This window comes from Heptranchias perlo, chromosome 16, assembly GCF_035084215.1.
Source record: "Heptranchias perlo isolate sHepPer1 chromosome 16, sHepPer1.hap1, whole genome shotgun sequence".
NCBI classification, from domain to species: domain Eukaryota; kingdom Metazoa; phylum Chordata; class Chondrichthyes; order Hexanchiformes; family Hexanchidae; genus Heptranchias; species Heptranchias perlo.
Genome location: NC_090340.1, coordinates 15,416,232 through 15,488,320, shown reverse-complemented (window position 1 = coordinate 15,488,320; position 72,089 = coordinate 15,416,232). Strand labels below are relative to the sequence as shown.

The 72,089-nt window shown below is 41.6% G+C and overlaps 2 protein-coding genes across 7 annotated transcripts; both read left to right on the top strand.

Annotated features, from left to right (window-relative positions):
• The first annotated feature begins 19,914 nt into the window (after positions 1–19,914).
• Positions 19,915–55,803, top strand: LOC137333499 (tapasin-related protein-like). Of its 6 annotated transcripts, none has more exons than XM_067997675.1 (8): positions 19,915–19,946; positions 36,501–36,550; positions 50,543–50,655; positions 52,330–52,635; positions 53,770–53,886; positions 54,404–54,447; positions 54,983–55,081; positions 55,287–55,803. In XM_067997675.1, the coding sequence occupies exons 1-8, from the start codon at positions 19,929–19,931 to the stop codon at positions 55,455–55,457; spliced, it is 918 nt and encodes a 305-aa protein (XP_067853776.1). In that variant the 5' UTR covers positions 19,915–19,928; the 3' UTR covers positions 55,458–55,803. The 6 variants fall into 6 exon arrangements, with proteins under 6 accessions (XP_067853776.1, XP_067853775.1, XP_067853777.1 ...); XM_067997674.1 differs by lacking the exon at positions 19,915–19,946 and adding an exon at positions 20,014–20,082; XM_067997676.1 differs by lacking the exon at positions 19,915–19,946 and adding an exon at positions 22,058–22,225.
• Positions 55,804–58,254: 2,451 nt separating this feature from the next.
• Positions 58,255–68,581, top strand: LOC137333403 (uncharacterized). The gene is made up of 6 exons (XM_067997554.1): positions 58,255–58,392; positions 58,645–59,041; positions 59,879–60,040; positions 63,989–64,282; positions 65,488–65,601; positions 68,103–68,581. Exons 1-6 carry the CDS (start codon positions 58,255–58,257, stop codon positions 68,162–68,164), a joined length of 1,167 nt encoding a protein of 388 aa, XP_067853655.1. The 3' UTR covers positions 68,165–68,581.
• The last annotated feature ends 3,508 nt before the right edge of the window (positions 68,582–72,089 follow it).

The following is a 72,089-nucleotide window of genomic DNA, read 5'->3' as shown; positions in this document are numbered from 1 at the left end:
GTATGGAAAGCGACTGGGTTCAGTGTTAGCTCAAATCCCAATGCTCTGAAGTGCCTGTTTGAATGCAAGCAAGGCACTGGCGAAAACCCAGGACCATTCATTGAACGAATGTGACACCGCTATAAAGCTGCTTCTCCCCTGGTAGACCTCATCGCCTTAGGAGTGGAGGGTACCAGACTGTGGGTTCAGTATATAATAAAGGCCACTGGCAACAAATATGGGGGAATAAGCAATGTTTATGATCCCTCGGTGGAGGTCCACAATGAAGCATGAGTTCTGGCCTGGCTATCCAGTAAATATAAGCAAAATAAATCTGAGAGAGTGGGGAAGGTGTATGCTCTACAGGGGCAAGTGCCCCAAACTCCCTGAAGAAATGAAGGAAGATGACGATTTAAACCCGCAGTACAGGGAAGTAAGTTTGGAGGCAGGGCAGGTCCGGGGTGGCACTGTGGGAAGAAGGGACATTTTGCTCGGAAATGCCAAAATAGTCCATCAGAGAGTGGTCGTGCAGGGAAAGAGGAAAGTGGAAAATCCGAGATAGACATTCTGAGACAGGAGACAAAATTCTTGAAGAAGTCCTTAGATCACTCTGATTCTACCTTTCCCCAGCATTTCCCTCCCCACCGCGCCCCCTCCCCACCCAGTGTGGAAGCATAAACAGGTCAGCGCCATTCTATAAAAGTCAGGGACAGATGAAATGACAGTATGGGGGCTCTCCGGTCAAGGAATCACACTTTGCGTTGCACCGGGTTGCTTATGGAAGACCACATTCCGGGTTGGAGGCCGCCCCAAAATATTGCTAGTAGATACTGGCACGTCACTTACCGTGGCATGGGGTGCACTTGACCAACAATTTGAAATTCAAGGCACTGTAGAGCTAGGGGGCTTTGGAGGAAGAGGCAATACGGGGAAGATGGTAGAGGTGGAAGTCACAGTGGGGGATGTAAATACTCGCCACATGGCAGTGTGGACTCAAAAACAATAGGAGACAGAGGATGGTACCTTGGGAGTAGATTGGATGGGAAAGAACAATGTAGTGGTGGACATGGTAAATATGTGCTTGTGGCAAATGGATGCAGATTTTCCTAAAGGAGGGCTGCTGATAGACCAGGACCGGACAGGATGAATTTTGTCAATAGTGATACAAAGTCGATATGACCTAGCAGCGTGCCTCCGACACCAATGGAGAGAATTTGATCGACTGCTAAAGACTGCCCCCTGCTGGGCACAACGCAAGAATGAGTATGGCAGAATAGATCGAGTAGTACAGATTGACGGACTTGACCCACCCCGTTTCCAAAAGAAAGCATAGATACCGATAGCTAGGGTAGTAGCGTCACTGGTCGAACAAGGAGTCCTGAGAAAGCCTTGTAACTCCCCAGTTTGGCCCGTCTGTAAACCTGATGGTTCATGGTGGTTAACCATTGATTAGCGAGAGGTTAACACACACTCTCCGGCGGTATCATCGACGGTAGCCTCCTCCCCTGAGACACTGATCCCTGGATCCAGAAGTTGCAGGCTGCCGTTCAGGCACAGGACCATGGCCTCAGGGATGTCCTAAAAGTGGGGAGGATGTCACCCTAGATGCCGATAAATTGGTACGTTATCAAAACCGAATGATCACCCCGACAGAACTCAGAAAAGAGATTGTCCGATAGACGTATACGTCCAGCAGACATCAGAGGGGAGAGAGCTAGGTTAAATGACTGCTTGAAACAATGTGATGGCCGGATATAACAGCAGATGTGACAGCAGTCATGAACCAATGCATATGTGAAAAATATGACCCAGGACCTAAAACAAAGGTACCAAAAAAGCATTTAAAGGTCACACCTGGACCATGGGATACACAGCAGATTGATTATATTGGACAATTAAAAAGGACCTCACAAGGCAAAGTGGTGGTGGATTATTTTTCGAAATTGGTAGAAGCCTTTCCAGTTAATAAGCTACAGCCACTCAAACAGCGATAGTTCTCATTGAGCACATGTTCACCCCATGGGGTCTGCCCAACACAATTGAATGTGATTAAGGCACTCATTTCAGCAGACCAGGTGATGAGAGAGAACTGCAGAATTTTGAGCATAGATACCAGATAGATAGCACACGCATCATGATACTGGAAACTGCAGATGATAGGTGGCCGCACCCTGAGCCTATGATCATAACAGTCTAGGAACTTTGAGCTCGGCCCATGGCACCACCGCAGTGGGTGGCCTTCGGTGACTATGTCTGTAACATGCCACCCCCTCGACTGCAACCAACAAGGAAAGTAAAGAGAGTGCCATCAATCCCTGATTCAGAAGGTCGTAACTTGCCTACTTTTTCAGTGGTTCTTAAACCTGGACGAATAGTCAGACAAAGAAAGACCCCACTCATGGTAGTTTCATTAATCAAAGTGATTATTTAATGATGTTATGGTTCACACAGGCATGAAGCAAGGTCAAGAAATGCATGCAACCATACTCTACCCGTAAACAAGCAGCGAGCAAATCAAGTAATACACATCACCTTAAAACCAAGGATTTCTGATTCCAGGCCCGTTAAGGTTAATCAAGTCTTTTGGAGCTTTTAAGAGTCTTGTTACTGAATGTCCCTCCTGTAGGTCAGCTTTATTAGGCTTCCACCTGACTGCAGTACCAATTCCGTCCTGATGCCTTTTTAATTGTTTTTGCCCCTTGGGACTTTGATGAATTAGAGATAGTGTCATTTTGACCAATGACCCACGGTTGCCAGGCTTCAACCATGACTAGGCCTTAATGATTGACAGTTATCTTGCTGGAGACTAGGTGCCATAATTCTATGTGTTTTCCAGACACCACGGAATGTGACAGTCCCCCACACCTTATCAATGTTACCATGACGACCTGTCTTTTCTCATGGCTTTGCGTGGCTCTTACAATGGATGCTTCAGTAGGTTTTTGACTATTTTTGTCTGATATCAGTTCTGTGGAATGTGATTCCAAGATTTCCCATGGTACTCCCTCTTTTTCTCATCAACCGTGTCTTGAAAGCCAAAGAGGCCTCTGCAGGTTATTTTAAATTGATTCAGTTTAAATGTTCCAAAGGAGCAACATTAACCTTTTCCTTAATCCAGGTATATTGTCCAGGGGTCCATGTTCATGGGGTTTTAACCCCTTGCCTTACTATGATATATACGCTGACACTATGATATATACACTGACACTATGATATATATGATGTGGAGATGCCGGTGATGGACTGGGGTGGACAAATGTAAGGAATCTTACAACACCAGGTTATAGTCCAACAGTTTTATTTGAAAATCACAAGCTTTCTTAGGCTTTCTCCTTCGTCAGGTGACACTTCACCTGACGAAGGAGAAAGCCTCCGAAAGCTTGTGATTTTCAAATAAAACTGTTGGACTATAACCTGGTGTTGTAAGATTCCTTACTATGATATATATGCTGACACTAACATTTAATCAGATTCAACAAACATCCTGAAGCGAATGAGACACCAACTGAGCAGAGAGAGATACCACCATGAGAAGGATAGGAGCCCAAAAGATGGTGATAGCAACAACAATGATATTTCTGATAACAAACCCCTACTGCAAACTGGATGGGTGGACAAGGATGGAAGATACATTGACCTTGGATACCTGGACAGAAGACAACAATGTACGCTGTCGGTGCGCGGAGGAAGTATCATTACCAACACCTCCAGCTTGGAGGCATCGCGGTTCTTACGTATTGTCTGATCTGGTGGTTGGTACCACAACTCTACTTGCAACGCATCGATGACCAGTACTAGTTATGAAGGGGTATGCATTTTATGCAGTTGCCCCTTTGTATGTTCAGCCGTAGGCTCACTGGACACACCAGCTGACACACAGCTTGTCCCCTCTTCCAGAATATGGGTGGTGACACACAGCCACCACCCATATTCTGGAAGAGGGGACAAGGGGGGACCAAATGGAATCAGATAGGAGACGGTGTGAATGCAGCCTAGGAAGGACATAAACTATGCTGGCCTCGGTTCTGGTCCGAGAAGGGCACGTATATCTGTCACTGTAATAACAAAAGGCCAAGTGTAACCCCTTTTGTCGGGATGCCCCATGACATGAGGAGCTTTAAGCTAAATGATGTACGGTTACTAATACAAAAGGACAAGGTTCCAAGGAAGGTGACCCAGAATCACACCTGTCCCTTGGTGGAAAAGGGACCCACTAATGGACTAATAGCTCGAGATACAGGACAATATCTATTTAATGACGTGCGCTATGAAATATTTTAATAACGTGTCCATGCCAAAGACACTGTGCAACCCGACATATGTAACCTTTTACAAACAGTTGATGGAGTGTATGCTCCAGAACATCCGGGATCGAGTTTCAGCCCCTGCCCCCGCCACAACAAGTGAGATTAACCAGACCTCTGCTCTATCCCCCCTCCCGAACCGGACCAGGCGGGGAGTGGACGAATGGCTGGATATTGGAGCTGTTAGGGGCACTGCTGGTTGGAATAGGATGGATGTTGAGTCACTAAAATAGAGCAAAGAGAAGATGCAATGGCAGCTTAAAGGAACTTTGCTGAAGGAAAACCAAATGCTAGACAACCAGGGCGGGGAGGTTAGACTGATGTTGTTCTCGGTGGCTGACTTGGTGCCAAGTGACCCGAGAATCCAGGATAAAATTAACAAACTCATCAAAGAGGATGCCCAGGCTTCAAGAGAGTTGCTTGTAGCAGGTATGGAGCATTCATTCTGTCCCAAATACAACAGGGAGTGGATGATATTGAAAACAACCATATCCCCACCTTTGCGTCAGGAGAACAACTTGCAAAATCGAAAGTAATTACTTTCACACATCCCACTTGTGAATTAAGGAAGTTGGGCAGGGTATAGGCTGCATCTCATCGGTGTGATGAAAAGGCCAAGGGTCTGGTAGGAATGGATATTGCACTACTGATCTTACAGGCCCATCTAACCATAAAGGTATGGGCAGTAGAATCAATTGAGAAATTGGAAGGGCAAATGCATAAGGAGTATCACTCCTTCCCGCCATATGTGGGTATGGATAATTGAAACATGGACAGCACCAGACATGGCAGGATGTTCCTTGATCAAAGATATGTGGCTGTGTCAATGTGATCCAATTAAAAATAATAAACTGACACGTGGATTTGCATGGAATAAGGAAATCCCCAATTGTAACATCTCTGTAACAAGGTGGCACTACAGGAGCTACAGGTTAGTTGCTGGGTTAGTTATTCTGGTTGCTGGTACAATTGTATGTGTTTTTGGACGTTTCCTATACTTTGCAATATTATATAGAGGGTGATCTGGGTGGTCTTGCAGTACTGTTAGTGGCATTTTAAATAGCGTGCTGAACAACTTTGGTTCCAGACGTGGGTGGCCTGCTAGGGCTTCCATTGGGAATTGAACATGACTGGGAGCATGCAGATAGGCCACACAGAACAGGACAAGCTGAAAGAAGAGGGAGGAGGAGGAGGAGGAGGAAGAGGTGCAGGGCACTCAGCAGGAGGCCATATCCAATGAGGGCCTTCAGGGACCAATTCTCCTACCTCAACTTCAGTGACGATTAGTGCATCCGACGCCCGTGGTTCACGAAAGAGGTCCTGACTGAGATTTGTCAAATGCTGTAGGCAGAATTGCAGTCTCATAGCAGGGCAAGAACAGCATTGCTTTTGGCTGTCAAGATAACCGTGGTGCGTAATTTTTACAGCTCTGGCTTCTTTCAGTTTGCTGCTGGTGATATAAGCAACACCTCACAGTTTGCAGTGCTGTATAAGGGACTTCATGGAGACTCTGTACACACTCCGAGACAGATTCATTATGTTCCCTCTTGAAAGAGACAAGCAGCATGAGCGTGCATGATGGTTTGCTCGCATTGCCGGCTTCAACATGGTGCAGGGTGCCATTGACTGCACGCATATTGCTATTCAAGCTTCACATCAGAACACGGCCATATTCATGAACAGAAAGGAATTCCACTCCCTCAATGTGCAGCTGGTTTGCGACCACACACAGCGCATCATGCAGATCAATGCCTGCTATCCCGGCAGCAGTGATGACTCCTTCATTCTGCGGCAGTCCTCTGTGCCACCCATAGTTCAACCAGCACGGCAAGTCAAAGGCTGGCTACTAGGCGACAAGGGTTATCCCTTCATAAAGTGGCTCATGACTCCAGTCCAGAACGCACACATATGTGCACAGCAGGCATACGGTGAGAGCCCTGCTGCCACACGGAACATCATCGAGCACACCATAGGCATCCTCAAGCAATGCTTCTGCTGCCTGGACCACTCTGGAGCAGGTACCAAGATTTGTGGCTGTATGCTGCATGCTGCATTATGAGGGAGCCCTTGCCATCGCCTATAAGAACATAAGAACATTAAGAAATAGGAGCAGAAGTAGGCCATATGGCCCCTCGAGCCTGCTCCACCATTCAGTAAGATCATGGGTGATCTTCAACCTCAACTCCACTTTCCTGCTCGATCCCCTTTTCCCTTGATTCCTCTAGAGTCCAAAAATCTATCTATCTCAGCCTTGAATATACTCAATGACTGAGTGGAGCCCTGTGGAGTAAAGAATTCCAAAGATTCACAATCCTCTGAGTGAAGAAATTCCTCCTCATGTCAGTCTTAAATGGCCGACTCCTTTTCCTGAGCCTATGGCCCCTAGTTCTAGAGCCCCAGCAAGGGGAAACGATCTCTCAGCATCTACCCTGTCAAGCCTCCTCAGAATCTTACATGTTTCAATGCGATCACCTCTCATTGTACTGAACTCCAAAGAATAAAGGCCCATTCTACTCAATCTCTCATCCCGGGAATCAATCTAGTGAACCTTTGTTGTACCGCCAAGGCAAGTATATCCTTCCTTAGCTAAGGAGACCAAAACTGCACGCAATATTCCAGATGTGGTTCACCAAAGCCCGGTACAAATGTAGCAAGACTTCCTTACTTTTGTATTCCAATCCACTTGCCATAAAAGCCAACATGCTATTTGCCTTCCTAATTGCTTGCTGTACCTGCATGCTAACTTTCTGTGTTTCTTGTACGAGGACACCCAAATCTCTCTGAAGGTGAACATTTAATAGTCTCTCACCATGTAAAAAATATTCTGCTTTTCGATTCTTCCTACCAAAGTGAATAACCTTACATTTCCCCACATTATACTCCATCTGCCACCTTCTTACCCACACGGTTAACTTGTCTATATCCCTTTGAAGACTCTCTGCGTCCCCCTCACAGCTTACTTTCCTACCTAGCTATGTATCATCAGCAAACTTGGATACATTTCACTCAGTCCCTTCACCTAAGTCATTAATGTAGATTGTAAATAGCTGAAGCCCAAGCACTGATCCTTGCGGCATCCCACTAGTTACAGCCTGTCAACCTGAAAATGACCCGTTTATCCCTACTCTCTGAATTCTGTCCATTAACCAATCCTCTATCTATGCTAATATATTACCCCCAACCCCATGAGCCCTTATGTTGTGTAACAACCTTTTATATGGCACCTTATCGAATGCCTTTTGAAAATCCAAATATACTACATCCACTGGTTCCCCTTTATCTACCCTTCCAGTTACATCCTCAAAAAACTCTATTAAATTTGTCAAACACGATTTCCCTTTCATAAAACCATGTTGACTCTGCCTAATCATATTTTGATGTTCTAAGTGCCCTTTTACCACTTCCTTAATAATGGATTCCAACATTTTCTCGACGACTAGTGTCAGGCTAACTGGCCTGTAGCTCTCTGTTTTCTCTCTCCCTCCTTTCTTGAACAGTGGGGTCACATTTGCTACCTTCCATCTACTGGGACCATTCTAGAATCAAGGGAATTTTGGAAGATTAGAACCAATGCATCCATTATCTCTGCAGCCACCTCTTTTAGAACCCTATGATGTAGGCCATCAGGTCCAGTGGATTTGTTGGCTTTTGATCCCATTAGTTGCTCTACTACTTTTTATCTACTGATATTAATTACTTTAAGTTGCTCATTCTCATTAACCCCTTAGATCTCCACTATTTCTGATATGCTTTTTGTGTCTTCTACTGTGAAGCCAGATACAAAATATTTGTTTAACATCTCTGCCATTTTCTTATTTCCCATTATAATTTCTCCTGTCTCAGCCTCTAAGGGACCAATGTTTACTTTTGTTAATCTCACTTTTTTTATATTTCTAGAAGCTCTTACAATCCGTTTTTATATTTCTTGCTAGTTTATTCTCATATTCTATTTTCTCCCTTTTTATCAATCTTTTCATCATCCTTTGCTGGTTTCTAAAACTCTCCCAATCCTCAGGCTTACTACTCTTCTTGGCAACATTATAGGCCTCTTCTTTTAATCAAATACTATCCTTAACTTCTTTAGTTAGCCACGGATAGATCACTTTTCCCATGTAGTTTTTATTTCTCAATGGAATGTATATTCATTGAGAATATTGAAATATTTCTTTAAATGGTTGCCATTGCTTATCTATCTGGCGAGAACCTGAGCCAGAGGCAGAGGAAGAGGAGGATGAGATGGAGAAGGAAATGGAGGAGAAGGAGGAAGTGCAGCAGGAAGTGGAGGAAGCGGCAGGGAGGCAACAAGGTAGACAGGTCCTGTCTGCCAGGGTTGTGTGTGATCAGATTATTAATGAGAGATACCAGTAACCTCAACGACACCTCCCCATTCTCCAACAGTCCCACACCCCTTACCTTTCTGCTCCCACATGATCATGAAATCGTCCTCCTTATGATTACGCATTGCTTCCTCCCTCAGCTCATCGCAGAAATGAAAGCCAACACCAAATGCAAATCCAAATCCAGATTTATCAATTAACATATGTAATAAACCAAACAAAATGAGACTATTCATCTTGTGCATTCCCTTAGCGCCTGTCATTCCTTTACCTATCCTAGTGCTCCTATGAGGTGCATCCCCAGTGGCTGGTGCATGGGTGATGACCCTCAAGGTGATGGTCTTGGAGGACGACCTCGAGCAGCTCTGGGCTGGGAGGGCCTGGCTGCAGACTGCACCATCTTGACCTGGGCTGCAGCAGTCTGGCCTGGCAGTCTGACAGGCAACAGCAAGGACACTGACGGAGTGGCACGGGTAGGAGCAGGAATGCTGTCATCCTGAGAGAGGACAGCAGGTTCGTCTCCTGTGGTTCCACTGCAACTCTCCCGGGGTGGTGCCTCAGCAATCCTGGTGATCTGTTGGAGAACAGATTGCTGGAGTGCTGTGATGCCCTGGAAGCCCCATTCCACAGTGGTACCCAGAGCCATGATAGCAACAGTCTGCGCTTCTACTGAAGCATGCAGACCTTGGATGGAAACTGTTTGTGCTGCAATGGAAGCTGAGACATCAGTCATCAGATGCTGCATCATGGTGGGTTCTACAGGTGTGCTGATGAAGGTGACCACCTGTTCCATGTGGGAAAGGATGGGCTCCAAGCTTTGCGCAAAGCCCTGTGCCAAGTTGGAGCTGGACTCCTCCATGCCCCTTGAGTTGCCTATCAGCCTTCGTCTGTAGCCTGGCTCATCGAAGTCATCATCTGACTCCTCTGCAGCAGAACTAGTGTGTGACCTCGCCCTCTGGCGAGCTGGCACCTGTGGTATCTATTCCCCCCACCCCACCTCCTGCGCACTTGTGCCTGATGTCTCACCACATGCAGATCCCTTCTCTGTCATAGCCTCTAAATTACACGCAGTGTCAATGTCTGGGCTGGTGACTGCGAGTGATGATGTGTCTGCACCATCACTGTCATCTTCCTCTGTCTCCTCTGATGGTGCCAGTTCCAGGTCTCGGGCACCTGAAATGACAAAGGGCCATGGGTTGAATTGTTGTGAGGAGAGAGAAGAAACTAAGATATTTGTGCTGACACCATCTGCAGCACGTGAGTCATAAAAGATTGTGGAATGAGGGAGAAGTGGGAGGTGAGAAGGAGAATTAGGTATGCAGAGACCCTTCTCATTGATACCTCCAGCACCGCCAGTGGTCATGGCTGCAGCAATGGATTGCCCAATGATTGCCAGCACGATGTCCTCCATGAGGGTGAGGACATGTAGGCGCGCCTATCCTTCCCCAGGTCTTTCTTGCTACCTGTTGTTATGTGCCACATTCTCCTGCAAGAAAGAGGGAAGTGTGTCAGTGAGTGTCCTGCAAGATGTTTGGGTGATGTGGCTGTCATAGATGAATAGCTGCTAATGTGTGTGTGTGACGTGTGAATTGTGGGTGTGCGGCTTGAAAGTTTGGTAATGTGTGAGCATGAGATGTAGCATCTGATTTGCAGGGTCGCATACTGATTGAAAGAGTTTGTTGGTAGATGGGTGACGGGGTTGTAGTGCGTGGAGCAGTGGATGAGGCTAGTGGTGCAGTTGGTAAGATATGCCACGTTGAGAATCCCTACGTGGTCAGTGTCCAGTAAAGTATTAATATGCCTACGTGGAGCCCTTTAATGAAAATGCCCATATATTCAGTTTTCAGTAAAATAGTAAAGTGCCTACGTGGCAAAATAGCAGAAGTAGCAATGTGGTTAGCCAAAGGGTTAATTAGTAGCCTGTTAGCTGGGAGTTAGGACAGTGGGCCTCTTTAGGCCATCTGTTCGCATGCTCATCTCTTTACCATAAGGCCTGCATTGTCTTATCAGTGTAGGAGTCTTTGGAGTCTTTGATGTGGGTCAAGGACTGGTCTGGGTGTCTCCATGTAGCTGGATCATCAATAACCTTAACGAGCTTAACGAGACCGAGAGACATTCCAAGCTAAGAGATAAGGAACGAGAGGGACAGGGGAGAACATTCCTAGTGAGAAGATAGGATACATCCATCAGTGTCTGTCACTGCGGCATGATCAGGCCATGGGCTACCTGTGATTGGCCTGAAATCATGTAACCTAGCATAGCCAACCTGTGCCCGGCTTATGATTGGTGTTGACCTTCGTGTTAACAAATGTTCCAACCCCTATTGATCTGTATAAACGTTTGGATTTCTGTATGTTTCTTTGTCTTGCTCTGCCAGCATAGAGGGACTCTGTCAGGAGTCCAAATCGATGCTGGAGACCAAGTCCGGCTATTAAAGTTGTGTTGAACTTTAAAGGTGTATTCGACTCAGTTTTTGCTGAACCAGACTGAGGGGAAAGAATTCAGTTCATCATTTGGCGTAGTTGGCAGGATCTTAACGGTCGTTCACCGAGAGTTCGCGGAGTAAGAGGCGGATTGTCTTGGACACGGAGGAAGGAGAGAGCGCGCCCGATGTGAGTAAAATCTTTTTTACTATATCGGCTTTCCTAAATCTGTTAAGTCTGATGACGAATTGTCCAATCGCTAACACTCGTGTGGCGTCCTTACGAGATTCAGGTCAGTCTGGCGAATACACAGAAACAGCAGGAAGAGGTCAGTGGTTGAATATCACTGAGGGTCAGTACAGGTACTGAGGGAATAACTTGTAAGCGGTAGGTCAGTGATCGAACTGTCACTGAGGGTCAGTGATCAAAATTATCACTGAGAGTTAGAGTTCGAGTTCTTGGTAATTGGATATAAACCGGAACCTCGAGTCAGTGATTAAAAATCGCTGAGGATTAGGGTTCAAATTCCTGGTGATTGGGTATAAACAGGAACTTCGACTCCCTGGTGGTTGGGTATGAATGGGAACTGATTGCTTGTGCTGATCGACTACAGAAGGAAGTGCCTGTCTTAGACCGGTTGTTAAGAGAGGAAATCCTCCACGCGAAGGTCAGGACCCTGAAGTGGGCGTAGGGACCAAGGGCACTTAGGATTGTGAGGCACAAGCATCAGTACCGTCTTCAAATTCTGTAATAAACAACTGAGTGGCGATAATACGGTTGTGTTGACTAGTTGATTAAGAGTAAAAGAAAACGGGAAATAAGATGGGTAATTGCCTGGATACCTCTGCAGAACCAGGGAGTGCCTTACAGACTTTGTGTGAAAAATATCCAGACATGGCAAAACAATTTAGACAATTGTCAGGGGGACTGAATAAAAGACTGGGGAATGATCAATGGCCATTGGGAGGAACTAAAACCCTAGATACTGCCATAAAAGCTCAGGAATTAATTTAGAAAAATAACGGAAGTAAAGCAACCAAAGATTTAATTGCTTTATGGAGACAGTACTGTCAAGGAAAAATATGGATAGAATTAAGTGACTAGAAAAATGTTTAAAAGACAGAGACCCGAAAAAGAAAGGTTCTGATGTTTAAGTGTACTGTCCCTTTAAAAAGCCTGTCCTGATCAGTGTTTTTTTTTGTCGGTGTTGTGGGCCACGCCCCCTTCTTACTGTGTCTTACGTGTTTTCTTCCTTTGTGTAATGTATCTGTTTTGTCTTGTGTTTAATTCTGATATTGCTGAATTAAAATTGGAGTTATTGAGGTTAAGTGACCTATTAAATTCTGGTTCTTATAAAATGTGAGCATGTTAAATTCCAGACATGGGATATTCAAAAAATTGGCATTTTGAATTTTTATCTTGTGATTGGCTGTGGTTTAAAAAGAGGTTAAAAAATTAACGGGACAGATTTAAAAAAAAACTATCGGGTATCACCGTGATAGGAAAAGTCGGAAAGCTGGAACAGCTCGGAGCGTTGATTATAATCACACCCACTAAAAGTATGTGAAAAAAGTGAATTGAACTGCAAATTATAAAACTTACAAAGCCATGTGAAGGTTGATCAGTACCTAAACAGGAGTTGATTACAACAATCTGGAAATACTAGACTAACTATAAACTAAAATGTACGATGGGAGATGTTATTTCCCGGTATGAATTTTTAAAAAAGAATTATGTGAAAATTACGTTGACGTATGCTGAGAACGCTGCGTGAATCTGATATCTGACTCCGTCGGTTTGTTAAAAGAGTTAACCCTTCCAAGGACACCGACATTTGTTTTCAATTCACCAAGACAAAGTGCAGATTTAAAGAATTACAAGTTACAGTTGCAGGATGATCTTTAGTTATAAATTAAACGGATCTTTGAAGCATTTTGTGCTATTGAGATTGATTAAACAATGTGATTAAAATAAATCTCAAAAATAGTGTGCAAAAATATAATATAAAGCAATCCACAAATGTGAGAAGTAAAAAGAATCAGTCAAACCTGTGTGAAGAGAAATTTTGAAGGTGGAAACTTAATCTCAAAGGGAGAAGGATCAAATTACTCCTACCACAAGAGCAAGTTAATATTAACCCCTTCCATCCCAAGAAGCCAGACTGTCATGCCAAGAGCAGTTCAAACAGATAGAAATGACCCAGTCGGTTGAGAACTGTCTAAGGCTAACCATTACACAGGTGAACATAAGGTAACAATTGGTATAGGTTATATTATTAAAATTGTCCCAATTACTTGGAAATGCCAAAGGCTACAATTGACTGAAATATAAGTTTCCACACAGACAATGCTACAGTGAAAAAATTGATAAGAAAGGAATGTAAAACAAATCATATGAAAAGAAAGCATAGGTTAGACAATTGGAAGTCCATTACTTGAGCTATGTACTGACACAGGGTACTAAATGCCTATCAGTTTTACCCGCCACGGTATGATAAGGAAGTTCGACAAGTACTGGGGCTATTCAATTTTATTTGAAATTAATAGTAGAATACAAGATCTGACCAAAGAGGGGAGACCTTCCCTGACAATTTTTTTTTTTTATTCGTTCACGGGATGTGGGCGTCGCTGGCGAGGCCAGCATTTATTGCCCATCCCTAATTGCCCTTGAGAAGGTGGTGGTGAGCCGCCTTATTGAACCGCTGCAGTCCGTGTGGTGACGGTTCTCCCACAGTGCTGTTAGGAAGGGAGTTCCAGGATTTTGATTATATAACTCGCATTGAGAATGCTAAGAAAACTCAACAATTAGATCAACACCTCCTAACTCAAGTGTTAAAACAAAGAGCGACATGGAATGGAGGTGGACATCGTAAAAGAGATAGACAAATATGGAGACATAAAGATCTGTGATAAGTGATATAGCAACTGCCTTTAATACAGGTGCCTCAGTTGTTAACACCATTGATTTGACAACATTAGATCAAAAGGTCAGAGATTTAGGGTCTCGCATTAAAGATATATTAAAAAATAAATGAAAATACAGATAAGGAATTGTCTGAGGATCAAATGCTGACCATACATTTGCAACGGATAGCTACAGTGCTAGAAACACATGCTCAAACCATTAATAAATTAATAAAAGAGGAATATAACGTATCTTAGCAGGCGGCTGTTAATGATATCTGTTTAATGTGGTTACATCTTGAAAACACAGAGATTAGGACTTGGAGTTAGAAATTCCAGTCTGCAGTCCTGCGTACATCTGTATGTGGGAGAGACAGTGTTTATCTCAGACAGGCTGCGTGCTCCAGAGAGAGAGAGAGAGAGGGACTAGGCAATTTCTCTCTCCTGTTTTGTTTTCTGATTTGTTTCAGGTAAAGGGATTATTCCTTTGGATAAATAAATAATAAATGATGATTTGACAAATTAATCATTTGGGCTCTCAAGAAGAGCTGCAATGCATTTTCTGTGTTTCTTTTAAAACAGGTGACCCTGTTTTTTTTTTTGGGACCACGTGAGTGTTGATGGTGCAGGATTACCAAGAGTAGTTACAAACTTACGGAGCAACCTTTGCTGGAGAAATTTGGTGCAGGAAATGATCCAGTGGTGTTAAAGATTTAAGACTTTAGCTGCAGACATCAGCAGATACCAAATGTCACAGCGTGGTGATATCAACCTGATTCTCTTCTTTTGAAAACATTTTGATTTGTTTTGTTTTAACCTATTTATTGTCTTCCGAGACAGAGTGCTCGAGGTGGGAAGATATGGGAGTTGCATCCAAAAGTAATTACGAGCACTTCATCTCAACTATAAAACCACAAAGCCTGGACATCATTTGTTTCTGAAATTGGAATTGATAAGAAAAATTTATATAAGTTGCTATTCAAGCCCTCGAGAAAGGAAAAAATTTACTTGTAACTTAAGGGGATAATCAAATTATATTTTAAAATAAAGGAAGTCCAGTCTAAATGGTTCCTATTGAATGCTGTGTATCAAGGAAGAATTCTTTTCAAGAGGGAAGAAAATTTTACATTGACAAGTCCTGTCAGTCCAAAAATACTGCTCTCAAGTTGGGATAATTGTGAAATGATAGAAGGGACTCAGGCACAATGTAATGGGATATTTTGGGAAATGAAAAGCGGTTCAAGAAAAAATTATGTAAAATAAATAAGTTTTGGGATATTGGACCGGACTGTAAATATTGTATCGGACAGTAACGTTCCTCCAGGGCGCATGATAGGTAATATAATGGGTTATGTAAAATTGGATGAGAGGAAGTGATTGAGAATTAAAGTAAAGAATCGGAGAAATTGCACCAAATGGGAATTTCTCTACAGTCATTGAATTGGGCATAAAAAAAATCAATCTGGCATAAATATACAATCTAGTGGAAGTCAGGAAAGTGTAGTTGAGAATAGTAAATTGATAGCTTTCTCGTGGAGATATTTGTGTCCTTACCTATAATGAACAATGAGAAAGCTACACTCAATAGCCTGGCCACTACCCTGACATCGGGACCATGCAAGGGGAGATAAGCACTCAAGACACCCCTGATCTTTTTGATAAGATAACCTGAAAACCTAAGAATGGCTACAGTGGACATAAAAGATACAAATGTATGTTGCCATCATCTGAAACGGCGACCAGGATGAAGAACATGATTACAAAGGCCTATGGCCTGGTGAGCTATTGCAACCACTCTTTAAACAAACCAGTTGCTTTTACAGGACTGAATCCTACAGGACATATGATGTGTGCCATGGAAAATGTTCGGAAATACCATGAGGAAGAAGAGACTGGCCCGCAGAAAGTTAATATCCAAGAACACTAAGCTCATTCCTATGAGATGCTGCTAGTATGCGGAGATACATGAAGAAGATACATTGAAGAATGAGTCTCAGACAGGCTCAGTTACTTGACAACAGCACAACATGAAAATGTTTAATGTGGTCCAGGCGAGTGAGAAATCCTTTTAAACAAGGCACTGACACATGTGCATAGAGAAACCAACTAATTAATGAAATAGTCAGGAAACACTGGTATCAATCAGAAGGACTGAAATTAAAATAAAGAGGGACATAGTAATTTGGATTTCCAAAATTCAGGGTTAGGTTCCCATCAGTTAACAATGAAATTGAGAGAAACAATACTTAGAAGATATCCGCATGATAGATACAAAATTACAAAATTATGAAGGGCCCAGATAAAATAGACAGGAAGTACCTGTTTCCCCTAGCAGAGGGTTCAAGAACTAGAGGACGTAGATTTAAGCTGATTGGCTGGAACAAATTTAAAGGGATGTGTTACTAGACATGCTGTCACTATATGTCCACATAGTGTTGGACACAGCCCAGAAGCACAGTGTGAGTTTAACAATACCGGTACCAATCAGGATATTAACTGTACCATGGAGGCCCTAGAGGCGGATTTAAAACCCACTTGGCATATGCCGGAGAGGGCGAATATTGTGTTACAACTAATTTGAAAACGTTTAAATATGCCAATCTAACTTGTGATATTTTAAGTCCAGAATTCTACTCCATTTCTGAAGTCCTGGTTCGGATTGGACCCGAGGAACTGGTAGAGATACACCGGCATAACCTCACCACCTTACAAGTTTCTGAGGATGTCAAAAAGGACTTAAAAGAATATCAGGACACATTTGGGTATCTGACACCCCTGTTGCCTAAATACTTGAAAGCATTGCGAATGGAGATACGCCTCTCCCAGAAGGTTTATTATAACCTACAACAGGACAATAAAAACATTAAGCATGACATTGACCAAATTAAAGTCACCACCTGGTGAAATGACCTCTGGAATTTGGGACTGAATATACAGATCCATCTTTGGATTAGATTAATTTCATATGTATTAGTCGTAGTGCAGTTTGTTGTAATGTGCTTCTTGATTTTCATTGCATGTAATAAATGTAAGCAGAGGATGAAGGGTTTGGCAAAGATAGTAAAACAGAGCCTGGGTGAGAATGTCCCCATTGTCTCTGTGGTTACAACTAAGAACACATCTTAATGTTACCGGGAGTAGCACCCGCTGGGGTAAGGTACATGTAAAAGGGAAGACAATCATAGTTTGATAGGATTATCAGATGCTCTGCCTCTCTTCCACCCGGACTGGTGGCCAACACGAAGGGAACCTGGTTAAGATGAGGTACAGCATCTAACGGGATATTGTAGGGAAAATTTGGATTAAGGGATATAAAGGGGAGGGCCCCAATTCACAGGTATAAAATGGTCTGAAAGGTACCATTCAGTCTAGTTAGGCTGGAAACAAAATATAAAGCACCATAGGATATTTGACTATGTTAGCCTTTTCAAACTAACATGAATAGGTTTAGCTGACCAAGGACATTCGCAGCTTACTTGAGAGATGTTTAGAAGGAGTCTGTTCCTGAGAACAGATAAGAGTATAAAGGCGTATTGATGAAACATGTCTGAGTTCTATTGGGACTTCGCTAGTTCAAGGGCTAGCCATATTCATTGTTATAATTCTTATAGTTTATTGCTTACTTAAATGTTGCTGCGCTGCAGAACCTGCAGAACCAGTGAGCACCGTAATAATTGGTTATCATTGAATGATAAAAGGGGGGAATGAGAATCCCTACGTGGTCAGTGTCCAGTAAAGTATTAAAATGCCTACGTGGAGCCCTTTAATGAAAATGCCCATATAGTCAGTTTTCAGCAAAATAGTAAAGTGCCTACGTGGCAAAATAGCAGAAGTAGCAATGTGGTTAGCCAAAGGGTTAATTAGTAGCCTGTTAGCTGGGAGTTAGGACAGTGGGCCTCTTTAGGCCATCTGTTCGCATGCTCATCTCTTTACCATAAGGCCTGCATTGTCTTATCAGTGTAGGAGTCTTTGGAGTCTTTGATGTGGGTCAAGGACTGGTCTGGGTGTCTCCATGTAGCTGGATCATCAATAACCTTAACGAGCTTAACGAGACCGAGAGACATTCCAAGCTAAGAGATAAGGAACGAGAGGGACAGGGGAGAACATTCCTAGTGAGAAGATAGGATACATCCATCAGTGTCTGTCACTGCGGCATGATCAGGCCATGGGCTACCTGTGATTGGCCTGAAATCATGTAACCTAGCATGACCAACCTGTGCCCGGCTTATGATTGGTGTTGACCTTCGTGTTAACAAATGTTCCAACCCCTATTGATCTGTATAAGCGTTTGGATTTCTGTATGTTTCTTTGTCTTGCTCTGCCAGCATAGAGGGACTCTGTCAGGAGTCCAAATCGATGCTGGAGACCAAGTCCGGCTATTAAAGTTGTGTTGAACTTTAAAGGTGTATTCGACTCAGTTTTTGCTGAACCAGACTGAGGGGAAAGAATCCAGTTCATCAACGTGATGGTTGAATGCATTCACCTTGACCGCACGTGTCAAATCATTGGACTTTTTCCTGCACTGCTTCCATGTGCGTGGAGTGATGCTCCTGGAATTGACCTTGTCCGCCACAGCCTCCCACTGCCTCTTGAGCATATGTCTGGAGGGCCTCCTGCCCCCCTGCGGATATAGGATGGCCGTCCATCTGTCCACCTCATCCACCAAGGCCTCCAGTGCACTGTCTGAGAAGCTTGGTGCATGCTCTCTTGCAGGCACAGCTGTTCCTCAATATCTTCCAGCCCAGGGATCACTTCTCACACCAATTCTTGCAGCTACAGTGCACTTCCCCTTTAAGAGGTGCAGGCTGCCTTTTGGTAGTGCTAGCCACTTTTGAGATCGGGTCCCCCACTGGTGGATGCAGGTACTCACAGCATAAGTAGCGCTGGCTGCATGCAGCAATCATGTAGATCATCAGGCAGCACGAATGTTACTTGCAGCCTGCATCTCAATGACAGGGTTCAGTTTAATCATGCACCACGATCCCCGCGCCCGTTTTTGGGGGTTAGCCAATTTAACCCCTGATGTTACTAACATCACAGTGGATGCTGGCATGCTCTCAGCCACTAACAATTTGCTAATTCAATATGGATATCTGATTCCCCCCGTGAAACTTAAAATAAAGAAGATCTTAGAACAAAGTGAGATCCCAGTAAAACATCTGTACCAGCTACACCGGGAAAATCAGAATGTGGCAAAAGAAATTGAGGGGTTAGGATGGAAATCATAATGGGAGCACGTAAATAATATATTAATACATCTGTGGATCAGAATTATTGTGCAACTGTTAATTATTTTACAATGTTGTGCATTGTTTTTGGTAATGTACATGTTGCTTAAATGAACCCTCGCCAAGTTGAAGTGGGAAATGAGGAACCAGGTTGAAGGGTTATCTCAAGTATGGATTACAGGGAACTAAACAGGATGAGGACATAATACAGTTTTCTTGATAATCTGATGCACCATAACTGTAATGCGTAACTTTAACCAAATGAAACTTAGAAACAACATGTATATGTCTATGTGTGCTTATGTAAACTCAGGCTAATCTTAAGCAAGACCAAGAAATAGTTGAGGGATAAAGTGAATATTGACCCAGAGTGGTTTCACTCAAGTTCAAGAGAAGGGAGATGTAAGAATATGGTTTGTAACAAGCATAGAAAAATACCGGCTCGCATAGTGCCATGCATCTTAGCAAGAGGGCGGATGTACAAAGGAGAACATCTCCGTGAGAAAGATAATTTACAGAAGCCCAAGAGGTCATTGCAAAAATGATGAGTCATTAGAATAGTGAAAAACAAGTAAGGGTCAAGGAACAGGTCGAACTAACATAGTACAAACACAATAATAACTGATAACAGTGAAAGGCTACATAAACAATAAGACATTGCAGATGCCAAGTAAGGTCAAGGTAGAACAAACTGTTTATGCAGCAGATAGTATAAACCATCCTTGATGGTTTTTGACAGAGTCAGCACAGTGGGATGGTTTACAAACAGGAGGTAAGGACAGAGGTGCATAAGTGCAGAACATCACGGAAGAATAGTATAAAGATAGTGCATGCTCCCTCCCAAAAGTTAGACTTCTCGAGAGGGGATGGTCAGAAGTCCATTGCCACAGGCAGTCTGCAGAAGTCAGGTCTGATCAACTTCAATTGGTGGAGAGATCAGGTTGTATTGATTACTTGTCATTTAATGTAATCTGAAGATAGTTTTATTATAACTATAATACTGCTGTGGGTCAATCTATTAAAGCTTGCTATTTTATAACCACTGGGGCTGGTCATCAAGCACTCAAATTTGTTGAAGGATTAACAATCTTTTTGTAGCGATAGTAAGGAGAAAATCCACAAACACTAACGGTATAAAAACGTGCTAAGTAGCCGTTAGACTCTGCACAGTGAAATTGTGTATTTGCCTGCACCAATTTAGCTGTGTTCTTTATGTTTTATATACTTTCATTATTTTAATTCCTTCTCGTTATTTCACTGTCCAATGTATTGTCAGTAACCGCTGTTTGTATTTATTTTCTCACTGCTGCTGATGTAACACCCTTATTTAAAAAGGGTAGTAGGCAGAAGGCTGGAAATTATAGACCAGTTAGCCTAACATCTGTGGTGGGTAAAATTTTGGAATCTATTATCAAGGAGACAGTAGCGGAACATTTGGATAAACATAATTTAATAGGACAAAGTCAGCATGGCTTTACAAAGGGGAAGTCATGTCTGACGAATTTGCTTGAGTTCTTTGAGGACATAACGTGCAGGGTGGATAAAGGGGAACCAGTGGACGTAGTGTATTTAGACTTCCAGAAGGCATTCGACAAGGTGCCACATAAAAGATTATTGCTCAAGATAAAGAATCACTGGATTGGGGGTAATATTCTGGCATGGGTGGAGGATTGGTTATCTAACAGGAAGCAGAGAGTTGGGATAAACGGTTCATTCTCGGACTGGCAACAAGTAGCCAGTGGTGTTCCGCAGGGGTCGGTGCTGGGTCCCCAACTCTTTACAATCTATATTAACGATTTGGAGGAGGGGACCGATGATACAAAGATGGGAGGGAAAGTGGAGAGTGAGGAGGACATAAAAAACCTACAAGGGGATATAGACAGGCTGGGTGAGTGGGCGGAGATTTGGCAGATGCAATACAATATTGGAAAATGTGAGGTTATGCACTTTGGCAGGATAAATCAGAGAGCAAGTTATTATCTTAAAGGCGAGAAACTGGAAAGTACTGCAGTACAAAGGGATCTGGGGGTCCTAGTGCAAGAAGATCAAAAAGTTAGTATGCAGGTGCAGCAGGTAATCAAGAAGGCCAACGGAATGTTGGCTTTTATTGCTCAGGGGATAGAATATAAAAACAGGGAGGTATTGCTGCAGTTATATAAGGTATTGGTGAGACCGCACCTGGAATACTGCATACAGTTTTGGTGTCCATACTTAAGAAAAGACATACTTGCTCTCAAGGCAGTACAAAGAAGGTTCACTCGGTTAATCCCGGGGATGAGGGGGCGGACATATGAGGAGAGGTTGAGTAGATTGGGACTCTACTCATTGGAGTTCAGAAGAATGAGAGGCGATCTTATTGAAACATATAAGATTATGAAGGGGCTTGATCGGGTGGATGTGGTAAGGATGTTCCCAAGGATGGGTGAAACTAGAAGTAGGGGGCATAATCTTAGAATAAGGGGCTGCTCTTTCAAAACTGAGATGAGAGAAACTTCTTCACTCAGAGGGTAGTAGGTCTGTGGAATTTGTTGCCCCAGGAAGCTGTGGAAGCTACATCATTAAATAAATTAAAAACGGAAATCGACAGTTTCCTAGAAGTAAAGAGAATTAGGGGTTACGGGGAGCGGGCAGGAAATTGGACATGAATTACATTTGAGGTTAGGATCAGATCAGCCATGATCTTATTGAATGGCGGAGCAGGCTCGAGGGGCCGATTGGCCTACTCCTGCTCCTATTTCTTATGTTCTTATACTTCTATCTAAGTGCAGCAAGTCACTGAACGCGTCACCGCCATCAAAGGCAACACCGTTACCTTCTATTTCACATTTCCCCTCTTCCAAAATATCCCAGAAGTGAGCGTTTACTAGTCGGAACGTGGTAACAATACATTGCTCCGATCAGCATCAAATGGGAGAACACAGTTTCATGTAAAATAGGGGTGGGGTTCTTTCCAGCTCCTCTATGTGAGTGTGGGCCATGTTGCATCCTATGTCTGTACGGTGACATTTCCAAACATTGGAAACCGAACCAGATCGCTGCTCATTGTGCACGGTAAGTGAGATTGTAGGGAGGAGATGGAGCAAACGGGACTGCGTCACAATTCGTTGTATAGTATCATTGTGGAGGAGAGTAAGAGTGAAATAAGATTGGGTCGCAGTTCATTGTTTAGAACGTGATTTGAGAGGGAATATTGTTGCAAATAATTACAAATTACTGTAGAAAAAAGCGAGAGGATTGTTGGATCTTCAATATTACAGACTGTGAATCTTGGGAACATTTCTGCTTTTTAAAATATTTGCAGTGAAAAATCACTAACGCCTTTATGGAAAGGATTAGGCAGCATAATGTAAAGTATGCGATAAGAAGTATTAAACTTAATTCGTATTGTATTAATTTAATCACGGCTTATCCCTGGCTTTATTGGACTAATGCCAATGTCTGTGGAGAGCATTTCATGCCGCAGATATGATGATTCACAGAGAGTCACTGCTTACAAATGTATTTACGGCTGGAAATCAACTCCAATGGGATCATTTGTAACCATCCCTGGACCGCGGATACCAACTTAACCGATAACGCTCCTTGTTAATCTATCGATTTCCCTTAAAATTAATGTTCTAGTATTTTTTTTCAAACATACGCCCCTTCTCCAGAATTATAAAACTGAATATTTTTCACACATAAGGGAATATATCATCCAGGTGCAAAGGGTCAACGTTTCATCTTTTTAAGTTCCATGTTTAATACAAACAGGAATCATGCGCCCTCACTCCTAGAATAATCGGCCTTTCAGCATAAAGCATCTGAACAAAACGTTCCCACAGCTGAACTACAAACGATAATACCACAGATTTTAAATGCAGATATTTTTCACCATGCATGCATTGCAAATATTGGAACTTCTCACTGTTCTCCATTGGCAATCCCCTTTAAAACCAAATTAAGGGTGTACATGAATTGCAGGAACTGGTTTGAGACACTTCGGTTCCGGCCAGAAGCGAAGGGGACCGGATCAGACTTCGTGTGTGATTGTAGCGGAAAACGAAAGTGAAATGAGAGTGGTTGGCAGTTTATTATATCGAGTGTGATTGCAGAGAGAATATTGGTGCAAGTAATTACAAATTACTGTAGCAAAAAGCTGAAGGATTTTTGAATCTTCAGTATTGTGAATCTTGGGAACGTTTCTATTATTTTAAAATATTTTAAGTATAAAATCATTAATAATGATTTATGGAAACAATTAGGGAGAATATAAAATATACGATAAGGCGGAACCCTGAACAACTCTCCTGTCAGAGAAGAGGGTTCTGCGCGTGTTTGGATCCAATCATGGGCCCAGCGCTCTCTCAAAAAGTATTTTGGGAGCAGGGATGGGACAGTACCAATCTATAAACTTGTAGGTTGAGGCTTGGTAGGTTTAAAAAGTGTCCAGGAGCATTTTGTAAACCAGGTTTGAAATTACACTGGACTCGCAGTTCTTGGAATGTCAAACTAAAACCCGTGAGACGACAAACTCCAGGAATCGTACTGCTCCGACTCGAGATTAAAGTCACTCCGACTTCTTCGTCCTGCAAGATTGAAGCCAAGCTTGCACTCTAACATTCTGGCCACGTATCCCAATATTCTGTTTTGTTTTATTAGTAAAGATGTTTAGGCAATTGTTAGTTCCAGCGCCCTTTCCAAGCCTCCCTGTTCAAATGATATTACCATCATTGTATTCTTACCTTGACCATCTGCACCCGATATACAATAATTACATTTTCAGTATTAAATGTAATTTGTCATTTATCTCATTATATAGCTGATCGACCAAAGCCCCATTCTCACTTCCCACTCTCCTTATTTTCGGTTTTCATTATTTGCAATTATTTGGGACTCTTGCCCAGTGACTGTCCTGGTTAGTAAATATATGCTGACAGGTTAACGGTGGAATAGGAAGAAATGATGAGTTAATGAGTTATAGTAAAATAACCAGAGGGGAGAGGAGGAGATTTTTTTTACCAGGGAGGTGTTATGATCTGGAATGCACTGCCTGAAAGGGCAGTAGAAACAGATTCAATAATAACTTTCAAAAGGGAATTGGATATATATTTGTAAAGGAAAAAATTGCAGGGCTATGGAGAAAGAGCAGGGAAGTGGGACTATTTGGATAGCTCTTTCAAAGAGGCGGCACAGATACGATGGGCCGAATGATCTCCTTCTGTGTTGTAAGATTTTATGATTCTACGGTTGGTCGAAATGAAATTTGTTTACAAATTTTTTTAAACGATGAATGTATCTATCATTTTCTTCTCCCGTTGTAAAATTTATGACAGTGTGAGTTTTTCGAAAGTTTTGTTTGAATGAATGCTCCCGATTACACGTCAGTCAAAGCCAAAAGCGCTCACATCAAAGCAAAGGGACTCTTTCCCGAAAGGTTGCTACCGAGGATGAATTCAAGCAGACAGAAAGAATTTATGGTCTTGCTGGGAGGGACGCGTCGCGCCAAACTTTTGTCGCTGTTTCTACACACATCCAATTTTTTTTTGAGCATTTAACGAATGATTGTAAGAAAGAGACGCATTTCGATGTTATATAATGGATTCTATGACGGAAAGGCTTGGAAGATATTAATTAATAAAATAAAATACAAAGAGGACAAAAAAATGATTTTCTATAAATTATGTTGAAAGCTAACCTGAAGATATGTTCGAGCACAGAAAGAGATTGGATGTAAGTCGGAATATTATATTATTTTAAATCTCCACCAGCTCCTCCAACTCCACTGAAGTTGTTCTCCTCAGCACCTGAAAATAGTTCGTCTGTTGCTCTGTTGCCTGTGTGTAAAACTTATCCGGAGAAAGTTTCCATTACTTGGTATAAGACTGATGACATTCTAATCGTCACACGTACTATTAGACAGCAGAGCTCGGATGGGCTATATGAAATCTCCAGCAATTTGGACGAGACCTAGCCTTTCGAAAGCGGAGCTGTTTCTATCTGTCTGGTATCTCACGAAACTCTCCTGGACCCTGCCAGCGTCAGCTTCACTTTTTATACTGCGGGTAAATGTCAAAATCATCACAAAAACAGCAAATTGTTTTAACCCGTTAGCTTGCATTTACAAACTACACACACTTGCTGGACAAGAATTCGAAATACTTGGAAATAATGGAAACCACGATAGTGAGAGTAGGGAGAGAGGATACAGTTAATGATTCAGATCAGTTATGTAATTGGACAGATAAATGGCAAATTAAATGTAATACTGAAAATGTAAAGTGTTGTATGTTGGGGGGAAATACACAAGGCAAGGATAGAGTGAATGAAACATGAGAACCTCAAGGAGGCTTGGGAAGGGGCTTGGAACTAGCAGTAGAGTTGCCTCTTTCATTGTCCAGACAACGTGGGGGAACTATTAACAGAGGGAATAGATATATAACCAGAGCATTGGAGTGCAAATATACACCGATTGCACTGATGTTTCTTAAAGGTCTAGTCAGACCACACTTGGGCTACTCTGTAAAATTTTGGTCACCGTTTCACAACAAAAGAGGAACATGCACTGGACTGGGTGCAGAACAGAGTAATGGGATGATTCCAAGTATTAAGGAAAGATTGGAACAGCGCAAGCTCTCGGTTTGGAAAGAAGGGAACCATGTTTGGTACAGACACGGTAAACTCGGAATGTTACTTCAGAGTTAATTCAGGATAGGGCGGCCAGGTTACATCTGATTAAATTGGTGAAACATAATTTAAAACTTATATTTACTTAAAGCATTGCATGATAAACATTTAGATATTCTGCAAAGTTCAAATGCAGGTGGACGTTGGGCTGGGTCAGCTAGGATCGTGAAAGAATGAGTTAATAGCCATTGCTTGTCCTTGACTGTAATGGGATATTTATGATACGAGTTCTAGCAATATTAAAACATTTATTTAACTTATATGATTTGAACTGAAGGGTTTGTGTGGAAGCAGCAACGTGCTCAGATTACAAAGGAACTCAAAACTCTACTTAATGCAATAGAGGACGGAGCGAAATCGGGCTCAGTAGCCTTTTGTTAATCCTTGACTTTCTTACATTCTCATGTAATATTTTGTATTCATGTTAATTTTCTTTATATTGATGGATAGTGAACTTTTCGTACAAACTATGTCCACAACGTACAGGTGGGCAGCTCGGCTACCAAGGATCCGATAGATTGTGAGGCATGTGTCTTAGTTTTATAAACATTGTATTGCAATAAATTAACTTGCACTGGGGCTGGTGTCTATTACTACAGTCCCATTGTTATTTCAATCGGCACAGAGCTTAAGATCAGATTGGAATTTGAAGCATGTTCATGCAAACCACAGCTGATTCTACTACTAAAACCTAATGGTTCAGATTTTGCTGGAGTGGGATATCTCACGGCGTGCCGCATTAATTAGATTTGTTCGTGCGTGTTTAGGTTTTAAAAATTGTTGCGCACAATGTTGCAGGAAGTGTGAGTTGATAACTGCGTAGCGAGGGCAATGGGGATCTGGGATTTTGGTGAACGACGGGACAAATAGGTTATCTCCTTAACCATACGATTTAAGGATTGAGAAATAAACAGGGACTGAGAAGGAGGATGCATTAGAGTGGGTGAATTCAATGTCAAATCATGTACAGAAAGAGAAATAAAGAGAGGGAAAGAAAGATTGGATGAAGAGAGAGAGAAAAAAGAGTCAAAGGAAAAGTAAGAAAAAAAGTAAAAATTAAAAACTTTGCATTTTTAAGATCTCCTAAAATAATTCACAACCTGAAGGAATGAGACTCCACACTTCCAATTGTTCACTCTCTGAGCAAGAGAGGTTGATTGGCAGTCATCAAAAATTATCATGTCGTTACTAGATTCAACTTTCAGTTGTGAGTTTAAGGGGCAATTAATGTGCAAATGCAGCAACTTAATAAAAATCACGGGGAGGTTAAGCTCAAGATGCAGTTTTCAAAAGCTAACGTGGAGTGCTGCAAATTGGTCAGCAACTTCTGGTGATTCACAATTTACGGGGTATCCCTTCCTCGCCTTAAGTTGCTGACTGATTTGTGCATTAATAACGGCATGCATCGTTCAGACACTGTTATTTTTTTCAACAAAATCTGGACCAATGTTTTTAGTAAAAACTAAAGACCCGAGTTAGTGTACTGTGAGCAGTATTGGGCTCCACACTATAGGATGAGTGTTGAGGCATTAGAGGGGGTACAGGGCAGATTTACTATGATGCAGCCTGGTATGAGGAAATACAAATAGCGAGAAAAACGTGAAAAATTGAGGCTTTTTTCATTTTAGAACAATCAAATTATGGGGTGATATGATAGAAATGGTTAAAATTTTGAAAGGGTGGGACAGGGTAGATAGAAACTGAATTTTTTCCAGAAATAGTGGGGTCAAGAATGAAAGGTCATAGATAAAAGATTAAATGGAAGAGATTTAGAATAGAGAGCAGGAGAAACTTCTTAAAACAGAGAGTTGGGAGGTTGTGGCTTGCTTTCCTTGCTTGGAGAGTGGCGCAAACAGGCTCCCCACTACTGCTTTCATCGGTAACGCTTAAATAAAGCCTATGTAACACCCTTAGTACATTGGAATCGGTGGGCACTGGTGTCGATTACACGAGTTGTTCTTACTTTCTACAGAAGTGGTGCTGCAACCTCTAATAACATTGAGGTAGAATTTCCACAGGAGCTCCTGATCTCCGACGAAACAGTGTAAATGGCTATGTCACACCAATTGTCCAGGGTTTCTGTCAATCTCCTGTTGAAGTTACTGTGCGAGATTGGAAGAACCCCATGGAAATTTGACCCCTGTATGATTAGAATGCCTGCTCCAGAGGTAGTGCTGTAACCTTTCTCAGCTGGTACAACAAATACAGTGAAAAGATTTTTCTTCTCATTAAATGTGAACAAAGCAATGGAAGATTGATTAGTGTAACCCCAGTCTATTGAAACCAATGGGTAACACTGTTGTGGTAATGCTTGTCCTTACTTGCTCCAAAAGTGGCACTGTGAAAACATAATATTACGGGAATGTCTGTTATTTCTCTTGTCCCAGAACTGACGGTCTTACATCTTGCAGCCTGTTACAACAAACACAGTTGGCGGACATACCATTTGCTTTGACTAAACGTGAGCAAGGCACCAGGCGATGTACTCGTATCTATAACATATGAAAATTGAATCATGGGTTGCACGTTTCATTGAAACATGCTATTAAAAAATTTCTATCGAGATTCTCATATTAAAACGCCAACAGGTATGTACGACATTTTCCCTGTAATGATTCCCGGTAATGCCGTCGATGATGTTATGATAGGGTTTCCAATGTTACGCCAATCGCTGACCTGTAACAACGCCCAGTAAAATCATCATGTGGTGCTGTATTATGTGTTACCCACAAGTCACTCAAAACACTTAAAAAATCATCTATCATTTTTTCCATTAATTGAAAATTCTATGAATTCAAGATATAAAAGAATAAAAAATACATATTTCATGATAACATTATTACACCTTTCCACTGAATTGCCTTTTGAGTCTTTTAATGCCGTCATTAAAATTTTACTTGAAGGCCTCAGTCTAGCCCAAAAACCAGTCTTCGACTTGATAGTTTTGCCCAGAGCTACGATTCTGTTAGTTGAATGCAGATTCTGAGGATATGCAATGTATCAAATTTCCTAGAAAACACCACTATCATTCAGTCAACAGGACTGATGAAATATTTTTCTTTCACTCCAAGCAGTTTCTTCTCAGTTGTTTATCAAAATGATTTCAAGAAAAGCTAGGAGACAAATTTCAAAAAGTTTCATTCAGGTAAACATTTATTGTGAGTATTTATAAGTATGAGAGAGACAGAAAGAGAGACAAATGACAATGTACTGATTAGACATTTGTTGAAGCTAGTGTTCTGTGTTCAATAAACTTTAGAAAGCATAGTAAGTATTCCCAGAAGCTTTTGATTTGTCTTAATTTTTGTTCCTTTTTCAAAAAAAAGTTGAATTTTGAAACAAACAGAAAGCCTCCAAGCATCTCACCTGTGTTTTTTGACAGTTAGAAAAATAAATATTCTAATTTTTGACTTATGAGAAGCACAGAGAGAAGGATAGAGACACAGATGTACAGGGAGAGGTAGGCAGGCAGAAATCTTGCCTTGTCCTAATTTGCTGCAAAACAATAAGTTGGATTTTCAAAGCAAAAAACTATTCTTTGAGGAAGATGGATAGTAACGAAGAATAGGGGAGGAAAGGAGGGAAGCAGGTTGTTAGATGGAGGGCCTCTACTTCTCACTAGACAACTTTGGAAGAAGCGAATGAGAATGAAGGGGGATAGACACAGGGTTAAAGATGAGATGAGTGGCATTGGATCATGGTGGATGTGAAGATATGGGGTTTCAGTAGGAGTTCATAGGTGAAGCAGTCGGAGTAGCAGTGGGACTAAATGAAGGAATTAATGGGAGAATGGAGGTGATCGGAAGGGGAAGGTGTAGTGGGAAGGCAAAGCGGCAGGAACACAATAAAAACTGTGTGTGTGGAAGCATAAATGATGGAGAAGGAATGCGAAGGGAGCCATTGGGGGCCACATTTTCTGTACAATCCCACCTGCAAACACAGCCATCTGCAGCTTCTTTCTCCTCGATAACATGTCACCTGATCGCCAACCTGAAAAGAAATAACAAAAGAACAAAAACACGGGATAGAAATAAGAGACCAGACAAAGAGAAAGAGAGAGAAAGAGATAGATATAGAAATAAGCAAAGAAAAGGTTTAGGAAGAGAGAAACAAGAGAAGAGAAAGAGAGACAAAAGCAGAAAAGCAGAGCTTGAACACAAAGGTGGGGAAGGACAGAGAAGAACTTTGGCTGGAATCTGTGGTGCAGACATTGCGATACACCAGGGAGGAGGAGAGTTGCCTGGACACTTTGAGCCAGGAGGCAGTCACACCCCTTAGGTTGGGTAGTGGTTTAGATTTGGTTAGTGGTCAGGGATAGGAGGATGTGACTGCAAGTCAGGCAGGTAAGGGAACCCCAGATGCAATGGTGGAGGAGCCTCAGCGTTTGCCCTTATCCAACAGGTACGAGGTACTAGCTACCTGTATGGATGAGAACAAAGACTGCAGGGAGGATGGGCAAATTAACCATAGCACCCTGTTACAGGAGGCCATTCAAGTGGGGGAAGCGAAAAGGAATGCTGTAGTGTTAGGGTATAATATAGTAAGTGGGATAGATACTGTTCTCTGCAGCCGTGACTGGGAGTTCCCAGTGCCAGGGTTAAGGACATCTCCTCACGGCTGGAGAAGAACTTGAAGCGGCAAGGGGAGGATCCAGTTGTCATGGTCCACGTAGAAACCAACGACATAGGTAAAACTAGGAATGAGGTTTTGCTGAGGGAGTTTGAGGAGCTCGGGTCCAATGGTAATAATCTCTGGATTACTACCTGAGCCATGTCCAAATTGGTATATGGACAAACAGATTAGATGATTAAATGCGAGGCTGAAATAGTGGTGTGGGAAGCAGGGGTTTCGATTCATGCAGCACTGGCACCAGTACTGGGGAAAGAGGGAGCTGTTCCATTGGGACGAGCTCCACTTAAACCAGGCTGGGACCAGTGTCCCGGTGAATTGAATAACTAGGGTTGTGGATAGGGCTTTAAAGTAACAAGTGAGGGGGGGGGGGGAGGGGAGGAGAGTTCAGGTAAGGGTAAATTTATAAATCTGAAGAGAAAAGTCAAGGCTGTAGAGCAGCGATTTGGGTAAAAACAAGCAGAGTGTGTCAGGAAGGGACAGAGCGTTTAACAAAGGTAATAGGGCACTAATGGCTAAGGTCACATCAGGGAAAATAGCAAAAAGTTAAAATTAAAGGCACTATATCTGAATGCATGAAGCATTCGTAACATGATAGATGTTTTAATGGCACAAATAAAGATAAATGGGTTTGATGCCATTACTGAGATGTGGTAGCAGGGTGGTGAAGGTTGGGAACTCAGTATGGCTGGAGCTCAGAAATAATAAGGGGCAGAAAACACTGTTGGTAATTAGATTAAAGATATGATGGTAGATAAGCAATGGCGAACATTTAAAGAAATAATTCATAATTCTCATCGAATATATATTCCCTTGAGGAATAAAAGCTCCACGGGGAAAATGATGCAACGGTGGCTAACAACAACAACAACAACAACTTCCATTTCTATCGTGCCTTTAACGTAGTAAAACATCCCAAGGCGCTTCTCATGTGCGTTATCAAACAAAATTTTACACCAAGCCACATGAGGTCGTATTAGGACAGATGACCAAAAGCTTGGTCAAAGAGGTAGATTTAAAGGAGATTCTTAAAGGCGGGGAGAGAGAGAGAGAGAGGTGGAGGGCTGTAGGGAGGGAATTCCAGAGCTTAGCGCCTAGACAGCTGAAGTCACGGCAGCCAATGGTGGAGCAATTAAAATTGGGGATGCGCAAGAGGCAAGAATTGGAGTGCAGAGATCTCAGAGGGTTGTAGGGCTGGAGGAGGTTACAAAGATAGGGAGGGACGAGGCCATGGAGGGATTTGAAAACAAGGATGAGAATTTTAAAATTGAGGCGTTCCCAGACCGAGAGCTAATGTAGGTGCATGAGCACAGGGATGATGGGAGAACGGAATTGGCATGAGTTAGGGTATGGGCAGCAGAGCTTTGGATGAACTCAAGTTTATGGAGGGTGGAAGATGGGAGGCCAGCCAGGAGACCATTGGATTAGTCCAGTCTGTAGGTAACAAAAGTATAGATGAGGGTTTCAGCCACAGATGAGCTGAGGCAGGGGCAGAGACGTGTGATATTACGGAGGTGGAAGTAGGTGGGGGTCTTGGTAATGAAGCTCATCTCCATGTCAAATAGGATGTCAAGGTTGCAAACAGTCTGGTTCAGTCTCAGACAATGGCCAGGGAGAGGGATGGAGTTGGTGACTAGGGAATAGAGTTTGCAGTGGGGATCAAAGACAATGGCTTCGGTCCTCCCAATATTTAGTTGGAGGAAACTTTTGCTCATCCAGTACTGGATGTTGGACAAGCAATATGACAAATAAGAGATAGCGGAGGGTTGTGAGCTAGAACTGGGTGTCGTCAGCATACATGTGGAATCTGATGTGTTTTTGGATGGTGTCACTGAGGGGCAGCATGTAGATGAGAAATAGGAAGGGGGGCAAGGGTAGATCCTTGGGGGACTCCACAGGTCACGGTGCAGTAGTGGGAATAGAAGCCATTGCAAGTGATTCACTGGCTATGACTGGATAGATAAGAATGGAACCAGGCGAGTGCAGTCCCATCCAGCTAGGTGGCGGAGGAGAGGCTCTAGAGAAGTTAAGGATCATATTAGATTAAAGGAAGATGCTTACAATGTTGTCGAAAAGAGTAGTAAGCCTGAGGATTGGAGGTTGTAGAAATCAGCAAAGGATGACCAAGAAATTGACAAAAAGGGAGAAAATTGAATGTGACTGTAAACTAGCAAGAAATATAAAAACAGATTGTAAGAACTTCTACAAGTATGAAAAAAGGAAGAGATGAGCAAAAGTAAACATGGGTCCCTTAGAGACAGAGACAGGAGAATTTATAATGGAGACAAAGGAAATGGCAAAGACGTTAAACAAATATTTTGTACCTGTCTTCACAGTAGACGACACAAAAAACATACCCAAAACAATGGGGAACCAAGGGTCTAATGAGAGTGAGGAACTTAAAGTAATTAATATTAGTAAAGAAAAAGTGCTGGAGAAATTAATGGAACTAAAAGCCAACAAATCCCCTGGCCCTGATGGCTTACATCTTAGAGTTTTAAAAGAGGTGACTGCAGAGATAGTGAATGCATTGGTTTTGATCTTCCAAAATTCTCTTGATTCTACAACGGTCTCCGTGGATTGGAAGGTAGCAAATGTAACCCCGCTATTCAAGAAAGGAGGGAGAGTGAAAACAGGGAACTATAGGCTAGTTAGCCTGACATCAATAGTAGGGAAAATGCTAGAATCAATTGTTAAGGACATGGTAACAGGTCACTTAGAAAATCATAATTTCAACATTGTTTTATGAAAGGGAAATAGTGTTTGACAAATCTATTTGAGTTTTTTGAGGTGTAACTAGCAGGGTAGATAAGAGGGAACCAGTGGATGTAATATATTTGGATTTTCAAAAGGCATTTGATAACGTGCCACACAGGTAGTTGTTACACAATATTAGGGCTCATGGAATTGGGGCAATATATTAGCATGAATTGAGGATTGGTTGACTGACAGAAAACAGATAGGAATAAATGGGTCATTTCCAGGTTGGTAGGTTGTAACTAGTGGGGTGCCACAAGGATCAGTGCTTGGGCCTCAGCTATTTACAATCTATATCAATGATTTAGACGAGGGGACCGAGTGCAATGTCTCCAAATTTGCTGACGATCTAAAGCTAGATGGGAAAGTAAGTTCTGAGGACGATGCAAGGAGGGATATAGACAGGTTAAATGATTAATGAAGAAGGTGGCAGATGGAATATAATGTGGGGAAATGTGAAATTATCCACTTTGATAGGAAGAAAGAAAAGCAAAATATTTATTAAAAGGTGAGAATCCAATAAATGTTGGTATTCAGAGGGATTTTGGTGTCCTTGTAAACAATTCACTGAAAGTTAACATGCAGGTACAGTAAGCAATTAGGAAGGCACATGGTATGTCAGCCTTTATTGCAAGGGGATTGGAGTATAAGAGTTAGGGAGTCTTGCTGCAATTATTTAGGGCTTTGGTGAGACCTGGATACAGTGTACTGTTTTGATGTCCTTACCTAAGGATCTACTTGTCTTAGACGAGGTGCAACGAAAGTTCACTAGATTGATTCCTGGGATGAGAGGGTTGTCCTATGAGGAGAGATTGAGTAGAATGGGCCTATATTCTCTGGAGTTTAGAAGAATGACAGGTGATCTCATTGAAACATATAAGATTCTTAGAGAGCTTGACAGTGTAAATGCTGAGAGGCTGTTTCCCCTGTCTGAACAGTCTAGAACCAGGGGTCATAGTCTCAGGATAAGAGGTCAGCCATTTAGGACTGAGATGAGGAAAAATTTCTTCAGTCAGAGGGTTGTGAATCCTTAGAATTCTCTACTCCAGAGGACCGTGGATGTTCAGTGATTGATTATATTCAAAACTGAGATCGATAGATTTTTAGACAGTAAGGGAATCAAGGAATATGGGGATAGGGTGGGGAAGTGGAGTTGAGGTAAAAGATCAGACAAGATCTTATTGACTGCGGAGCAGGCTCGAGGGGCCGTATGGCCTACTGCTGCTCCTATTTATTATGTTCTTATGTTCTTAAGGCTGTGGATTTCAGTCCATTAAAATCAATGGGTAACCTTGTAAAGGTAACAGTAACGCCTCATATCTTCTAGTTTCTCCACAGGATGGCACTGCAACCTCTTAAACAGTTATACAAGAATCCCTGCCATTCCTAATTAGTTTCAGGGGTGGGGCTATTAGCTCTCTCAGTTTGTTACAACAATGAAGTTAAAAGACATACAATTTCTTCGCAGTAGGGACGAGCAGGACGAGAACAAGGTCATGGGATGTCTACCAGTATTCTATCAGTTATGTTTGAATGGGCTATGCGTTTGCCGACTGAAGAATGCTCTGTTATATGACTGTATTGTCTTCATTTAACGGAATGCTCAGAAGTAGAAACGATTCATTTGTGTTTACTTTTCAAGTTGAGAAAACTGCAAAATATGTGAGCTTTGAAATCTGGCTATGTGATTATATAAACGCTTCAGGGAATGCTATCGATTTGTCCGCTATTTTATCAGAAGCATTAATTCATTTAGTTTAAACGTAACGCCTCTGCTACAAAATAGCAGACTAAAGAATTTAAACCAATATGATAAGCATTGATAATTGAATAATACAGTGGAATTTGGAAGCTCTGCTTCCAAGGAGAACTAAAGCTAAATATCTCCCAGTTTAAATTATTGGTATTGATTCATTCAGATGCAAATTAGATTTCTTTCAGAAAATACCTTTTGGGGATACAGTTTATGAGTAATTTGAGACATGAAACGTGGAAAGTGGAGCATGCTTGGGAGGAACAGGTGACTTTGGACCAATGGTTTCCAAATTTCTCCACCATTGGGGTTTTCCGCCTGTCATTTCTGAGTCTTTTGTAGACTAATTGATAGAGATTGATCACCATGATTCGTCAACAACTCGATTCTCATTGTATCATGCAACTACCAGGATGGTAGAAGGCGAATTAGATGGACCCTGATCATTTTTCGTCTAGCAATTCCTACGTTCCTAAGTAAAAATCAATTAATTTGTAGGACTTACATCTAATACAGTTATCTTCATTTCAATTAAATTAAGTTCCATACAACATTTGAGTTTTGCCTTTATTTCATATATCTGGCAGGTACAAATATTGCCTCCTCCAGTTATGGAATCCCTCATATTTTAGTGGGTTCACTGGCAATCCGGAGGTCGCTTCCTTTCCTCGCTGATCATTTTATATTGCGCAGCTGCACAGGAAACACACACAGTTTTAATATATGCATATATTAAACAAACGAAACAACTAAAACAGCTAAAAAAGGGGAACGTGTTTTTATTTACCAGAGATAGTTGCCTTCGTAAAATTAGAATTTTGGAAATGGACGAGAATCTCTCAAATAAAGCTCATGGAGAGAAATCAATGATGCGAACCGGGAGATGGAAGTTATACTGTTGGCTCTACGCCATATTCAGGTCAAAGCAGAGATTTAATGGTCGGCACAGAGCTCCGACCCCTGTCCAACTAAAATCGCTCAACTCAACGTCAGTGATGGTTAACCGGCTCTTTGCCAAAATTAGAAACCTCCAAAAGGAAGTCAAAAAGTCCTAAAAGATTACATTGTTGCAGCTGTAGTTAAACTACAGCCGTCGCGAAGCCAAAGCTCCTCAGTGCTCTGGGTTTACTTGCTGGAATGTGAAACTCCATTAATTCGAAGACTTGATGTTTGTATTGATGCCGTAGGAATGTTTCCAAGTTAATTTTTTACCTTGTTTTTAGTCTTGATAAAGAGCGGACTAACTCATTCACTCGTTGCTGACATTTACAGCCATTCCTGATCAATCTTTTATTCCTTAACCTGTCCCATTACCGCCTTCCTTCCTTGCACCATCATCCCTTTTGTCGTTTGATCACTCGTGCCCTCTACCCTATCACAGATCTTCCCTTTTGTTCTTTCCTCCCCTCCCCTCCTTTCCCTGACTCTGTACTTGCTCAAAAACTTTAACTCTTTTAACATCTTCCAGTTCTGACGAAAGGTCTTCGACCTGAAACATTAACTCTGCTTCTTTCTCCACAGATGCTGCCTCACTTGCTGAGCTTCTCCAGCATTTTATGTTTTTATTACAGGTAAGTTACATATTTACGTTACATGCAAGCGTTTGACATTTTGAGATGAGATGATTGTTTAGCTTGTATTCACATTTCACCTCCAGCCCTTTTCATAAAACGTCTAGATCAGAAATACAAAAAAAAACAAGTAGCTGGGTGCAAACAGTCCTGTTTTATACTTATATCAAATTTGTAAATTTTCCCTTTGCTGGCAAGCAGGGGACTGATGATTACATTACACGTGCATAAGGCTGTTGCCTCTGAACATTAACTGAACATCTGAAGGACGTTTACGTGTGTACCCCGGCGACGCAGAACACTTACACAAAGATTGTATACACAGAATAAGATTATTGTCACATTAGATACATATGTGGATGCTATTTAATTTAGTTATTATTTTATTGCTCCGCCGAAGCTTTACGTCGCATCATATCGTTAATTTGTTGCTCTGCATAAATTGTTTAAATAATTCGTAATGGATTAAAGAGTATTGTTTGATGGATCGGTACACGGAATTAGCTAAGAATTGTACAGTTGGTCCTTGTGTTTTCCTCTGAACTCTTCATTCTCCAATTGAGTTTCTGGATCATGTCTCATCCCCAGTTCACCTTCATGACAGCTCAACTCTCATCTTGTATTGTTTCCCTCACTCCATCTGATGCACCGCACCTGTCTTATCTGGAATTACCTCAATGAAAAGGACAAGCTTGAACTACTTCAAGTCAATCTTAAAATTGATAAATAGTTGAAAAGTAAAGCAGGTTTTTTAATATTTATCCCAGTCTGTGAAACGATTTGTAAAGATACAGGCACGGTCCAATAATCCGACATAACGTGCACCATTTACTCATTGGACTAGTTTTGAGAGATCGACACAGAGCTGTCTCGGGCCTGAAACTCTTCTTTGGTCTTGGGAATTACGTTCGGGCGGCTTTTCAAATTATCTACCTGCGTGTAAGAAAAAGAAATATAAATTAGAAAGTAAGCAGATTGAAAAAAATGACAGGTTATAGTATAATATATAAGAAAATATAAATAGCCGGGGTGGTAATCCTTTACTCAAACAAGGCAGGTTTGACTGTTTGATGTTTCACTGCTCGCGTTAGACAAACGGTTGCTGTTCCTTTGATATTTGATTTAAATATAGCAAAACGAACATGCGAACTTGCACAATAAGATGTTAAATTTATTTCCTACAACCCGTTGCAGTGACCGCGCGAGTGTTTCACAATGTGATTAACTCTGCTGTACGGCAGTGATAGGTTGTTTCAGGTCCTTTCAATTTAAACAGATACTTGAGTTATTTCTGCACAGGAAACTTCGGTTGCTTTTAGCGTAGATGTTAATGTTAAGCCACTCAGTAAAACTCAGTATCAAAATATACTGTATATAAAACACCATCTACTCTATATATGAATGTGCTGTATGTCAAATGGCAATAAAAATAAATAGGTGAATTGGGATTGATCTACGGTGGTGCGAGGAAGCGCTTTCGCAAGAGGAAATGTACTCACAGCCTTATGACTCGAGATTGTTTGACCCACAGAACGCTAATCTGCTGGTTTGTGACCGAGGAATTCCAGTGGGGCCGGTTGTATAGTGGTTTAATTATTGGACTTGTAATCCAGAGCGAGTAAATTCAAATCCCACCATGGTAGTTTGAGAATTTGAATTCAGTTGAAAAGAAACCTGGAAGTAAAAAGCATGTACATGTACTGAAATGCAAAAAATTGTTTCAGGTCAATGTCTTTATGGATGTGACTGAAGGTAGAAGAAGGCAACACTCTAGTATCAGTAAGACTGACCATAAAGCTATTGGATTGTTGTTAAAAGCCAATCGGTTCACTCTTTTAACGAAGTAAATCTGCCATCTTCATGCATCAGTTCCATTGGTGAGTGGGTGTAGAACATGGCAATGGAGCTAGAAGTGAGCCATAGGGGACATTCATATACACACACGTTCTAGCAGGCGTAACGAGTGCAAAGTTGATACAGGTGAGAAAAGTCATTCGGGTCATTTCTTGCTCATTGGTCCAGAAAGATCTTATAGTCTCCGAACAGAGCATCTAATTGCTTCTGAAAATATTGTATGGGTTTTTTTTTATCTCCACTACCCGATCTGGAAGTCCCGTCCTCATGTTCACCACTGCTGTGTCAAAAAAAATCTTCCGCATAGCAGTCCTAAATTTACCTTCTACTCATTTGCACTCGTGTCAACTTGTCCTACAATCACTGTCAGTTCAGCTGTCTGTAGTATTCCCGAATTACCTTTACCATACTAGTTTATACGTAAGGCTTCATTTCAGTTGCCTGTTTCAGATAGGGATGGCGTTCCAAGCCTGGTTGATTACTATTCTCTCCAGCCCAGGGACACATAGCTCAAACCTGCTAAATCTACCATTGCTCTTTCGGAGGTCACCTAATTCAGAAAACTCCAGGGGCCAAGGCTTGAGTAAAATAAGCGAACAGCACCCGGTAAGCAACTATACAATCTCCAACAATACAGATATACAGTGAATGGGTTTAGTGGCTGCATGTGCGTTAGCTGAATATACACATGTAAAACAAACTCGCACGAAGTTTTTGATCGGAGGGGAGTGCTAACGGGATACCCACAGGCTATGGTAAACACTACAATCATTTAATAAAAGCCACCAGGTTAGTGCCTGTGAATTCAGGTGGATCTGGGCGCTTTGATCAGGCAAAGGGATGAAAGGATTCTCTATAACCTTTATAATTTAGATTTGAGGTTAGGATCAGATCAGCCATGATCTTATTAAATGGCGGAGCAGGCTCGAAGGGCCGATTGGCCTACTCCTGCTCCTATTTCTTATGTTCTTATGTAACCTACAAAAGTAGATACGATGGGTCGTTCCTTTTTCAGTCTTTTTTTCACTTGTTCGTTTCAATGTTCATAGGAAAAAAGGCCATAAGGTTAATAGGTAGGCCATTCAGTTCATCGGACAGTTCACCATGACAGCTGAAGTTAAGCATTGTGTTGCATCTGTAAAACCTTGGGTCAGACTTGCTCCTTCTATTTACAGTGGAATGTTAGTCGCTGGATTTGGACATATGCATTTAAACTCATATTATCAAGACCAAAATAAAGCACGACATTCTTTCTTCTTGATCATGCAACATGCTGATTAAGGAAACAGTTCCAGATGCATTCGAAGAACTCCTCCTTATTTTAATGAAAGCGTTTCTCTTGTTCTAGGTTGTTAGGACAGTTGAAAGCCCTCATTTTTACAGCTGCATTATTACTGTAGACCTCGCTAAATTGCTTACAAATATCAAGTTAAATTTCTTTCACACTATTGCCTCATCTATAATGTCCATCATTATAGGGGCAGTTCGGTTATTTTTACTTAATTCAAATTAGAAAGGCTTGGTCTGAGCACCACCATCAATAAAAACTTCCCCTTCGAAAGATGTGATACTATAATTCGTTAATATGTCCACATGAGCCAATTTTTCCGGCTCTTTTTCTCATGAAAATTTATATCCAGAAAGATTTAGTACCCTCCATCGTCCACGCTAATCCCCGGGCGAAATCAGATGAGCCGACTCTCAAACAACTACAGAGATTGTAACGGCGGAGGATGTGGTACAGCCCGTTTTACACTGCCCGCCCAAAGTCAAAATTGACCCAAGGTTCCACGACGGATATCACATTATGTCCCACCGTACCTAATGACTGTGTCCAGTTCCCTGACTTTAGTTCTGGTCTTGCACACAGCACTGATCACAAATCAAACCTGGGACTTTCAGTTCTCTGTGGCTCATTTTCACTGCTGGTGCTTGGGGCTGCATCATTATTCAATGAGAAAATGTACTTTTTACATGTCGTAGAGTGGGGGCCGAGTTTTCTGCGCTTGGAAGAGGAGATTTTTTTTCTCAGTTGCCAAACAGTTTGAACAATTTCAATGGGATATTTATGATACAGAGTTTTGCATAGAATTACATAGACTGTACAGCACTGACCATTCGGACAAAGAGGTCCATTGCCGGTGTTTATGCTACATACGAGTCTCCTCCCGTCTCTGTTCATCTAACCCCATGAACATATCCTTCTATTCATTTCTCCCTTACCTGTTTATCTAGCTTCCCCTTAAATGCATCTATGCTACTCGGCTCAACTACTCTTTGTGGTAGTGAATTCCACATTCGAACACTCTCTGGGTAAAGAAGTATCTTCTGAATTCCCTATTAGATTTATCAAAGTGATTGTCTTATATTTATGGCCCCTATTTCTGATCTCCCCTGCAAGTGGAAAAATCTTCTCCACGTTTATGCTATCAAACCCTTCCATAATCTTAAAGGCCTCTATCAGGTCACCCCTTAGTCCTCTCTTTTCTAGAGAAGAAAGCCCCAGCCCGTTCAATCGTTCCAGATAGGTATAACATCTCAGTTCTGGTATCATCCTAGTAAATCTCTTTTGCACCTTCTCCAGTGCCTCTACATCATTTTTGTTACATGGAGAACAGGACTGTTAACAGTATTAAAAATGTGGTTTAACCAAGGTTCTATATAAGTTTAGCATAAGTTCTCTGCTTTGCAATTCCATCCCTCTAGAATTGAACCCAAGTGCTGATCTTGATTTTTACGACTTTATTAATCTGCATCACTACTTTTAGTACCCCCAGATCCCTCTGCTCCTCTACCCTATTTAGACTCTTATTTTCCAAGGAATATGTGGCCTCCTTATTCTTGCTAACAAAATGTACCACCTCACACTTATCTATGTTGAAATTCATTTGCCAATTACTCGCCCATTCTTCTTGTTTATTAATGTCTTCCTCTATGTTGTCACAGTCCTCCTCAGTATTAACTATAACCACAATTTGGTGTCATCTCAAATTTTGAAATTGTACTTCCAATTCCAAATCCAAATCATTTATGTAAATGGTGAATAACAGTGGTCCCAGCACCGATCCTTGTAGAATACCACTTCCCACTTTTGCTAGTCTGAGTAACTACCTTTAACCCCTACTCTCTGTTTTCTGATTTGTAGTCAGCTTGCTATCCATTTGGCTACTTGTCCCATGACTCCAAGTGCTCTGACCTAAGTCTTGGGTCTATTATGCAGTACCTAATCGAAGGCCTTTTGAAAATACAAATATTTTACATCTACTACATTACCCTTGTCTACTCTTTCTGGTAATTCTTCAAAGAATTTAATAAGGCTGGGTAAGCATGACCTTCCCTTTTGAAGTCCATGCTGACTATTCTTTATTATATTTTCAGTTTCTGGATTTTTTTTATTACATCTTTGAATGAGGATTCCATTATCATTCCAACCACTGACGTTAAGCTAATTGGCCTGTAGTTCCCTGGACTTGCACTATCTCCCTTTTTAAATATCAGAATCACATTAGCATGCCACCTGTCCACTGGCCCTATTCCCTTTTCAAATGATTTTTAAAATATATATGTAATAGTGCCTCCGTTATCTCTTCCCTAACTTCTTTTGGCGTGTGTGGATGCAATGAATCCAGACCAGGGGTTTTATCCTCTCTCAGTTTGATTAGTTTATCAATTATCTCCCCCCTTCTATCTTAAATGTCTTTATATCTGTTTTGATCTCTTCTTCTAATACCCACCATGTTTGTCTACCTGGTAAATACTGAGGCAACGTAATCATTTAATATTTCTGTCATTTTGCTGTCATTACCTGTGAGTTTATCGTGTGTATCCCTTAATGGCCCCATCCCTATCTTGATTTGCCTTTTGCTATTTAAGTGTCTGTAGAATACTTTACTACTATTTCCTTTTATATTCTTTGATAATTTAATTCCATATTTTCTCTTTGCCGTCCTAATTGTTTTCCTAACCCTTTCATATTCCCTTTTGTCATTGTCTAATTTGTTGTCTACGTACGTAATGTCTGCCTTTTTCTTTAGTTTCAGTTTTGCCCTTATTTCGTTAGTCATCCATGGTGTGTCATTACTGGCTAGTTTATTCTCGCCTTTTAGTGGGATATATTGATCACCATTTTAAATGTTACCAACTGGTCTTTTATTTCTTCCTTTGTCAGTAAATTTTTTTCAGCTTATTTTCCCTAGTTCCATTCTCATCCCCTTAAAATCAACTTTTCCCCAATTTAATAGTTTGGTCTTCGTCTTACTTATTGGCTTCTCAATCTTGATCTTAAACATTATTATGTTGTGATTGCCGTTACCTAGATGTTCCCCTACGCTTACATCTCTTATCTGTTCTGGTTCATTTCCGATTACTAGATGCAGCAGTGCTTCCTCTTTTGTTGGGCTTTTTACATATTGGGTAAGAAAGGACTTTTGCACACATTGTTGAAACTTCATTCCATGTACCCCTTTACTTACCTCTTCTTGCTAGTTTATTTGGGGGTAGTTAAAATCTCCCATGATTATTATTCTATGTCCTGTACTCATTTCGCATATTTGCTTACATATTTCTTCCTCCACCTCCTTTCCATCATTAGGTGGTCTGTAGTTTACTCCTAATAACATGATCGATCCCTTCTTATCTTTTATTTCAATCCACATGGATTCTGTTTCTATCCTTCTGTTAGTTATGTCCCTTTTTTTTACTGCCATTATGTTATTTCTAATTAGTACAGCTAGTCCACCCCCTTCTTCCTTCCTTATTCTTTCTGATTATATTATAACCTGCAACATTTAGTTACTAGTCCTGTTCTTCCTGTAGCCATGTTTAAATTTTTCCTACTACATCTGGTTCCTCGCTAGGGATTATTGCCTCCAGTTCCCCCGTTTTATTTTGGACGCTGTGTACATTGCTGTACAGGCAGTTTAATTCGTCTTTAATAGTTATTCCCTTTAATTTATTTTTAACAGACCTTTTATACTTTTGGTTTATAACCGTATTTGTTCATTGATCATTTATGTTATTTTTATTCCTTCCCTTGGTTTGACCTTTATACTCGTCTCCTTTTCCTTTTATCGTTAGGCTTTTGTCTTTGCTACCAGGTCCCTCACCCAGTTTCATTTCACATATTTGCTCAATGAAAACCGAGCGGAGCAAAATTGGTTATGGTATAGACCATTGCTAATTTCCTAATATAATTTTTATAAATGATTTTAGACTGATGAACAATGGCAGGCTTTTAAGGCAGAGAGACTTCGGGTACAGACCAAACCTATTCCCATAATGTGGAAAGATAGGACATCCAAAGCTAGAGCTCCCTGGATGACAAAGGGAATAGAGATTAAAATAAAACAGAAAAAGGAGGCCTATGACAAATATCTGGTACAGAATACAGTAGAAAACCAGGCAGAATATAGAGAGTGCAGGGGTAAATCGAAAAGGGATATAAGTAGGGCAAAGAGAGAGTATGAGAAAAGATCAGCTTGTAACACAAAAGAAAACCCAAAAATCTTTTATAAACATATAAAAAGAAAAAGAATAGTTAAAGGAATGTTGGGGCCGATTAGGGGCAAAGAAGGAAAGCTTCTTGCTGAGGCAGAGGGCATAACTGAGGTACTTAATGATTACTTTGCATTTGCCTTCATTAAATAAAAGGATGAAGTTAATATTGCAGTAGAGGAGGAGGGAGTAGAATATTGGATAGAATGAAAATAGAGAGAAAGGAGGTGCTAAATAGTTTGGCATCACTCAAAGTTAACAAGTCACCCAGTCCAGAGGGGATGCATCCTAGGTTGCTGAGGGAAGCAAGGGTGGAGATGATGTTATATTTAAATGACCTGGGCTTGGGTATAGGGAGTACAATTTGGAAGTTTGCGAATGATACAAAACTTGGCAGCATAGTAAGTAGTGAACAAAGAAGGTCTGATCACAATCTTTCAATCTTCCTTGGATATGGGAGTGGTGCCAGAAGATTGGAGAATTGCAAATGTTACACCCCTATTCAAAAAAGGGGAGAGGGATAAATCTTGCAACTACAGGCCAATCAGAAGTAGGAAAACTTTTAGAGACCATTGTCAGGGACAACATTAGTTCTCTCTTGGAGATGCAAGGCTTAATAAGGGACAGCCAGCACGGATTTGTTAAAGGAAAGTCGTGTTTGACTAACCTGACTGAGTTGTTTGATGAAGTATCAGAGAGGGTTGATGAAGGTAGTGCAGTGGATGTTGTATATATGGACTTTCAAAAGGCATTTGATAAAGTATCACATAACAGACGCATGCAGCAAATAGAAGCAGATGGGATTAAAGGGATGGTGGTAACTTGGTTATGTAATTGGCTAAGGGAGAGGAGGCAGAGAGTAGTGGTGAATGGATGTTTTTCTGACTGGAAAGAAGTATGGAGTGGGATCCCCAGGGATTGGAATTAGGACCATTGCTTTTCATGTTATATATAAATGACCTGGGCTTGGGTATAGGGAGTACAATTTGGAAGTTTGCGAATGATACAAAACTTAGCAGCATAGTAAGTAGTGAACAGGAAAGTAGCAGACTTCAAGAGGACATAGACAGATTGATGCAATTTAATGTGGATAAATGTGAAGTAATGCACTTTGGGAGGAACAACATGGAGGGGGGTGCAGGAGCAGAGGGAGCTGGGGTGTATATTCACAAATCTTTGACTGTGGCAGGGCAAGTTCATAAGGTGGTTCAGAAAGCGTGTGGGATATTGGCTTTGTAAATAGGGGCATTGAATACAAAACATAGAAGTCATGCCATACATTTACAAATCACTGGTTAGGCCTCAGCTGGAGTATTATATACAATTTTGGGCACCACACTTTAGGAAATATGTCGAGGCCCTGGAGAGGTTACAGAGGAGGATTAACAGGATGATACCAGAGATGTGGGACTTCAGTTATGAGGAGAGATTGGAGAAGGTATGAGGGCGAGTTGGCGAAGGTTGATTGGGAAATTAGATTAAAAGCTCTGATGGTAGACAAGCAATGGTGAACATTTAAAGAAATATTGCATAATTCTCAACAATCATACATTTCATTGAGGAATAAAAACTCCATGGGAAAAGTGACCCATCTGTGGCTAACTAAAGAAGTTAGGAATAGTATTAGATTAAAATAAGAGGCTTATAATGGTGCCAAGAAGAGTAGTAAGTCTGAGGATTGGGAGAGTTTTAGAAACCAGCAAAGGATGACCAAAAAATTGATAAAGAGTGAGAAAATAGAATGTGAGTAAACTAGCGAGAAATATAAAAACAGATTGTAAGAGCTTCTACACGTACAGAAAAGGGAAGAGATTAGCAAAAGTAAACATGGGAGCCTTGAAGGCTGAGACAAGAGAAATTGTAATCGGGAATAAGGAAATGGCAGAGATGTTAAACAAATATTTTGTATCTGTCTTCACAGTAAAAGACACGAAAAAAATACCAGGAATAGCAGGGAACCAAGGGTCCAATGAGAGTGAGGAAATTAAAGTAATTAAAATTATTAAAGAAAAAGTACTGGAGAAATTATTGGAACTAAAAGCCAACAAATTCCCTGGACCTGATGGCCGACATCAGAGGAGTCTAAAAGAGGAGGCTGCAGAGATAGTGGGTGCTTTGGTTTTGATCTTCCAAAATTCCCTAGATTCTAGAACAGTCCCTGTGGATTGGAAGGTAGCAAATGTAACACCATTATTGAAGAAAGGAGGGAGAGAGAAAACAGGGAACTACAGGTCAGTTAGACTGACATAAGTAGTCGGGAAAATGCTGGAATCTATTATTAAGCATGTGGTAACAGGGCACTTAGAACATCATAATATGATTAGCCAGAGTGAACATGCTTTTATGAAAGGGAATCGTGCTTGACAAATCCATTAGAGTTTTTGAGGGTGTAACTAGCAGGGTAGATAAAGCGGAACCAGTGGATGTAGTTTATTTGGATTTTCAAAAGGCATTCGATAAGGTGCCATACAAAAGGTTGTTACACAACATAAGGGCTCATGTGGTTGAGGGTAATATATTAGCACTGTTAGAGGATTGGTTAATGGACAGACAACAGAAAGTAGGAATAAACGGGTCCTATCTAGTGGGGTGCCGCAAGGCTCAGTGCTTGGGCCTCAGCTATTTATAAATCTATATTAATGACTTAGATGAAATGACTGAGTGTAATGTATCCAAGTTTGCTGACGATACAAAACTAGGCGGGAGAGTAAGCTGTAAGGAGGACACAAAGAGTCTGCAAAGGGATATAGACAGGTTAAGTGAGTGGGCAAGAAGATGGCAGATGGAGTATAATGTGAGGAAATGTGAATTTGTTCACTTTGGTAGGAAGAATAGAAAAACAGAATATTTTTAAATGGTGAGAAACTAATAAATGTTGGTATTCAGAGAGATTTTGGTGTCCTTCTACACGAAACACAGAACGTTAACATGCAGGTGCAGCAAGCAATAAAGAAGGCAAAGGGTACGTTGGTTTTTATTGCAAGGGGTTTGGAGTACAAGAGTAAAGAAGTCTTGCTACAATTGTACAGGGCTTTGGTGAGACCACACCTAGAGTACTGTATACAATCTTGGTCTCCTTACCTAAGGAAGGATATACTTGTCTTACAGTCAGTGCAACGAAGGTTCACTAGATTGATTCCTGGGATGAGAGGATTGTCCTATGAGGAAAGATTGAGTAGAATAGGCCTTTACTCTCTGGAGTTTAGAAGAATGAGAGCTGATCTCATTGAAACATATAAGATTCTGAGAGGCTGTTTCCCCTGGCTGGAGAGTCTAGAACCAGGGGGCATAATCTCAGGGTAAGGGCTCGGCGATTTAGGATTGAGATGAGGAGAAATTTCTTTACCCAGAGGGTTGTGAACATTTGGAATTCTCTATCCCAGATAGCTGTGGATGCCTTGTGGTTGAATATTTTCAAGACTGAGATCGATAGATTTTTGGACTCTAAGGGAATCAAGGGATATGGAGATCGGGCAGGAAAGTGGGTTGAGGTCAGAGATCAGCCATGATCTTATTGAATGGAGGAGCAGGCTTGGGGGCTGTATGGCCCGCTCCTGCTCCTATTTCTTATTTCTTACTGCTGCCACGGTGCATCTATGGTGGAGGGAATGCATGATTGAGGTGGTGGATGGGGTGCCATTCAATGGACTGCTTTGTCCTTGATACTGTCGAGTTTCTTGAGTGTTGTTGGAGCTGCACACATCCAGACAAGTGGAGAATATTCCATCACACTCCTGACTTGTATCTTGTAGATGGTGGGAAGGCTTTGAGGAGTCAGGAGGTGAGTCACTCGCCGCAGAATACCCAGCCTCTGACCTGCTCTTGTAGCCACAGTATTTATATAATCGTGACCCCCAGGAGGTCGATGGTGTGGTATTCGCCGATGGTAATGCCATTGAATGGTAAGGTGAGATGGTTAGACTCTCTTGTTGGAGATGGTCATTGCCTGGCACTTGTGTGGTGCGAATGTTACTTGTCACTTATCAGCCCAAACCTGGATGTTGTCCAGGTCTTGTTGCATGCGGGCACAGTCTATATTATCTGAGGAATTGTGAATGGAACTGAACACTGTGCAATCATCAACGAATAGCCCCATTTCTGACCTTATGATAGAGGTCATTAATGATGCAGCTGAAGATGGTTGGGCCTTGGACACTGCCCTGAGGAATTCATGCAGTGCTATTCTGGGGTTGAGGTGATTGATCTCCATCACCTGCAACGACCTTTCTGTGCGGTAGGTTTGACCCCAGCCACTGGAGAGTTTCCCCCCTGATCCCCATTGATTTTGCTTTAACTAAGGCTCCTTGGTGCCACATTCGGTCGAATGCTGCCTTGATGTTTAGGGCAGTCATTCTCACTTCCCCCCCTTGAATTCAGCTCTTTTGTGCATGTTTGGACAAAGGCTGTAATGAATTTTTGAGCTTCTTGATCCTGAGCATCAGTGAGCAGGTTATTGGTCATTAAGTGCCACTTGATAGCAGTATCGATGACACCTTGCATCACTTTGCTGATGATTGAGAGCAGGCTGATGAGGTGGTAATTGGCCCGATTGGATTTGTCGTGCTTTTAGTGGCCAGGACATATCTGAGCAATTTTCCACTTTGTCGGGTAGGTGCCAGCGTTGTAGCTGTATTTGAACACTTGGCTGGACGTGTGGCTAATTCTGTAGCAGGTCTTCAGCACTACAGCGGGGAAGTTGATCTGTCCAGTGCACTCAGCCGTTTCTTGATATCAGATGGAGTGAATCGATTTGGCTGATGACTGGCATCTGTGACGGTGGCGACCTCAGGAGGAGTATCAGCCACTCGGGACTTCTGCCTGAAGAGGTCTCTCCAGCTGCCCCTTCTCCTTTACAAGCCTCTTTAGAATCTCCCTCTTTCAGAAATCATTCGGTCCTAATATCACCTTTATTGGCTCCATCTCCTATTTTTCTCACTGCTCTGTGAACCGTCTTGTGTCTTTTTTCCACGTTAGAGGCACATTGTAAGTGCAAATTGTTGCTTTTGTTGTTGCTGGGTTTTGTGGGGAGGGGGCGGGTATTATTGCATTCGCTACTCTCCATATCTGAAAAAATCAATCCGGTAAACTTAATGGAGATTGGTTATCTGAACCAATCAGAGAAGCATGACGTGTTAATCTGTGGCGTGCTGCCGATTGCGAAGTTTTACCTATATTGTTCAAGTTTGGTCCCCATGGACACGGGCAATATGCGAGATTTTTAATTGCGTAGATGTTTTTTTAATTCTGCGCTATATCTTCTCTGAGGGGATACGCTTCAAACGGTGATGAAGCCTGCAACACACCAGAGCCTCGAGTGGGAAGAATATTACCATTCACTGTTGTTAACACATTCTTCGGTCTTGAGTGTTTTACTTGCAACTCTTTAGGCGGCTAATTTGTGTTCAGCTAAGTAACATAACCACTATAAACACAATTTGCACAACTTTAACGTGGCTACCATTAATGCATTGTATTCGCTTTGGACAGAACCCGCGAGCTGATAACAGGACAATAAAATTGCACATATATCTAGACTTCAAGGACACATCTGCAGCTATATAATGGGATCGTACGACGTGTGCTTTTTGAACGACGGAAAGTTATAGAAATATAGAGATGAACAATTGATAACAAAGAGGCTCGCGGTTTGCAACTTCATCCAGCTGCCCATAGAACGACGTTACAACAACTCAGCACGTCACAATGGACGGTTTCCTGCACCAGCATCAACACCCAATCGCACGACAAGGCACACGATCACGTGATCACTGATCTTTCACCTTTCACATTACTCAGTTCGGATTTGTGTCAAGTCTCCCGGGGTACAACACATTACAAAGCACAGCATCGGTCTAATATCACCTGGGATGTGCACGGAATTGTGAACTTATAGTAAACAGTCTGCACACGGATAACTGTCGCATTAATCAGTCCATTTTTTTTTCTTACCAACGTTTCTCAGAAAATATTGCTGCTTATTATTCAAAGGCTGATTATGAGCGACCTGTGATAGTACCTACTTTGTATTGATTTGGCATTAGGTCACGTTAAAGTAGTTGGCAGAGGAAGGTCAATGTACGCATCAACGTCTTGCGAAATTCACCCCAGGAATATCGCTCTCGCACCTCCATTCCGGCATCTTAAATCATCAGGAAACAACACTGACTCCTCCAGTTTTAGTAAATTATGCATTTGAAAATCAAATATTTTCTCTTACTCTTTGCTGTCTGTGACAGATGTGATTTCAGCAGTTGAATAAGTACAGAAGTTAGAAAATCCCACTTAACAAACGAAGCCTAATTTCTGAAGTCGCAGTTACAGGATGTCAAACGTCATTGCGACGTATTTCATAGGAAACAAACCGCAAACCATTCTTAACAGTTGCAAACTCACACTTACTGTTTAATCTATTGCTCAGAATGTGGACGAATTTGTTATTTCTTTGCCTGACTCTTCGGTGGATTATTTGCACAGGTACCTCTTTATTCACTATAGCAGCTACTTTAATTTATAAAATGCTTCCTAAAAATAGTTTCCACATTAATTTAGTGAACGGTAATTCCTCTATATCGATTCTTCTTTCTCTCTTTCACCTCCATGTCCCATCGAATAAAATTAATCCGTACTTGACTATGTTTTCTGTAGCTGTGGACCACACTTCATTCAGAGTGACTCAAGCGCCCGAACAAGCGTCTGTATCCAGAGGGGGAAACATCACCTTCTACTGCATATTCCCCATCTCTCAAGACCATTCCTGGGTAAGAGTGCATTGGTGGAAACAGGGTGAGAATGAATACCTGCGCACAAGCGCCGATGACAGAAAACGATTCGGTCTGAAAAGTAAAGCGAGCGGTTTCTTTCAGTTGCTGAGCGCGACTTTCCAAGATTCTGGAATCTATCACTGCGCAGTGATGCGTCAGGGTATAGTTCGAGGGAATGGAACCGGATCACATCTAATTGTGCATGGTGAGTGTGAAACACTGGAGAACTGGACTATCGCAAATATATCCAACGCAACAAACGGGGATGTTTTAAAATTGTTTTATTGTACAAATTTTGACAGTATAATGATTTATATTACATTTCGCGAGAAAGTTAAGTTGTATGTTCGTGTTCTCTGTATAGAAATGCTAATTAAACATACAATGTAACCCTTCATACGCAGAATGCTGCAAGAAGTATCAATATTAACCAGATAGACTATAACTCCAAATACAATCTATACACCAGATGTCTGATAGCGGAAGTTCGGAATAAATTTAAATGAATATTGTTTATATTAATGAGCCTTAACCACCATATACAGGCCTCTTAGCCCATTTTGAACAAAAGAACATAACATACGAAATAGGAGCAGGAGTAGGCCATACAGCACTCGAGCCTGCTCCGCCATTCAATAAGATCATGGCTTATCTTCGACCTCAACTCCCTTTCCCGCCGGGTCCCTATACCCCTTGATTCCCTCAGAGTCCAAAAATCTATCGATCTTAGTCTTGAATATACTCAACGACTGAGCATCCACAGCATTCTGGGGTAGAGAATTCCAAATATTCACTACTCTGAGTGAAGAAATTCCTCCTCATCTCAGTCCTAAATGTCCGATCCCTTAACCTGAGACTATGCCCCCAAGTTCGAGACTCTCCAGCCAGGGGAAACATCGTCTCAGCATCTACCCTGTCAAGCCCTCTTAGAATCTTATATGTTCCAATGAGATCACCTCTCATTCTGCTAAACGCCAGAGAATATAATTGGAAGCTCTGTCTGCCCCCACCGCTGTCTCTGGGATTTATCATTCCCGAAATTAATTCTCACATGATGATTGGCTCGTTCGCGTCACGGATTTGAAAGCCAGCGTGCGACTAACTGTTGATTAACGGATTCACTCAACAAACTGGAGCTCGGAATTCACAACGTTGTCACCTCACTAACCCCCAATAAATACAATACGCAGGAACTGTGTTGCTGAAACCGTCTAAGTTTCCACCGAATATAGCTTCTTTCACCAATTGTCATGCCTCGGCTGTGAGATCTGTCCGATACCGACTAATACCCTCGTTTTATCATCGACAACGTGCAGCTTACTTGTCTCTGTCTATCTGTGAGTACCAAACATGGAGGGACTGGGCATGACATCTCTCCCCCAGAATTTATTTATTTAATTATTTGGGTTATGAAACGCAGACAATCGTTGTGACGTGTCTGTTGAATATCTCAATGTCTTGGACTCGAGAGCGAAGGTAAAATTGAACAGATGCCGGCGGCGATGAGAGAAATGGATGAGGTGTGTGTAGATGATGTGCCTAACATTAAAGCGACAGGAGGCTGTGCTTTGGAATGTTGCTGTTAAAATAAAATGGACCGAAGGTAAATCAGAATCATATTTCTCCCAATGGTGTCCGATAACTCGATTTTGCTCATTTTCTGTTCCGCAGCTGCCCCAACTCCACTGACTATTGTCTCTCTGACAGCTGAAGTGAATTCATCTGCGCCTCAGATTCTTATGTGTGAAACGGCTGAGTTTTATCCGGAGAACTTCACCCTCACTTGGTATAAAAATGGCGTCGAAACTGCAATAGGAATACACACCGTTAAACGGCAGAACATTGAGGGGCTGTATGAAGTTTCCAGCACTTTGGAAGAGACGCAGCCTGTCTCGAGCGGCGCCAAATATACCTGCTCGGTATCTCATGTCTCCCTCGAGACTCCAGCTGTTATCACCTATACTAAATCTAACCCAGGTACGAGGCCAACAGTCCAGCTACTGTCAAATTCGCAATGAGCTACATCGTAGAGTTTGTACATATTGATAATCAGGAAGATAGTTCGTGGAAAATATCAACGAAAACATAAAATTCTTGTTTTAATATATAACATATTTGAACACGATGTGTTGTGAACCCGGGTTATATCGTCCGCCACACAAATATTCTCAATTACACCCTATCTGTCTTCAAATTCCTCTATTTGCCGTATAACAAATATAAACAAGAGTTAATCTTTTGTATCCGATTATTTTTCCTCTCCTGCTTACTATTAATAATTTTTCACTTTTTTTGTTTCCACGTCAAAATGGTTTTATTCTTTACCATTGCCGGCTATCCCTGCATGAAGACTGTTAAAAGGAGCTGCAGTCAATTTGTCTGATCACGGGCTTCTCCCAATGCAGTTTCGATCCTGATCCCCCTTTCTGCTACTTCTAGTGCAAAATTCTGAAATGAACTCTCTGTCCAACTTTTAACCCTCCCCTCTCCATGCCACTGTGGGTTCGATTGGGACCTGTCGCACAAATCTCAATTAAACTGGGCCCGAAACCTGGCTACAGTACAGCCGGTTCAATGCATCATTTTATTAAGAACTCTTAGCCTCGACAGACAATAATCAATAAAACATCGTCCGTTGATTTCCTTTACTACTCAGTGACATTTTTACTTTAAAAATCACATTGCGGATAATTGAATGGGGTTTTTAGCCGATTGCTGCAATCCAGAATTTAGTGCGGGGAACGGGTGTGACCAAATTCCGTCCGATTTCTTCAAACTATATGTTAATAAATAAGAAAGGTCAAGGACAAGAACACGCCATTCGGTCCAGGGAAATTTATCACTCTCACATTCTTACTCTCCTGAAACAGTGTTTTGAGATCCCTAAACCGGTTGCCCGCTTCGCAGATTAATCCAGAATATCTCGCTCATTCAATGAATAAGTTACTTCAAATATATCTAAAAATATAATATTTTTATTTAAAATTCATTATTGCCGTTCTGTACTGCAGAGTTACTGAAAGCATCAACTATAGTTTAACCAATAAACTATCTTCAGGCCTCTTTTTAGCAAACGCCCGGCATAACTTAGTGTTCCTATTAATCTTGCAGCTAGTGTCATTGATGTGTCCCTTTATTTCTGGGCTCCTGCCTGTGCGGTGGGTGGATTGGCGTTTCTCGTGCTCATGGTCTTCATTGGGAGGCGGTGCCGATTGCAGAATAATGAAGGTAAGATCTACTGTAAGGGTTTGATTTTAGTCCGAAACCTCAGGGTTAGTGAGAGTCTCTGGGTAACACACGGGAAGGAGAACTCGATTAAGACTTCCAGTTGAAGGCGGTGTTATCTGTTTTCAGGAAGCGCAGATTGTTCCAAATACACTTTAAGACGCAGAAATCCTCACAGAGTCGCATTAGCAATGGAAATAATTAGCTGGGTATTTGCAACAGAAATGTCCACTTTGCAGCGTGATAAATTAAATGTACCCTGACACACAATCACCTATCAACCCATCCCGTTGTGGAGGCGCAACTAGATTGAGTGAATCGGTGTGAGGCTCCGAAGAGGAATGGTTTTACACCATTGCGGATCGCTGCAAGGACAGGGATTCTAACACTGTCAGTCCAATCTGAAATTGAAAATCATGTTCGGTTTTGTACGGACTCTAGAAATGTCTTTGACGTCACTAACATGGAAACTGAGTAAATATTTCAATCTTTCAATATCATTAATTTCATTCGTTTCCAGGTAAACAGGGACGTGCAGTGGGACCGACCCGTGGTGAAGAGCTGGTACGTTCATTCATTCGTCCTCTCCAGAGGGCTCAAATGTGAAGAAAGATTGCTATAATGGAGAGATTTTATCATAATCATGTCAGAACAGTTTAAGTCAATTTACTAAAATATTTATTCGGTCTTAGTGAATCATTCAAATCGTGGTTAGAAACGTATTTGACATCCGATGCTTTGCTGGTAAAAATGGATAAATAGAGGAAAAGAAAACTGCCAGTTTCATTGAAAATGTACCTCGGTAATAATTGTTTATAGATTCATCTATTCTTGTATTTGAAAAAAAACCTTTATGCTTATTTAAATATTTCTGTAACACAGTGTTGAAGAGTGAATTTTGACAGGTTTAAATATTAGTCACATTGACCACAGCACTCACCGGCCTTAATATTCGCACTTAAGCCAATATATTAATTATGATTTGTGCACTGGACCTCCAGCCCAGGTAATTCTGTTCAATGTTTGATTAGCAGTACGTAAACTGGTGAAGGCAATGAACAGCCCACATAACCAATCATTCGCTTTCTGGCCCATGCAGGGAGCAGAGGCTGAGATACTGCATTATACTGCATTAGATTTGACCAGAGACAGGAAAACTCCAGGAGGTAAACGAGAAGAGAAGATTGTGTACGCTCAGGTAGGGCTGAGAAACAGATCAGAGAAACATAGCTCACCAGTGTAACATCAGCATTCATGCGATAGTGCCGGGCATATGTCTGTGCTGACTTTGGCCATGTGTTGTATCTAAGGCTGTTTGTATGTTCTTCTGATGACTGCTTTGAGCAGCAGTCCACAAACTGGCAAAACGACCAATTTACAAAATTTCTAAATTGGCTTTACAGATCAAACAAAGGGCAACTCGTGACAAGCTGACGTACGCGACTCTAGCATTGACTGGCTCAGAGAAAACGGGGAAATGCAAAAATAACGAAAGAAGCACAGAGTATGCCCAGCTGCAGACAAAAAAACAAAGAGTAACAGAGGCTGCCTACTCCGAAGCAAGAACCAAATAGTGAAAGAATTCTAGTTTCAGGAGTCACTTTTTGGTATATACTGATCGCTTTCCGCTGCCGTATCAACTCCGCGCGTTTAGATACAGTGCGATACCATCCCTCTGAGAGGTAACGCATGTATCAGAGAATGCAGTATGTAGTTACTATCTTCTGTTTAATTATTTGATGAATTTTCATTTAGATGCTTTTAACAAAAAAAAACTTTCCTGACGTACTTTCATGTTAAATCTGTGTTATTTAACTGAAGTCAAATGCCTACATTTTCAATTACAATGATACGCTAATAGTCTTGCTGTACCTAATTATCATCATACATAAATTCAATAAAAACAGATTATATACGATCTCTTACAAATCAACGATTCGTGCTCCTTTTTTGCGAGTAAATTTTCCAAACGCAATGTGTAACGTTATTGCGTTCTGACTTCCAGTCCAGGTGACGCTCCTGATATGGAACGCAGGAAGCGCCAGTAGTTGCCCGTTGTTTTATGACCTCCAAAGATCTGTTTACCCATGTGGCCACGTAGAATCATATGCTCTTACGGCACAGGAGTAGTCCATGCGACCCATTGTGCCTGTGCCGGCACTTTGAAAGAGCTACCCAATTAATACCACTCCCCAGCACTTCACCAAAACCTTGCAATGTTTTCCTTTTCAAGTATATATCCAATTCCGTTTTGAAAGTTCCCATTGAACCTGCTTCCACCACTGTTGCCCTTACTTCCAAGAGTCATTATCCTATGGTGTTACTTTATCAATTTTTTTGAAAATCTGCTCTGCTGTTTCGTCAAAGAATTCTACAAGGAAAGTCAAGCATGATCTGCCTTTTCGAAATCCGTGCTGACTTGCCTTAATGAGCTCAGGTTTCTACAAGAACGGGGCAGTTTTATCCCGAATGACACTTTAAAAAAATTCATTCATGGAACGTGAGCGTCGCTGGCAAGGCCAGCATTTATTGTCCATCCCTAGTTATCCTTGAGAAGGTGGTGGTGAGCCGCCTTCTTTAACCGCTGCAGTCTGTGTGGTGAAGGTTCTCCCACAGTGCTGTTAGGTCGGGAGTTCCAGCATTTTGACCCAGTGACGATGAAGGAAGGGCGATATATTTCCAAGTCAGGATGATGTGTGACTTGGAGGGGAATGTGCAGGTGGTAGAGTTCCCATGCACCTGTCCTTCTAGGTGGTAGAGGTCGCGGGTTTGGGAGGAGCTATCAAAGGAACCTTGGCGAGTTGCTGCAGTGCATCTTGTAGATGGTACACACTGCAGCCACAGTGCGCCGGTGGTGGAGGAAGTGAATGTTTAAGATGGTGGATGGGGTCCCAATCAAGCAGGCTCCTTTGTTCCAGATGGTGACGAGCTTCTTGAGTGTTGTTGGAGTTGCAAGTGGAGAGTATTCCATCACACTCCTGACTTGTGCCTTGTAGATGGTGGAAAGGCTTTGGGGAGTCAGGAGGTGAGTCACTCGCCACAGAATACCCAGCCTCTGATCTGCTCTTGTAGCCACAATATTTATGTGGCTGGTCCAGTTAAGTTTCTCGTCAATGGTGACCCCCAGGATGTTGATGGTGGGGGATTCAGCGATGGTAATGCCATTGAATGGGAAGGGGAGGTGGTTAGACATTCTCTTGTTGGAGATGGTCATTGCCTGGCACTTGTCTGGTGGGAATATTACTTGCCACTTATCAGCCCAAGCTTGGATGTTGGTCAGGTTTTGCTGCATGTGGGTATGGACTGCTTCATTATCTGAGGGGTTGTAAATGGAACTGAACACTTTATGATGGAGGGAAGGTCGTTGATGAAGCAGCTGAAGATGGTTGGGCCTAAAACTCCTGCAGCAATGTCCTGGGGCTGAGATGATTGGCCTCCAACAACCACTACCATCTTCCTTTGTGCTAGGTATAACTCCAGCCAATTGAGAGAATCCCCCCTGATTCCCATTGACTTCAATTTTACTTGAGCTCTTTGGTGCCACACTTGGTCAAATGCTGCCTTGATGTCATGGGCAGTCACTCTCACCTCACCTCTGGAATTCAGCTCTTTTGTCTATGTTTGGACTAAGGGTGTTATGAGGTCTGGAGCCGAGTGGTCCTGGTGGAACCCTAACTGAGCATCGGTGGGCAGGTTATTGGTGAGTAAGTGCCGCTTGATAACACTGTCGACGACACCTTCCATCACTTTGCTAAATGCAAGTAAACGTGTAACTGTTTACCTGTCACTATGTTTCAGTTTACTTTACATTCGATTTTCTTACCTAATAACAATTCATTGCTTCAAGGTGGAGTCGAAGTGCTGTAGATTATTTTGATAATTATTTAACGGAAAAAGTGACATCTAGGTACAGGAATGAAAATGACATCGTGTGGGCGTTCCATCAGTCTTGTGTTCTAATAAAGTTTAAATGATTAGCTGGGGGTTTTACCGTCTGGTGTTAAGCTACACTGATGTGTTGCTAAATATTGACACAGGCGAATCGCTTTTTCGAGTTAAGTAAACGACATTGTTCATTCGCTCAGCTCGATGCACCAACACTTCTAGTTCTGAATTTAACTATGTTAATTGAAACATGCTGAAAACGTATCTGGCGTTGAATAGCAGCAGTTGTTCCTCATCGCATGTTTCAGTGTAATTATAACAACGGGCCAGAAATCGCTCCCGAAATAACGGAGGAGCTCAACAGCTCCCTCCGTTTTTAGTGGCGAATTGAAGGAGCAAGTTCCCACGTTTGCATATGCGCATTCAAACGCGGAAATCCTGATTTTGCTCCCAGTGCTTCGCAGGCGATATGACAGCTTCGAATTAATGCGTCATCACATGCAAGCCTCGAAATCATTGAAAAAGCGCCAACTTGCTTATCAGCCCAGCTGGAAAGTAACTAATTATTGCCACCGAACAGTTACACTTAAAAATACCAGGTCTAAACTAAGTTTTAACAGCGCGGTATGTCTTAATGAATGCCAAACAAAAAAACATTAACTTATAAAAACGTGGAGTCTCATATTACTCCTTATTTTAATAGTTTATGGTCATTAAAAACAATTTTTAAAATTAAAACATTATTTTTTTTACTTTTCCCTTCTGTCTCTTTAATTTAATTCAATTAATTCTTTGACATTTTATTAAAAAACTTTTAAATTTACAATGACATACAGAATATTAACTTTAAATGATTGAAGTCTGCTTGTCTGCTAGCTCACCAGTGTAACACCAACATTCCTGCGAGAGCATAGGGTATATGCTTGTGCTGACTTTGGCCGTGAGTTGTTTGTAAGGCTACTTGTATGTTCTTCTGATGTCTGCTTTGAGCAGCAGTCCACAGACTGGCAAAACGAACAATTAACAATATTTCTAAGCATTAGCGTTACAGACCAAACAAAGGACATGAGTTTCTATTTTACACTGACCAGGGTGTGTTGTAGGAATAGGCGGAACCAAGTCCAACAGGACAATCAACAGTGCTTTATCACCACAAGAACAGGACAGGAAGAGTCAAACCCTGGAGTTCTCTCCGCATTTGCGCCGAGAGAGAAGTGCAATCTGGGCGCAAACAAGTTACATGACTTCACAGACCGCGGCATTTTGGGCGCAAGTAAGTTACACGTGTAACTACAATACGCACAAGTAGCCTGGGCCTTTTAAGATTCTGAACGAGTCTCCGCCCACAATACTGACCAGTCCCCCAGCTCTCAAATGGGAATATCTTAGAATGCACTTGGGATCTCGCGAGAAATAACGAAAATTGTGAATCTTTACCCTATATTTAGGACGTCGCTAATTTTTGATAACCAGAAAGAATCTCGTCCCATTCCTCCAGAATTGCTCACCAAACTAATCATCCTTCACAGCTAATTGGCTATAGCATTGGTTTAAGAAAAATGTCACATGCTATTAACCGACAGAACCAGAATTGATTTCGGGCAAAATGTGCTGCATTCTATTTGCTATCAGTTAGGATCTAACGGGTTCCGACCACAGTACTTGGTGACAGTTGTATCTGAGTGGTCTGACTTATCAAAGGAAATGCATCTGTTGAAATTGCACATTTAGACACGTGATATTACACGTCACTTTAGATCACGTGCAACCCGTGGCTTCCAAAGGACCAGGAGCTTGGTGATTCCTTGCAGCTTCTGGCCAGTTTAAGGTTCGTCACTCAGAATGGCGGTGAGCGCCGCACTTTTGTGCATATCTTTACTCGGAATTATTTACACAGGTGTGTTTGTTCATCTTACAGCTTTATGCTTATCGAAAAAATCTGGTGTTTAAAAAGTCGTCATATTTTGTGCACATTTCTTTTTTCCGTCTTTCTCATTATTTTATTAATTTGGCTAATTTTCTTGTTTTTAAATTTCTAAGTCGTAATTGTTGTTTTTTCCCCCTGAAAGTACACACTATTATATCAGTTTTCTTGTTTATTTTTTGATAGACGTCGAAGTAACTTCGAGCAAAGTGGAACAATTCCCGAAACACGTGAATGTTGCCAGAGGTGCAAATGTTTCCTTGTTCTGCACTTTTCCCCTATTTCAAGATGCTCCCGATGTTGTTTGGTGGAGACGGGGCGAGAATAAGTTCCTGGAACCAGATAACAGTAAGCAATTTAATGTCAAAAAGGGAAGTGGTTCCTTTGATATCGTGAATGTGAGTATCGACGATTCCGGAATATATTACTGTAAAGTAAAACATCAGGAAAAATCTATTGGAGATGGAGCTGGCTCCCAGCTTACTGTGTACGGTAAGTGTCATTGTACGGGGGAGTCGGAGAGTTTCAGCTATATTTAAAACTCAGCAAAATTAAGGGATGGACAACCATTTTAAAGAATCTGCAGCACTTTCACATTTGTGTTTTTACATGTGTATTAAGCACCGAATTTTATATCATACTTTAAATACGCATTTTAAATGCAGAATGTAATCTCGTTGAAACATAATGGGATATAATAAAATAATGAATATTAATAGGTAAGAGGACAGTTAGCCCCTGTTGTATGCCCCGTATACGAGTACATGCAGTCATCGCACCAGACTCGTGAAAAGTGATATTATTATAATAAAATTGATTCAAAGCGGAGTAATTTATAAATTATAATTATTTTCAGGTAATAATACTCCAACTGCCTCCACATTGCTAATGATCCATTCGTAACGCTGCTCTTTGGCGGGGAATGGGGTCTAAGCTTTTGTGTTAAAACGAGGATCAGGGCGATAAACACCCACACGCACACAAATTTCATAAATAAAAGCAAGAGTGGGGCCTAGCAAGATATATCCTTTCTCAGAAAGAAATTGACTGAAAATAGATTACAGAGCTGGAGGAAAGGCTGTTAGGGGCAGAAGATCCATTAGAGTTGGTATTGAAAGAGATTGATGTGCTGAAGGAAAATACCGCCAGCAGTTGACAATTCAGAAAGGGGATTTGAAAATTCACTCCAAGAATAATAATCTTCAACTGGTTAATCTTCCAGAGTGGTGGAAGAGAAGATTACCATAGGTTATCCTCAAGGTATCTTATCAGAGCTTCGGGTGCGATCAGAATCTTCAAAGATGGAAATGGAGGGGGTCCTGGCTCCTGCTATAATGCACAAATCCCCAAGAACAATCATTTTCAAAACGCTCAGATTCCAAGAAAAACCTAAGATCCTTGAGGCAACAAGGAAGTACGGCAACTGAAGCACGGAAAGTATTCAGTTAAGGAACTTCCCCGACATCAATGAGGTGCAGCAGCGTCTGATACAGTTTGATAGAATTTCCCTTATTGCTTTACAGTTAATTTTCCGAGTTCATGCTACTGCCCGCAATCTCTCAATTTGCAAAGCAGCCAGACGAGAATTCCTGCTGGTAGCGCGAAATCGGTAAATGAACAATCGACATGCATTTTATGTCTCCTAGGGACTACAGGTTGCTTTCAGGTTTAAGGTAACTGGAGGTGGGTCAAGGGGATGCAGGTCAAGGATTTCAAATTTAAAACACAGAGATGATCAGTAGTACCCGTATTAAGCTGATCACCAGGATTGTGAAGGGAATCCAAAATTCACGGAACTGCGTTAAACCTTGGCAATATTTAAGCCGATTAAAGATGGGAGTAGCCTTCCTACAGCGGATCCACTTTGATGAGAAAGGGTCTTCAAAATCCAAGAAGTCCTTCGTGAAGGAAATACATTGACCTTTTTTATTTGAGGAAATTTAGAGTGGTAATATTAATTCATAAGTCGAGTACATTTATAATGGAACACCGAAGCTCTGGAGGGTAGATATATTGTAATGATAGATTAATTCTAGTTAATGTATTTGTCCCTAATAATGGGCAGACACAATACCCGAATAGTGTGTAAAGTAGAGTTACCTAAACTGTCAATTATAAAAGGTGTTAATTTTAATCTTGCTTCAGATCTGCTGTTGGACCGTTCCCGAAGGAATTGTAAAAATTATGTTGTTGTCGAAGGGATATTTTCTATATTTAGCAGTGAGATGGGCCTGGCGGATATTTTGAGGATATACCAACCCAGTACATGGGACTATATTCCTAGTATTCCCAGTGTCACAGGGTGTATTAAAAAATAAAATCTTTTGGGTGTCAGAGGAGATAGGTCATGACATGGTCCAAGTATTGACCAAAAAGTGGTCTCGGATCATACTCGAATCATCCTCACGGAACAAGACATCTCCGAAATGAAGAATGAACCACGAATTCATCTTCGATTCCATATTCATACTAATGCTAGAGATACTAATCAATAAACACCCACAGGAAAAAGTGGCGTTTGAGGCATCCTTGCCGGATGAAACCCTCACAGTAATGTGAGGGCAGTTTATAAGCCATGCTTCAGCCAAAAGAGAGAAAACCCAGTGAGGGTGTTCTTCCAATGGGCTCAGGCTCACCAACTGGAAAGATGACATAAGCTTGGGTCACGGGGATTTTTTCTGATTAAACACTTGGAGAGTTAGTAAACATAATTCTCTACTAACTAAAGGAGGCAAAATTCAAATTGTTTCCATAGAGAAGGGAACAGCGTAATTTACAGAACCCCAAAGCTCTGGAACACGATCTTGGGGTTGAATTAACTGACGTTAACTGCTCAAAAATGGTCTAAAGCATCCAACAGTTTGGAGGTAAGGTTGACTCTGCTGAAGTATCTTCTCTGTTATACCTCGCATCGAACGGCTATGTTGGACTAATCATCAGAAGGTAGTTGTTTAAGCTCTGACTCAGAACACAGCACACTTCTTCAGATCTTGAGATAGTGCCCAAAGATCTCACCATTCTGGGGGCCTGTGCTTGATGCCTTAGCCTAAGCGGGGGGGTCTAAGTATTGGTGAGGATCCTAAAATATGTTTTTTGGGATTAATGCTAGAGGTGAAATATTCACAGTGTTTACCTAGAAGAATTCCATTGACATTGTTCACAGCAAAGTGGTATTGGGGTATAAATCTGACTTGCGCGGTAGCGCATTACAGGCGATAAGTAATCGGCAGTCCGTTTTACATTCCGCCCGGTTTTCTTCTCCATTGAGGTCAATCAAGCTGAGTGAAAAACGGGCTGCAAATTCGCTGTCGCCCGCTGTGAACTGTGGACCCAGGACGAATTTGTCGCCCAAATTGTCTTGACTTGCTCTCGAAGTAATTATCTACATATGTTCACTGGGCGAATAGGATCTGCATTTTGTAATGTAGGAAAGGTAGAACTTTGCCATAAGATATTGCAAGGAATTAGGAGGGCCCATGGAATAGAGACATAAGAGATAGATTTTCTTCCGTTTAGTTATCCAGGATATAACTTCTGTGGTGTTTTCAAGGAGCACGACTGATCAATGATGTGGAATAAAGGGTATTGCACGGGTCAATCATAATATTTTTATAATATGCTATGGTATTGATGATTTAATTGCTGGGATGGATGTCAGCTCATGTTTTCATTGTTAAAATGTTAGTGGCTCAATATCAAATGCTTAAAATAATGATTAAAAATTGATCAATTGCCCCCTCAAAATCGAAATGCTTTAATTTCTCTCCAGGTTTTTAAAAATGTAAGATTCTGGATTTTATTTCGGAAAAAGAATGTAGTGTGGTAGGGTGTCAGCCTCTGCCCTGCAGAAATAATTTTCATGAGTTCCCCAAATCCTGAGTACAGTGTGTTATCTCACTGGGCCAGTGTCGGAGAATCTCACCCAGACAGAGCAAACGGTTTTTCATAACAATGCAGCCTTGAGATTCCAAACCGACCTTCCACATGCGCCGTGGTGTCTTAATGTACAGGACGACTATTTACGAAATTGCAAACACTTGCTCAGAGATATGGACTCTACCTAAAAACTAATAACCAACGGCGGTAGAAAATTCACTTTCCCATGGTTTCGTGCCCGTGAACGCGCCTGGTGAAATTTGGCTATTCGACTGTAATAATCATGTACGAACTGTGATAGAAAATAATAAATCTGCACCCATGCATTTATAGTTTCAGGTAAGATTGCGATGTTACAGTTACAAATTATACAGTAATAAATACACAGGGATTAATAGGAACAACTCTTTTCTGTTAAAGTTTCCCCAACCCCCCTGGAAATCGCTCCTATTGAAGGGATTTTACCGGCTTCTCTGAAACTCGAGTGTAAAACGGCTGCCTTTTACCCGGAGCATTTAGGAATCTCCTGGCGAAGAGATGGTGTCGAAATTCTGACTGGAATAGAAACTGTGAAAAACAGGACCGCCAAAGGACTATACGAGGTTTCCAGTTTTTTGGAAGAAGTACAGCCTGCCCGCAGCGGGGTTGTTTATACCTGTTTGGTATCTCATGTCTCTCTTGTGGTGCCCGCCGGTGTCAGCTACACCGTTAAAGGTAAGATTGGAACAGATTGTGCGTAAAACTGCCGCCAACATCTTTCGAGGGCCCAGATTTATTTGAATATTATTAACCAACTTCTCACCTATCCATACATTGACACCATCAACACATCTAGGAGTATTACTAGAAGTGACACGTCAATATTTTTCATTAATCGACTTCAAAGCACAGAACCTAGAATGGACCAGTAGAACTCTACTGCTCCCCAGACAGGGAACGAAACGATTTGTCCATTTATCACTTTCCAATTCTACCGGAATTTCATGAGCCTGAATTTCCTTCAGATGCCTCACATGCAGACCTTTCTCACGTATCTTTCAAAATTATAAGTAAACTACCACCTGGGTGGCCTTCATCCACTTTGCCACTTCTCGCCTCAGGTGCTTGTAGATTGGTGAGGCATGACGCATTGCTTCTAAATCAATTCTAGCTATCATTATGGTCATGGGCTCGGAACAGTTTCTCTCCCTGCAGATCTTAGAGTAAAATTAAGGAGTCATCGAAATGGCAGTTCAGAAGGAGAAAATTTGGCACTTTTCCCCTGTGCCGTTGAGAACCAGACCCCCATGAGGGGAGTCAACCCCAGGCTACTTTAGGGAAAATCAGGATTCTTGACGTTGATGCAGCGCGCAGGGCGGCCCAGACCTGTCAGTAGGCAGCATGCTAAATCGGGGTGTTACGATCGCGGAAGGTGGAGCGAGGGTTATAGTGGCCCAGATTATGTTGTGTGGGGCCCAGAGGGGCAGTCCTGCTCTTCCTGGCCACACAAAAATAATTTAAAACTTGTCTGGTCAGGGCCTCTTAATCTACAATCGCTAGTAAAATGGCCAGATAGTGCAGGGCGCACCAGTTCTATCCTAAAATGACAATCGGGGTCATGTGTACATCATAGAACCCCGATTTGGATATGAACGGGAGCCGACTGCCTGAAACAAACAGGTGCTTGTCCCCAACAATAGGCCAGCCCTTAAAGTGGAAGGCGCCATGCTTGGCGTTAACAAGGTGGTAAATCTACCGAGCCTATTTTGAGGTGGTTAACGCCAATTTAGGCAAGTTCAAATCGACCCCCATGGAGTGCGGTTTAAACTAGGCATTTAATGGACCCAATTCCTCCGTATAAACTAATCATTGTTGCTTCCATTCAATAATACTTATATCCAATAGTTTTTTAAAATCTTGATTCTAATCCAACACCGTAGGTCACAGTTTAAGCATCTCGCTCATCATGATTGTTCGGCTTCTCCTGGCTTTTTTGGTAATTCTTGCACTGACGGGTATTATTGTGGACCACGTAAAAATATCTTCCATTGAAGGTAAGAGAATGCTTTATTAATTCGGGAAATCACCTTGAAAGCATATACACAGATAAAATTGGCGGTATGGAGATGGAAATGTGCTTTAGTCAGCTGTTTCTTATGTAATTTAAAATTGCTGATTAAAACGCTTTGGTACCAAATTGCAGACAACATGGAAAACCGATACCTTTAGCACAATAATTTTCATATTTAGCTCAGTTTGTTATAGGATGATTCAAATAGTGAACGCTGAACATCGGATGCAGTTTTGATCCTTGTGGTAGCTCCTCGCTCTGTGTCAGAAAGTTGTGCGTTCAAGTTCTCACTCCAGAGACTTGAGCACAAATCTAGGCTAATATTTCAGCGCAGTACTGAGGGAGTGCTGCTCTGTCAGAGGCACCGACTTTCCGACAAGACCTTAAACCGCGGCCCGTCTGCCCTCTCGGGTGGACATAAAAGATCCCATGACGCTATTTCGAAGAGGAGCAGGGGAGTTTCCCCGGTGTCTTGGCCAATTTTTATCCCTCCATCCACTTCACTAAAACCGAATATTTGGTCATTTATCTCATTGCTCTTTGTGGGACCTTGCTATGCACAAATTTGCTGCTGCTTTTCCCAACATTACATTAATGGCTACACTTGAAAGGTACTTCAATGGTTTTGAAGCTCGTTGGAACGTCCTGTTGTCGTAAAAGGTGCGATACAAATGCAACTTCTGCCTTGTATCTTCCAAGGTTTATATGTAGGGTTGAAGGATTCCTATCGCAGGCGCCATTTTCCGAGTGATTTTGTTAATATTGCATTAACATCTGTAACAACTGCGGGGTCAGTGTCCTCCGACTGTTCTTTAATCCGCTATACATGCCTTTCAGAGTGAGCTGCTTTAGTGTGATTACTTTGCGAGTTTCTCCTCTTTTGTTCCCTTCTCAAGGGATGTCCACAGCCTTCACAGCCCTCCATACCTTCCCCCAACGTGCCAATGTTCACGTGTGGGTCTAGAGAATTAATGTGGACGGGCATCTCATGGTCCAGCCCAATTCAGTCCTCATCAGACTGGAATGTTGCCGCAGCGGCTTCGAGATAACGATCAGAAGCAGGAATTCATGCTAATTGCCCTCTTCCTCTCCCTGAACGCCCAGGCCAGATTTAGCGTTTCAACTGCGACTAGAACTGAGACCATGGGGGGTAATTTTAACCCCCAAGAACGGGTGGGTTGGGGGCGCGTGGGAGTTGAAAATAGTTGATTTTTGGGTCGTGACCGCAACCCGGCTCCACTTCCGGGTTTAACGTGGGCGCATAAAAGTATAGGCTTCCCACTGGGAATGCAAAGTCAGAAAATTTGCGATCGCGGCCCAAAAAATACCAACTATTTTTAACTTCCCACCCACACCCAACCCACCCGTTCTTGGGGGTTAAAATTACCCCCCATATAACACAACAGAGACTGGCAATCCGAGCGGGCGTCTTCTAATGTGTATGGGTTCCTTAAGTTGTATCTTAATTCAGTGAGAAAATGTAATTATTATATGTGTGCAAGGGAGCATTAGATTTGAAGTGAGTGCAGACTGAAGAGTTTCACTCAGATATTCTTATATCTAAGAGCGGTATCTTTGTTTCAATGTCACTCCACACTGGGCGCAGTGAAAACCCACCAATGCGACATCGGTTATGATTTAGGTCATCGGTTGCCTCCTAATATAAAGAAGATAAAGTACACAATTACACATACACAATAATCACGAGTAATAGAGTACCGACGAATGAACGTTAAAACAGAAATGTAAGTTTTGCATCTTAATATTTTTGACATCCTGAGATGTTGGCATATTTGTTTAGCACTGGGGAAAGTTTGTCTTAGTCCAACACTGATTTAGTGTAAGATTACTTTTATAATTATTGTCGAATTACAATGAGAGGATATAATTGAAGAACGTTCCTCTAATGTAATAATAGTTTGCTATTGATGCAGTGGGAGTGTGGCTGTGATTCTAATGATATTGATACAGTGATGAGTGTCTGTGAGTCTAATAATATTGATGCTTTTGAGTGTGTCTATGAATCTAATAATATTGGTGCAGTGGTGTGCCTGTGAGTCTAATGATATTGATACAGTGGTGAATATGTCTGTGAATTTAATGATATTGATACAGTGGTGAGTGTTCCTCTGAGTTTAATGATATTGATACAGTGGTGAATGTGTCTCTGAGTCTAATGATATTGGTACAGTGGTGAGTGTGCCTATGAGTCTAATAATATTGATACAGTGGTGAATATGTCTGTGAATTTAATGATATTGATACATTGGTGAATGTGCCTCTGAGTTTAATGATATTGATACAGTGGTGAATGTGTATCTGAGTCTAATGATATTGGTACAGTGGTGAGTGTGCCTATGAGCCTAATGATATTGATGCTGACATGCACAGATGGGCATCGCATGTGGATGAAAAATAGACTAAATTATCAAAGTAGTTACATTATTAAAAAATACAGTTCTGAATTTTATTTTTAATTTTCAGGTAAAGGACGGTTGACAATCTCTGTCTCTGCTGCTCATAATTCCTCGAGAGCCTATCATTAGCCTTTGGGAAAGAGTAAGGTATGTCCAGATCCAGCTGGGAAAGAAAAACAGAAACGGACGGACGCAGGGAACGAGATGATGGAGCCGCAATCCAGACGGATCAGGGGTTCATGGAACACTCGTTTGCATACAGTTTCCGTTGTATTTCGCTGCACAATCTTCCTGTAACATTAGATTATATAAAGATAACTGCTAGTTGGATGTTGTATATAAGATGAGCTTAATGCATTCTACGTAAATGCTGTCAAACAGACGTATAAGTAATAAGCAGGGGGAGAGGGTTGCAGCTGAATCTTCATGTTAATACTTTCTGCGGGATGATACGTTTCTTGATGGATGAATATTACCAGCTGACATACTTTGGAATACGTGTCAAGTTGTTTTGAGTGTGTGAACCTTTCATATGTCTTAGATTTACACACTGTCGATAGCAGTGACTTAAAGAGTAAGTTCCGTTGATTGAATTATAAATACAAGATGTGTTGGAGGCCCATTTTCTGTGATACACTCGCAATGCGCTTGACCATGATAGGTACCTGGCGATTCTGTCTTCATAACAGATGTTCGCAAGGTAACGACGGACGAAAAAGGCCTTTCCATCCCTGAAAGACCCGATATTCACCTCATTGCGGCATCCAGTTGGTCCTTACGTGATTCCAAGGAGATTTCATTTCCACTACGCTATCGGATGTTCATTGTAAGAATTGGCCACTATTTTTGTGATGGTGTCATCATCTGTTATGCTAAACTTCTATAAAACGCTGATTATTCCTCAGCTGCAGTATTGTGTTCAATTCTGGGCACCACACTTTAGGAAGGATGTCAAGGCCTGAGAGAGGGTGCAGAAGAGATTTAGTAGAATGGTGCCAGGGATGAGGGACTTCAGTTGTGTGGAGAGGTTGGAGAAGCTGGGATTGTTCTCTTTAGAACAGAGAAGGGTAAGGGGAGATTTGTTAGAGGTGTTCAAAACCATGAACGGTTTTGGAAAGAGTAAATAAGCAGAAATTGTTTTCAGTGGAAGAAGGGTGGGTAACCAGAGGACACAGGGTCAAGGTGATCGGCATAAAAGCTAGAGGCGACATGAGGAAACATTATTTTACGCAGCGAGTTGTAATGATCCGGAATGCACGACATGAAAGGGTGGTGGAAGCAGATTCAAAAGTAACTTTCAAAATGGAATTAAATAAATACTTTAAGGGAAAACATTTACAGGGCTATGGGGAAAGAGCAGGGGAATGGGACTAATTGTATAGCTCTTTCAAAGAACGTTTACAGGCACGATGGGCCGAATGGCCTCCTCATGTGCTGCATCTACTATGATAGTATGATATCAGTTTCAAGTTTACCTGTGGCCATTTGATCAAACCTGCAATTTAATTTAAAGCAATTTTCCTGATCTACCGTTGTCAAATCATTAACTATCTTATACATCTCTGTAAGATCATCCCTCAGGCGCCTTTCCCACGCTGAAAATCCAAAGTTTCTACAATCTTTATACCTCTGGCTGGACTGCGAGTTAGACACACTCTGACACGTAAGGGAGGGGGACGACTATCTAAAGAATTTTCTCCAGAGTAGTCACACTTCAGAGGTGTCAGAGAAACGAGTCCTATCTGCGAGGTACTTGATACCTGTGAGGATCAGGATTAAGGCTGCAGGGAGGCTGCACAGAATGCTAACCATGGCACTGTAGAGCATGAGGCAGTGCAAGAAGACGGTAGTGGGGGCGGGGTGGAGCAGAACAGAAAGGTTGTATTCAAAGGGGATTCTATAAAGGGGAGAATAGATGACTTGCTCTGCAGTCACGAACGAGAGTCCAGGAGGGTGTGTTGCCTAACTGGTGCAAAGGTAAAGCACATCTTCGAGCAATTGGAAGGAACATGGAAAGGGAGAGGGAGGATCAGTCATCGTGGTCCATGTCGTCACCAATGACACAAGGAAGAGCAAGGATGAGGTACTGCCAAGGGAATAGCAGAAGCTAGGAAATAAATTAAAAAGCAGGACCTCACGGGTAGTAATCTCAGGATTGCTACCTGAGCCATGTACTAATTGGCATATGGATAGGCAGATCAGAAAGGTAAAAGTGTGGCTGAATGAGCGGTGTGGGAATGGGGGTTCCATTTCATGGGACACTGGCAGCAGTACTGGGACAGGAAGGAGCTGTACCGCTGAACTGGAGTGGGATCAGAGGGCCAGTAGAAATGATAAATAGGGCGGTGGTTAAGGCTTTAAATTAGCAAGATGGGGGTGGGATCTGGTAGCAATAACGAAAGTCTAACGATAAAAGAAATAGGAGATGAGTGTAAAGGTCAGACCAGGGTACGGAATAAAGATAACATAAACGGTCAAGGAATAAATACAGTTATAAAATTGAAGTATAAAAGGACTGTTAAAAATAAAGTAAAATACAGCAATGTACACAGCGTCCAAGATAAAGGGGGAATTGGAGGCTATAATCCGTTGTGAGGAACCAAGGTGTAGTAAGAATAACTAAAACATGGCCACACAAAGAACAGGACTGGCAACTAAATATTACAGGTTATAACATCTTCAGAAAGGAAAGGGAAGGGAGAAAGGTGGATGGAGTAGCTGCACTGATTAGATGTAACATAATGGCAGTTAAAGAAATGGGACATAAATGAGAGAAGGATAAAAACAGAATCCATATGGATTGAAATAAACAATGAGAAGGGATCGATCGTGCTAATATGGATATACTACAGACCACCTAATAGTGGAAAGGAGGTGGAGGAAGAAACATGTTAGTAAATATGTGAAATGAGTAAAGGACATAGAATAATATTCATGACAGATTTTGACTACCCCCAAATAAACTGGCAAGAAGAGGTAGGTAAAGGGGTGCAGGGAATAGAGTTTTTACAGTGTGTGCCGGACTTCTTTCTTACAACAAGAGACAAAGCACTGTTGGATCCAATAATGGGAAGTGAACCAGAACAGATAAGAGAAGTAAACATAGGGGAACATCTAGGCAATAGTGATCACAACATAATAAGTTTTAAGATAAAGATTGAGAAGGACATAAGTAAGACAAAGACCAAAGCAATGAATTGGAAAAAAGCTAATTTTAAATGGGATGAGAATGGAACTAGGGAAAATAAACTCGAAAATGTTACTGACAAATAAAGAAATAGAACAGCAGTGGGAAACATTAAAAACGGGGATCAATAGAGTCCAGGAGAAATATATCCAACTAAAAAGCTGGAACAAACTAGCCAATAATAACACCTCATGGATGAATCAAGAAATAAGTGCCAAATTGAAACTAAAGGGAAAGGCATACACTAAGTACATAGACAACAAAGGAGAGGATGACAAAAGGGAATAAGAAAGGGTTATGTAAGAAGTTAAAAACACAATTAGGAAGGCAAAGAGAAACTAGGAAATCAAATTATCAAGGAACATAAAAAGAAATAGTAAAGTATTCTACAGACACATAAATAAAGAAAGAAAATCATGATAGGGGAGGACCACTAAGGGATACACACGATAAACTCACATAATGACAACATAATAGCACAAATATTAAATAATTACTTTGCCTCAGTATTTACCAGGGAGACTAGCATGATGGGCATGATATTAGACGAAGAGATCAAAACAGATGTAAAGACATTTAAGATAGAAAGGGGGAGATAATTGATAAACTAGTCAAGTTTAGATAGGTTAAACCCCTGGTTTATCCCGTGGTTAAACCCCGGATATGCATCTGTGCATGTTAAACGAAGTTAAGGAAGAGATAGCGGAGGCACTATTACATATATATAAAAAATTATTAGAAAAGGGAATAATGCCAGAAGACTGGTGGACAGCTAACATGATTCCGATATTTAAAAAGGGAGATAGAATAAGTCCAGGGAACTATAGGCCAGTTAGCGTAACATCAGTGGTAGGAAAGATAATGGAA

What these genes read in the sequence shown, in the direction of transcription:
- LOC137333403 (XM_067997554.1), top strand. Translation starts at nt 58,255, where the DNA reads ATGCGTCATCACATGCAAGCCTCGAAATCATTGAAAAAGCGCCAACTT. An exon ending in AACTAAGTTTTAACAGCGCG is followed by an intron (nt 58,393 to 58,644) that starts GTATGTCTTAAT and finishes CTTGTCTGCTAG; the next exon opens with CTCACCAGTGTAACACCAAC. An exon ending in TGTCAGCTACACCGTTAAAG is followed by an intron (nt 64,283 to 65,487) that starts GTAAGATTGGAA and finishes CCAACACCGTAG; the next exon opens with GTCACAGTTTAAGCATCTCG.
- LOC137333499 (XM_067997671.1), top strand. Translation starts at nt 50,317, where the DNA reads ATGTGGACGAATTTGTTATTTCTTTGCCTGACTCTTCGGTGGATTATT. An exon ending in ATCACATCTAATTGTGCATG is followed by an intron (nt 50,864 to 52,329) that starts GTGAGTGTGAAA and finishes TCTGTTCCGCAG; the next exon opens with CTGCCCCAACTCCACTGACT. An exon ending in CGACCCGTGGTGAAGAGCTG is followed by an intron (nt 54,448 to 54,982) that starts GTACGTTCATTC and finishes TGGCCCATGCAG; the next exon opens with GGAGCAGAGGCTGAGATACT.